The following is a 72,089-nucleotide window of genomic DNA, read 5'->3' on the forward strand; positions in this document are numbered from 1 at the left end:
CATTCATCCGTAGTATCCGTAAAAAAAAAAAAAAAAAAAAAAAAAAAGATACAATTAAGATCATTATGAAACATAATTCTATACTGCGTGAAAGTAACAATATAAGTAAAAAAAAAAGTTTTCAGGAGGTGACTTTTTATTTTACCAAGCATAAGTATAAATTACTTATATTAACAGTTCCATGCATTCCCGTAGCCAGCCTAAAAATGTAGGGAGGCCCGATAGAAGTTAGGGGGGACCGATTCAACCATATTATTGTTCATCACCATATTATAGTTCATTTGCAAGCCTACCGTGAAAATTTTAGGGGGGGGGCAGCAAAAATTTAGGGGGGCCCGGCCCCCTAGACGTCCGTGGATACGGGCCTGGTACCATGATGCGATTATTCAACTCATGTTTAGAACTGACTTATACCAAGTTAATCGGAGGTAAAAAATACTTTAAAATACGCAAAACAACGTAAGAAAGAAGACTTAATTAATTTTTAAAAGTATCACTTCGAGAAAGTAAGATTCAACGGGTAGAATGAGTACTGGACATTTCCCTTTGTTCGATGTACTTACCTGGTAAATATTGTATAACGTGACATCCTCGATTTTTAGTCATCTGGAAAGAAAAAACAAATATACAGATATACACATATACGTAATTTGAGGAGTTACAGAACAAATATATATATCTTTGGCTACTATTTAATTCTGAAAGCATTCAACTTACCTCTCATTGTACACTCAACGAAGAACTATCTTCATTCTTATCTTCATTGTTAATTTTTTGAAAGATAATGTTTTTGAACATCTAAGAGGCATCTAAAGAAAACGTTGGGCTTTAGATGGAACATTTATCACTGAACTATAGGTACATATTTTCTACTATATGTAAGGTATTATTTATATTATATTATATTATATTATATTATATTATATTATATTATATTATATTATATTATATTATATTATATTATATTATATGGTATAATATTTTCAACTATAAGGGAACCATTCTACCAAAACAGAAAGGTATGTTTTTTTTGTGGCCCCGCGTAGCGTAGTCGCTAACGCTCTCGCCTTTTGTGCGAGCGGTCCCGGGTTCTACTCCTGGTGGGGCCCTCGGTCAAAAAAGTGTTAAAAACGCTTTTTCAAACCAGCCACCCTGAATGAGGTTTTCCTTATTCACACCAGGCAAATCCCGGGGTGGTACCTAACTTATAGGTCCCAGGCCGCTTCCTTCCTTCCCGAATCCTTTCTTCCTTCCCTTTCCCGTGATTGTGTGCTCGCCGAGGGACGTCATCCCTCAAAACGTGAAGGGCTAAATGGCCTTAGACGCCGAAAGCCCAGAAATCTAAATCCTAAATCCTATGTTTTTTTTTTCCTCGAAAATATCTTACTACTCCAGTAATAAGGTATGATCATAGATGCATCACATTCAGATGAATTTGTGTAGCAAACTATGATGCAATACTGCTTTATAAGAACGACTTTGGTTTTAAAACAGCTGTGATGCTAAAACATCTACAAAGAGCATAGAATGATATCTTCCACAGAGGTGTTTCTTACGGTTCTTAAGATGGGTATGAGTCAACTACCTAGACTCTGGCCAATTTCCTTCGAAAAATTTCTTACCGTACAGCTTTCAGGCTTAGCTGTTGTATACTACTAAACAACGATATTTATTTTCACCACAGTAATAACTGGTAGTATTTTATTTGACATTTACTAGAGCAAGGGTTTCGTAGCATATATTTTTTTTAATTCCTTACAGGAAATTTGTCATCGATTACGTCATTTCGTATCACCATATTCAGGGTTGTGCCTCTGAAAGAAATCAATTATTTTCTAACTCAAATTAATCAAAGTGATATCCAATTTAGTTATTTATCTTTTTGTAATCAATTGTGTCATAAAGTAAGAAGAGTTTCTTGTAGACAACCGTTCAAGATACTTCCTTTGCTTTTTTGTTTGATTTTTCATTCCGTCTCCGTAGCTGTACGAGGTTTTTCAAGCACCAATGAACATGAAGATCTTTCAATTGAATAAAAGCGAGTATAGTCAGCAACAAAAATCGGTAAGAATTTTTTTAGTCTCTTCCTTAGAGTCATTCACGCGAAACTATAAAAGAAAAAAATATATAATTTTTCCTTCTTTATTTCCTTGGTTTTTGTTGGAAATCAATTATACTCTGAAATACAACACCCAGTTGATAATTAGGATGGAGAGTAGCGCTAACAATTGTTTCTGTGTCACCCAGGGAAACACCAAAAAAATGTGACCTTCAGTTATTGGTTTTCCTGTACACAGAAGATTACTTCGAGACAGGTACATTTATCTCCCTCCCATTTTTGTAACCTTGACAGAATTCGTAAATGTATTTTTTTAAAACCCTCTTCCCAAATTATGACCTTCTGGAAGTTTAAAGTATTTAAACCCTAGTTAATTGGCCACCACTGTGCACCTGTGCCTCGAAGTGTACGGACATCATGGCTTCTCTCAAATTGGTAAGTATTGCTTCTTCTTTTAACAGAGTTACAACATATGCATTCTTTATTACCATAAGGAAAGCACGGTGGCTCAGTGGTAGAACGTGGGGTCCCTGGTTCCATCCCCGGCTAAGTAAGTTTGTGATGGACAATATTGTGTCCGTGAGTTTCCTCCCACTTTCTCATTTCACCAATATATCCATCATAATTTACTTGCTTTAACCGTCGTCTCCCTTAGATTAAAGGGCATACACATAGAACATTAACCTGAAAGATTTCATTTCATATATTTCCATAAAGTTCTATACTATGACTCAGGCGCGTCATTTAGGGGGGCAGGGAGAGGCATTTGCCCCATGCCCTGAGTTTGAGATTTATATAGATTTTATCAATAGAATAGTAGTAAGTCAGTGAAAAACGCGAAATTTTACTTATATCAAGGGGTCTTGCCCCCCCCAAGCGAAATCTGAAATGACGCTACTGCTATGACTGCTATTATAATGCTTACTTCTACTTTGTTCGTTCGCCCTGACGTACACTCGGTTAGAGTCCACACTTGTCAAATTCTTCAGAGGGTTTTTCGAATTTTCTTCCTACCCCAAAATAACGGTAGTTCTCTGAAGGGTGATTTTTTTTTAAAAAAAGTGTGATTTTCCCGAAATTTGCTCTAGTGATTTTGTTAATTTTACATTAATCAACATTTCGACAACAACTCTATATTATTGTATAAGCCGTTTCAACTGAAATAAAAATCCAGATTTCCCCGGATGATTTTTTCGAAAGTAATTTTGTTTATATTTCATAAATAAATGTTCTACTAAAAAAAAAAAAAAAACTTACAATATGGTACAAATAATGTTTTATTAAAAATTCAAAAGAATTAGTTATTTAAGAGAATTTGTATTTCTCTACAATTTTATTTGTATTTCATAAATAAATGTGATATCAATTATTTTTCATTAAAACATTCATAAGGTGTAGTTTACTCATGCGGGGTAAGATTTTCTCTAAAAACAATTCAGACAATGTTGTTTATGGTTCATAAATAAATGATCCAGTAAAAATCCTGCAGTATGATATTAAGCATTTTCCATTAAAAGAATGTCAAAGCGTAGTTTATTTTCCTGGTGGTAGATTTTTCCCAGACAACTTTCTTAGAAACGACTCGGCAATTCTGTTCGTACTTAATAAATGAATGCTACATTAAGAAGTCTATAATGTGATATAAATAATTTTTCATTAAAAATCACAAGCGAATTTTTCAAAGGCAATTTCGTTCATATTTCAAAGATAAATGTTTAATTAATATTTACATTATAGTTTACATTATATTTCATTAAGAAACTCACGAGTAGGACTTACTCTTGAGGATGAGCCTTTTTGAGACAAATTGCTCAAGAGCTGTTGAACTGATTTGGTCTTGTATCATTAACAAATATTTAACTTACAATTCTATAGAAGAAAAAAAATTATCTTGCATGAAAAATTCCACAAACGGTAGTTTATTCTTGGATATATTCTTTGTGGACAATTTTGTCAAGGACGACTAACAAGGAATCTTCGCAAAGTGTTAGACTCCGATTTTCATGAAATTTTGTTGGGTAGAAAGTAGACCTTATTTATCATAATTTCACACCTAACCATCTTCTTTCTTTATTTTACAGACACTCCTAGTGGCTGTTGTAGTATTCTTCGGACTTACAGCAGCAGCGGAATCTAAAGGTGATCTAGCTGCATCCAGTACCATTGGAATCGGATATGGTAAATGATTTTGATTTATAACTTATCTTGAACTAAAGAAAAAAAGTTGTGTATAGTTTATTACGTGATCAATGTATCGGAGATCGTAGGCAGGGGGTGCACAAATGTGCTGTATAAAATATACTACGAGCGCACAAAAGTACATTGCAGTGGTGTCACATTATGTGAAGTAGTTCTTGGAATTAATGGGTTGATTTTTACAAAATTATTTTTATTTCAAAAGCACCATCCACCACCCTTAAGACAAAATATTCCATTGTCCATTATGAACAGTCCCTCGTAAATCGCAAACGGAATAAATATATATTCCATTGTCTATTATGAACAGTCTCTCGTAAATCGCAAACGGAATAAATATATATTCCATTGTCCATTATGAACAGTCTCTCCTCGTAAATCGCAAACGGAATAAATATATATTCCATTGTCCATTATGAACAGTCTCTCGTAAATCGCAAACGGAATAAATATATATTCCATTGTCCATTATGAACAGTCTCTCGTAAATCGCAAACGGAATAAATATATATTCCATTGTCCATTATGAACAGTCTCTCGTAAATCGCAAACGGAATAAATATATACTGGAGATGAAAATTGATTTTATGTAAGGGAGCACGGTGACTCTGTGGTAGAGTGCCTACCTTTGGTACATAGAGTCCCTGGTTCGATCCTCGCCAAGTAAGTTTGTGGTGGATAACATCGTGTTCTTGGGTTTTCTCGGGATACTTCCGTTTCCTCCCACATTCTCATTCCACCAATTCTTCCATTATCATTCACTTGCTTTAATCATCCGCTTCCATTAGCCTAAATGACATAATTGTGGAACATTAAACTGAAAGATTTCATTGCATGATAAGAGGTAGCTATGACCTTGGGACTGGATATCCACTCTGGGAGCACCAACTCGACGTTCATCTATTAAGGATGGTTTAAAGGGACAAATTTTGCCAATAGATGGTACTACAGTCTTCGAATCTCTCCCATGTATTTTTTACCTTTCACGAAAATTTACAATTTCTCTTACAAATTTCAACCTAGAGACTTCAAATTTTTAGAGAAGGAACTTCAAAACCTATTAAAGGGAACAATCCGTGCCGATTTTTTATTTAGAATTTTCTTCACTGTTGAAATGGCTTGATTGTTGAAATGGATACCCAAACCTTTAATAATGGAACTGTTTCAACAGTGAAGAAAATTCTAAATAAAAAATCGGCACGGATTGTTCCCTTTAATAGGTTTTGAAGTTCCTTCTCTAAAAATTTGAAGTCTCTAGGTTGAAATTTGTAAGAGAAATTGTAAATTTTCGTGAAAGGTAAAAAATACATGGAAGAGATACAAAGATTGTGGTGACATCTATAGGCAAAACTTGTCCCTTTACACTAACCTTAATCGAAGAGAAACAAACAAAAAATGTAGCGTAAACCAATTTGGTAGAGAGGCATACGCTAACTCATGAAATATAAGATTTGTTCAATTACCACTTTTGGAACGCAGAGTTTATTTAACTTTCGGTGCAAGAAGACACAAATAAACGAATGATTAATTTATAAAAAATTGTACTAAATGGGTCTTCACAACAGTCAGGTGTTGCATATATTCAAACTTACGGCAAAGAGATCTTTGGGTGGACAAAGAAAATGATAGCATAAAATAGGAGGGTATTGAGAGGTGAGTAGAAACAATTGTTTGAGTAGTTTATGCAGAACATAATTTCAATCCAGCGAGTTTTTTTTTTTTTTTTTTCCTGCGAAGATGAATTTTCAACTTGTATAATTTAAACAACTTACATTTCTATAGAATGTGCAGCAAGGGACAAAAGTTCTTTCCGTTTTTGAAATTAATTTCGTTAACAACTTAATTAATGGAAGGACAATTTGAGTACAATTTTCAGTAAATTAAAAAGAATGTAATTTTCTGTACGTTCCAGGCATACCACCGTTATTAACAAATAAATGTTATCAAACGGAAAAAAAACTTATATCGCTGACTGTACAAATATATCATCTTCATGGGAATGCCAATAATGTTTTTACCTATACCCGTTCCAACTAAGAACTCCCTATTGGTATATATATATTCAGAGGCGTATTTACGATTTGAAAAATGAAATGAAATCTTTGAGTTTTACGTCCCACGATTATGCCGGTTAGGCTAAAGGAGACGGTGATAATGAAATATGAGTGAAATGGTGGAATGAAGAAAGTGGGAGGAAACGGGAGAACCCCGAGAAAACCCACGAGCACGGTGTTTGTCCACCACAAAGTTCACTTGGCGGGGGCTGGGATCGAACCCGGGACCCCAAGCACTAGAGGTGAACGCTCTACCACTGAGCCACCGTATTTACGGTTTTGTTTCGGGAGGGGCTTTGCTAACTTTCGGGGGGGCTTTGCCTGAAAATGTGAAAATTCTGCAAGATATTTCATATACTTTACTATAGTAAGTAAGATTTCGTGGGGGGCTTAAGCCCGGAAGCCCTTCCCCTAAATACGCCACTGTATATGTATATATATATAAAATTAGCATACACATCTTCGGGGCGGAGCATCCGGGTTCTATTCCCAGTGAGAGCTCATATGCTTCGGATCCCATGTTTTACATAGCCTCGCTGCTTAACAGAACGCTAAACTCCAAATCAACTAACAATCAACCCATTCCAATTGAGCTAAAACATTATAAACTTACTTGATCTCTATTATAGTATGAACCCTCCCCGATGGTCTAGTGGCTAGCGCGCGAGCCTTTGGGGCACGGAATCTGGATTTGTTTCTCAGTGAAAGAGTTTGAAAATTTCAATGCTTCACGCTTAAACCGCTGGTTTCACCTTAAATCACTAATTTACGGTTCACGTATGCATTCGGACGTAAAAGCTAACGCTAAACTCCTACAAACCAACCCAAACCAAACCTAGAATCGTAAATAGATCAGAAAATTAAATTTCAAACTCTTTTCGGAGTCCCTTTCACTTACTTAATCTACAACCATTAATTAATACTAATTTACTTTGTATTTTTCTTTCTTTAACAGGATTAGGATACGGAGGACTCGGCTATTATCCCTATGGGTATGGACTATATGGTGGACTTGGATATGGTTTGTATGGAGGATATGGTCTCTACGGAAGAGGTCTCTATGGACTTGGCTATGGCCTTGGATATTATGGATAAATTTATTTTGTAAAACTACAAACCACACGTTATATATATGTATATTAAAAATAGATAATTTTTAATGCAAATAAAGTGATTTATTTCTTACTCATTTTTTGCTTCGTAATCGTCAGATTTTATGATTGCTCTACCTGGATGGGGATTTTCTTCCAGTTGCTCAAGACGAATGTTTGGATAATACTTTAAATATCAATGTTACCATTGTCTCAGTGAGTGGCGTACGCAAAATTTCATCAAGAGGGGACGAGCGTTTGCCTATAGACGAGCGGTAGAGGAGAATATAATGGTATGTCACATTTTCTAACACTAGTAAACTGGAAAAGCGGATTGGCCATTCCTACACAATTCAATGTAAAAAAATTACATACACTAAATGAGCTTTCTCTGGCTTCTGCACATACATTTCGGAAATAAAGCTACACTGAGAAAAAAATGTAGGTGGCGTACTTAAAAAGATAAGTTACATGCGTAGTTCCTGTAGTTTTTGGACTTAATGTACAGCAGACGTATAACTGAAAACGCATGTTTTATAATACTTTCTGTATGTGTTCCATCTATACGTACTTTCCGTATGAAACAATGTAGGCGGTCAGGATCTCACATACAAATGGACGTATATAACATATAGCTGACGAAGGTAACATAAGTATATGCATGTGATATACGGAAAACTGTTAGATGTCAGACATCCTGCAACGGCATGATGCAACACCTAAGGGCAGTGCCTATGTAGCATACGGATAACGTATGCTCCGTACTGATTTCTATAGTAAGCAAGAGGATACCGTATATTTGTACAATATACCGCTGTTCGGAGAACGGATTTTTCTCTGTGTATCTAATTACTCTTCTCTGGCTTGATCACAATCTATTCCATCTAAACGTTCAATTTCACTGGAAGTGGCGCTAACTATTATGTTCGTCCAAGCTGCTCATATATATATTAATACAGAAAATGTTTATTTCTTCATAATATCTTACTCAAGGGGATGATAAAACCCTAAAACCCCTCACTGCGCACGCCAGTGGTTGCAGCACTTTCCAAAAAAAAAAAAAAAAAAAAAAAAATCTTTTTCCTTATGTTACTTTAATGACAGTTTACAGTTCAAACTGGCATTAAATAACTAACTCTACACCTACAGACTATGAAAGCCGGAGATTCAATGTTGCTTTCATAAGAGCTCTCCATTGACTTCTGTTCTGACCATAGGCAACTGAACCTAGTTTCTATATCTTAGTCCTATTTCTGCGAGATTCATCTTAATATTGTTTTCTCATCTGCGCCTACGTTTTCCTAATGGACGTTTTACGATTGAATTTCCAGTAAAATCTTTCAAAGTGTTTCTACTTTCTTCCATTCTGGCTACATGACCTGCCCGCCTGAGCCACCTAAATTAATGACCCTAACAATATCTGTTAAATGGTATAAATTATGCATTGTCTTCCTTAAAAAGACTAAACCCGTTTATGTAACCTCACTCACATTTCCTGCTATTTTAAATATGATTATACAAAGGTGCCATTCTCTTATAAGGGTTGCACTTTCTTCGCATAAACCATTTGGTGTAAATATACCAAAACAACAAACAGAATTTCAATATGTAGTACTGTTTTATGAGTTACGCATGGTTAAATATTTTACCTTTGACCTGGAGGTGACAGTTTTTTAATTTGTAGTATTCAATGCCCTATTGCTTAGTGAGAAAACACTATTTTAATATCTTATTTCGTTCAAGAGTTACGCATTGTTAAATATTTGATCTTTGACCTAGACATTACAAGTTGTATGCAATAAAAGAGCGCATCCCACATAAAATATAAGACTTAGATAAAAATAAATATGATATTCGTAATCAGCATGTTCGAAAACCACTAAATATCGAGTTTTATGCAAACCGGTTAAGAGGGCGTATCGCACATAATCTAGTTAAATATTCGTAATTAGCATGTACAAAGTAAGGATTTAAAAAACAGTGTTTGTAGCCTTTGGTAATAGGGGTTAAAGAAATAGGCCACAGTCTTTTACAATTTCTGGTATGTCAATTAGAGGTTAAAGAAGGTACCATAAAAGAGACCAAGTACACTCCTGCAATGTTAAATACGAGTTTAACCCTTAGGATATCCGGGGTTTTTGGGCTATTTTTTAGACTTTCAGTCAAGCAGCTACTGCATCGTCACTATTTATCCTAGGATCATGGTTCATACCTCATTCTCTTCAGAATGGAGCTGGCTTTCAAATAATACCACTTGCATGCTCATACCATATACCAGAAGCGGGAAAAATGATGTCAAAAGGAAAATTTTTGAGGGATTTTTCTCGCACTTTGGGCCCCCCTGGAGCGACCCTGTGTGGACGTAGCCATCTAAACAAAATCTGATAAATAGTACTTGGTATACTGAATGTGTGTGCCAAATTTTAAGTTTCTAGCTTGAATACCAAGGGCGGGATAAATTTTATCAGGAATTCCCACCATGCCCCAAATTACCGTAAAACACCATGATCTCAGGTAAAAAATTTCCTGAGACATCCCTAATTACCCTAGGGTCATGTTTCGCCCATCATCCCCTTCAAAATAGAACTGCCTTTCAGGCGGTGTGACTCAGCTGTCTTCATCATGTATCTAAGGCGGGAAAATGTGGAAAAACGGGATTTTTTGGGTCTAAATATCCTTTTTTCAACTTTTAGCCCCCTGGACCCCCCTGTTTTAACACAGAGATCTGAAAAAAATCTGGTAAATACTACTCGGTGGGCTGAATGTTTATGCACAATTTCAATTTTCCAGGTGCAAAAGTAAGCCCGCCAAAACAAAATATACCGACAATGTCCCATATTCCCGTATACAGAGGGAAATTTTTAAACATTCCCTGAGACATCCCTAATTGCCCTAGGGTCATGTTTCGCCCATCATTCTCTTCAGAATAGAACTGCCTTTCAGGCGGTACCATTCACTTGTCCCCATTATGTATCTAAGGCGGGAAAATCCCGTGAAAGGGATTTTTGGTAAAAATTTCCCTTTTTCAACGTTTAGCCCCTCTGTACCCTCCTGTTTTAACGCAGAAATCTGAAAAAATCTGGTAAATACTACTCGGTGGACTGAAGGTTTGTGCACAATTTCAATCTTCTAGGTGCAAAAATAAGCCAGCACAAAAATAGTACCGAAAATGTCCAAAATTCCCCTATACAGAAGTATATTTTGATAAAAATTTTCTGACACTTCCCTAATTACCCTAGGGCCATGTGTCGCACATCATTCTCTTCAGAATAGAACTGCCTTTCAGGCGGTACCATTCACTTGTCCCCATCACGTATCTAAGGCGGGAAAATGAGGAAAAACGGGATTTTTGGGTAAAAATATCCCTTTTTTCAACTTTTTGACCCTCTGGATCCCCCCTGTTATAACGCAGAAATCTGAAAAAAATCTGGTAAATACTACTCGGTGGACTGCATGTTATGCAAAATTTCAATCTTCTACGTGCAAACATAAGCACGCCAAAAATACTTTACATAACCCCCCCAAAAAGTATTACACGAAAATATAAATTTTAGACTTATGACGTCATCACCTCCTATGTCTCGACACAGGAAGGTGTGAAACCATCCGTAATGTCTTCTGCAATGCCTCTGGACTTGAAAAACAAAAAAACCCGGACGAAAAAGGTCAAATAGGAGAGTTATAACGCAATCTACCATGAAACACCCCGTATGGTACAAATTGTACCATGGGATCCCCAAAGGGTTAAAAGTTGTGTGTTCTTACTCTTTGCTACGCTATATAGGGTTGAAATTTCTATTATATGCCATAACCTTATGCAATCTTACGAATGTCAAAGAACTGTTCTCTGTTATGTTAGTAGCCTTGCTTGTGTACATAATGGTTTAAAAAGTGATCATGCTTTTATCAGCTTTGCTGTTACATAGCGTTTCAAAAATATGCCATAGTGTTATGTAATTGGTGTTCGTAGTCTCTGTTTAATTTCTGATTGGAGCATGTGTTCATAATTTTAAGTAATTTTGCAATGTTAAAATAGGAGTTGAAAAACGTACCATAAAAGAGAAAGAATAGAACCTCAAAAAAGGATCATAAAAGAAAACGAGTTCTACGGGGGTACTCAGTTTTCTATAATTGGACGTTACGCATGACATGATCGTAATAGGTGTTCGTAAACTCTGCTAAGTTGCATGAGGGTTTCAAAAATATACCATACTCTTTTAGTGTAGCTCTGCTATGTATGAAAGAGAGTTGCAAAAATATGCCATAGCCTTATGTAATAAGTCTTCAGTCTTATGTAATTTCAGCCATGATAAATAGTAGTTGAAAAAGGGGTTGTAGAAGAGAATCAATATACCCCTGGTCAGCACTTTTCGGACATGTAGTATTTGATGACCTGTTGCTAAATGTGGAAACACCACCTTAACTCGTCGCACGGTTTACAAATTATTCAGGTTTAAATATTTGACCTGTGACCTCGATGGTCAGCACTTTTGGGGTATGTAGTATTTGATAACCCATTTCTAAATGTGAAAACCGTACATCAATACGTTGCACTATTCACAAGTTATTCAGGCTTAAATATTTGACTTTTGACCCGATGGTCAGCACTTTCGGAACATTTAGTACTTGATGAATGCTTTTGTAATTTCTGCTATGTTACATAAGGGTTGATAAAAGGTACCAAAAAAGGGAACGATTACACCCCTGTTATTGGTTCATAATATTATGTATTCTCTGCTGTGTTAAATAGGGGTTGAAAAATAAGTCATATTCTTTCATTAGCTCTGCTATGTTAATTAGGGGTTGGAGAATGTGTTCATAGTCTTACTTATTCTGCACTGTGATACATAGAGGTTGATAAAACGTTCTCCTGCTATTGGTTCATAGTCTTATGTATTCTTAGGTGTGTTAAATAAGGGTTGAAAAATAAGTCATACTCTTTTATTATCTCTGCGATGTTAAATAGTGGTTGAAAAATAAGTCATACTGTTTTATCAGCTCTGCTATGTTATAAAGGGGATGAAGAAAGGGGTCGTAAAAGAGAATGAGTTGTATGGAGATACGCCTGACATGGTCGCAATCTCTACTATGTTATATTACGGTTAAAAAAAATGTCGTAAACGAGAACGAGTACACCTCCCACACTGGTATTTTCAATAGGGATTGGAAAAAAGTGATCGGAAAAGAGAACGTGCATATATCGCATACTCTTTTTCACCATTCAAAATAGTGTCATAAAAGTCTACAAAAAGTTACTAGCTCTGGTTATAAAAAATAGAACATCTGGTCCCAAACATTGCACCGTTTCTCCACCCTATTGGTGTGACCTTTAGTGACCTCTGGAGGTCACAAGGTTGGTTATTGAAAGTTGGCCCTATATAAACAATTAACCAGGGGTTCTCAGCTCTAACATATCCAAAAATCACCGAAATCGGACAGACGAGGAAATGCAATGCTTTTTGAAAGGTGTCCTTTTAAACCTGGAACGATTAAGGAAATTAGTTTGTAAACCTTTGTCTCTATTGAGAGTGTACTACAAATCCCCGCCATTCGAACATACCTTCAGTTCTCTACAAGAGAACTTGCATATCTCATAGAGTACGGATTGAAATTGAAATCTGAGCTCATTAAAAATTCTAGACTTGCGGGGATTCGAACTGTTCAATATTCAGATAGACTTGGTTAATATTAATACAGGGATGCAAATAAGCAACAAAATTTTACTAGCCCAAGATAATACCTACTAGCCCACATACCACGATAGAAATCATTTTACTTACCTTTGGTATGATATTAAATACTCGCCCGCACTGATGAAACACTCGCATCGGGGAGTGGTTATTTGCATCCCTTTATGTCTTCTGATGATTTACAGAAGTGAACGAAATTAATTATTTTAGTTCTGCAGTCTTTCCAAAATTTTAGAAAACACAAATAAAACAGAAAATATTTCGTAAGTAATCACAATCATACAAAACATTCATACTTCAGAATGGAAGAAAGCAATAATAAGGGTTTAAAATTTCTCCAATTTTTTAAAGTGCTAATTTGTGAATAATTTAATTAAACAAAATACCAACAACAGATTAAAATCAATTTATCAAAAGACAGGTACTTTAATTTGGTAAGGGATAAACAGCAATGGGTTATCAATTGAATTACAATAAGATAAAAATGGTTTGTACTTTAACTGTTTTCATATTTGTAGTCACGTTTAATTAAATTCAATTCCGCAAGATTTAAGAGCAAATAGTGAATTGATTAGGCTTCAATTCAAATATCCTCAATTCATTGGGCCTAACTGAACTGAGCTGAATTTGAGTTTAACGTCTCTTTCAGCAGTGAGGCTATATGAGACGGGACCTACTATTTAACGTGGAATCAGAACCATATAATTGTTAAGTTTTGTTTTAAATAAAAAGTCAGGTTACTTCTTTTACAATTCGCTTCCAATTTAGTTAAGCTTAAGAATAAAGAGTATTAACTTTAAGCCAGAGAAATAACTGAGCATTGCATTATTTAAACACTACTAGCTACTCTACAAAAAGTATAAAAATTATTTGAACCTTACCAGAATGCAGTGAGAAAAATAGAATTGCAAAAGAAAGATTGGTTTTACCCATTAACTACTCATTACATATCTTCTATCTGTTGATGACCAATTCTTCTTCAGCTATTAGTACTAATGCAAGGTATCAGCAAAGATATAGGGCCTTGTACAGAGTCGTTGTGAAGCGTGATTAGTGCCATAACGACTCTGCATAAGACCGATAGTGTTTAATTAAAATTTTAGACTTGGCTTTCCATTTAAGATTTTTCCTAATTCTCTTATTTAGCAGTTTGCCAACAAGATTTGATCTAATGAACTAACAGTTTAGTATAATGATTTAATACTCCGATTACGTAATTTCTTAACGAATTATTAAATAATGATTACACATCAAAATTGAGCTTTAATTAACCAATCTAATTGGAAAGAAATTGATTTTGTTACTACTAAAATTTCGTAAAAGCGATTAAGTTGTGAGCATGGAACAGGAGAACTTGACCCTTTTTGACCTAATGTAGTTGCATCAAACTAGTAACCAAAAAGAAATTAATTGAAATTGGGGTTGGATTTAGTGAAAGGATATTTTACATGGCATGATATTGACGACGGCATGCACTCGATTTTACACGGAAGTAGACTTTCATAATCTGAGTAAACTTAAGAAATACCGTTGTATACAGATCTTTCATTCTCGAGATATAGGCCATCAAAATTGAGATTTGCACTTACCTTCTTACTAAGTTCAAATCTCAGATCTGATGCCAGTAAGTCCAGAACTAAATATATCTGCACAACATAATAAATCAGATGCCCACTAAGCTAATCAAAGTCTACCACCATATCAGATATGATCAAGTGAGTTTCGTCGTTTTTCCAATTATTGACCATCAAATTTTCGCAATATATATATATATTCACTAGATGTGATGAACGGGACTCATCTGATTTTGATCAATTTTGGCATGGTGGTAGATCTTTATGAGCTTAGTTCGCATACAGAACCGTAGTTAGAGATTTCGGTGCAAAGGGTGAAATAGAATTAAATGTCCCGTACACTCATCTCAACAAGCTTTTCCTTCTCTCTTCTTTTGTTACATATAAGAGAAACATGCTACCCTACGCTGGATTTTTATCAAGTTGCTTGGACAGACCACAGCAACATCAAAAAGCGATCATTATGTATTCTTTTACAAATAAGAGCTGTTTTCGAGTCGTATTTTTGATTTTTTTAAACCTGACAAAACTACCGTTGGTTGGCAAACGGATCCACTTAATGAACAGTTATGGAAATGCTTTTAAAATGTTCGAAATGAATGACAGCATTAATTTCCGGTAATAATTGTAAAAGCTATTGAAATTTTATTCTGTATGTAATCACATACATAGCATTTTAATTTCGATTCTTTTACGGTAAAAAATATTGTGTCAAATATAACGGAAATTCAGAAGGAGCCTTCTTTGCGAATTTCTCAATATTGATCAATGGAGGTGAAGAATATGTTTAATGTTTGTATTTAAAATCCAAAATATAGTTTGGCTATTACACATCTTTGAAATTACAAAAATTATTTAATTTCTTAATGCCTGAAAATTCTGAATTTAAGGTTGCTTATTATTAATTAACATATTAAAAATACACTAACTCATATACACTACATACACAGTATATATGTGTATATGTTGTGCATGTATGTAAATAGATAAAAAAAATCACACAACTAGATATGAATACACAAAAAATATCCTGGCGATACAAGTAGTTGATGGAGAAATGATCCCAATAAATTCCTCCAGATTGGAAGCATTCCATGTATCAATGGAATTTAAGAAAAAATTAGTAGTAGAGAATAGTCTAAAAAGACGAAGTTCTTTGGGTTGGTTCAAGTTTGAAAAATGTTATTATTCCCCTTGTTTACTTTCGTTTTTAATATCCCCGTGTAAACAGCAGCTTCCGCGTGTCTCTTAACCCCTCTCGTTTTCATACCTTCATTCTCACCATTGTGATTAATCCGAATGAGTAGAAAAGCCAGATTAACTAACCAAACTTATCACCATCAAAACACTAAACATGTATTTCAGACTTTGATCGTTTCTGATTTTGAAAATGCTCCTGCGGACAGTAGAAGTCATTACTCAGCATCTTGTATATTACATCGTCATTAAGAAATCGTATAGTTTAACTTTATTAACTAAGAAGCAAAAAATTGTTCTGACTTTTATTGAAACGTTTGGGTTGCGAGTGGAACTCACAAGAAAATTTTTACCAAATTTATTTCTTTGCAAACAGACAATAATATTGGTTTAATACCCCATGCCGTAAACGTCGCCAACACCTATTGGCACATTTGGGGGTAAATGTCGATCGTCGATATAGCGACGCATCAAAGGATTGTCGCTAGTGTCTCACTATTGGCAGGGTTTCGTCGGTCGAAAGAGATATCTGGAGTCGGGGTGTTGAAGTTACCACCGCATAACAGCAAGGACTTCATTTCGATCAGCGTTCATTCGATTCGTCGCGGAGAATCGCAAAGGAAGCAACGCGAACTATCGCCAGTCATGTGCATGCCTTTATTATTATAAATTATTTTTTCATGACGAATTGTTCCTAAAGTGAGCTCCAGGGGTCAAGAGTAACACCTACCTCTACATCATGAAGTGAAAAATCTTGAAATGAGTGCGTATACCTGTATAAATTTAATGGCAACTGCGTCATTTACTCTTTTTCAACACTTTTCTTTATTCTTGATCGTTCGGCGCCCTTTTGTTATCAGCACCTGGGGCGAGGCCCCGGTCGCCCCCCGTAGTTATGGGTCTGCCGCAGATGATATATTGTCCTATGCAAATTTTTGGTTAGTTTGATAGTAAATTAGCTCAAGAATTAAAGACCTATACCCATGGGAACCTGTTTACGTATATCAACATTTCAAAGTTGATCAAGTGGAGACTATTGATTTCAGAGTTATTGCTCTCAAATTTCAGGCTTGACTTAATGAACATGTTAAAGAAGACTTAGCTATAAGGGCGCCCGAAGGTGGGGGCAGGGTGGGGCCCGGGCCTCCCCTGGCTCACGAAAATGTATACATAATATATAGCAAACCACGTAATTAAATACCAGAAATACCGGACTTAAAATAGCAACCATGAAGATGGTTCCTTAGAAAATTTTCTTCGGGCGCCCTTGCTTAGCTATGTGTATTTATATTAAAGGTTTGCTAAAACACAATGAAGGGCTATTTTCTTCCGATGTAGGGAACTTTTAAAGAAGATAGGGTAATTTTGGGTAAAATGGGCAGATAAAAACAAAATGGTAAAATTTCACACACATTAAAACACAGGGTGTTTCAAATCAACATCGACAACGTTTGGAAGGTGATTTCTGACACCAAGACAAGACAAAAAGTATAGACAAACCTGGCTGCACAAATGCCTTTTGGAGTCATAGGCTGCCACAAACATGAAAAAAATTGTCTTTTAAAGACCATACTTTCAAAACTATGTACCTAGCGTAGTCGGGTGAAGATTTCACTTAGAGACTGCTATGTGAGCTATCCAAAAATACACGTGTCAGAATCCTAAGGTACTCATACAACAATTTTTATAGAGGGAATTTTGCTACGGGCATATAATTTGAAGTACTCACCAGCTACCTCTATACAAATTGTTGCGGAAGTACCGCAGGATTGTGAAGCTTAGATATTTCTATAGGGCACATATTAGTTCCTAAGTGAACTCTTGACCCAACTACGATAGGTCCCATAGTTTTGGAGCTATGGACCTTAAAGTTCATTTTTTCATGTTTTCGGCAGCCTATAACTCCGAAAGGAAGCATTTGTGCACCCAGGATGGTCTATACTTTTTGTCTTATCTTGGTGTCAGGACTCACCTCCCAAACGTTGTTGGTGTTGTTTTGAAACACCCTGTATATTTTGATAACAAATTTTACAGAAACGTGGGCTGATGCCTTGTCTACAGTCTCATAGAGTTTGCTTTCAGAAACATCTGAATGGTTATCGAGAAAACTAAAATCACTAACATTACTCCAATTGCCCATATTTAACAAACTGTATGTGTAATATGGGCATGTGTTATGGATAAAATGAGCAGGTTTGTCTAATTAGTAATTAAATTGTTATTCATCAGAAACTAAGACCAAAAATAATAATGGATGAAATAGTAATAAATACTTAACACATAACGCATTTGAGTCGGGATATAACACAAGAGAATACATGACAGCTTTAAAAAGAAAATACATACTGTGTATTGAAATATAGCTACCTAAAAACTACAATGTAAGAGACGGGAAACAAACGTGATAAATTAAATGTATATGACATGATAAAAGTAAAATATAATTTTTGCTGATGCGTTCCAGCTCTTTCGCAATGCAAGGGCGCCGATCATGGAGGGCCGGGCCCCCCAAAAGCTCATGTGGGCACCTATGCATTTTTATGAATATGTATTTTTTATTGTTATATGTATTGCTGTATCTATTTTTATGAATGCCCCCCCCCCAATGTTACAGACCCACATAGCACAAGTACGTCCACGGGATGTCCGAGACTGAGCCCGCAACAGACGACGGGACATCCCTTGCTCCCGGGACATCCACAGGATTTCCGCGGGACATCCAGATGTCAGCTAATATCCCGGGATACGGGATATTCAATGGGACCACGAAGGGATGTCTATTGGTTTTCCCTCGGACCTCCTGTCCCATTTGGGACGTCCCGTGGACATCCTACAAGGGAATCATTCAGGACGTCCCATGCAGGAAGTCCATGGGATGTCTTCTCATTGTCCCGATAATCCCGGGAACCGAATGGGATGATTCGGATCAAAATGGGACATCCCAGGGACGTAGTGTGCTATGTGGGAGAGAAATCGGCGCCGTTGTCGCAATGTGCCATCTGCTATTGTATTTGGTTAAAAGTCATATTCTTATTGTGCGGAATTTAATGATTGCCTTTTTTATATTGGCCGATTTTTGTCACGCTTGTGATAATATGTCGCAAAATTCAAGTTTAGTGAGAGGACAACTATTGTCATCAAGGCTAGCCCAAATTCGCAATAGCATTTCTTCAATGATCTTAAGGGAAATTTGTCAGTTATTTGTAACTAATTATTTAAAGTCATACAGACGTCTACTTTGACGCAAAATATATTTTTTGTACTCACATTAGAAAAAAATATTTTTTGTGATGAAAAAGTCTCTATAACATGAAAATGCTTCTTTGTTTATTTAATATTTGCTCAGTGCATGTTTATTTTATCTGCCCGTTTTATATAAAATGAATATTTCCATATTATACGTAATGATAATATTTAGTAACTTACAACACCGCAGCTAGAACGTAAACGAGCAGTTCCATCCTTTATTGAGTAGTGATTACGCAATGCCTATAGGTTAGCAAAAATAAGATGATTTTTGTACTCAAAAGATTGTAGTGTTTGCATTCTTTATATTCATCATCATATTTATATTAAAACAGAAAGATCATACGCGAAGACGAAAAGGTTAGCGGAGGACCGCGGAGCATGGAAGCTTCTTAGCTGCGGCAAGTGACCTGCCAATAAAGGCAGAATACCTATGATGATGATGATGATTATATTAATCGCACTGAAATTTACAACCAACTAGACATGCAACGCAAATAACGACAATTACTTACTCTTCTTCATTACAATAGAAAATAAGAGCTCAACCAGTCGAGCAGAGAGCAGAGCAGAGATTTCTTGGCGGTTTTTGTGGTTGATTTAAGTACCGGGCTTGGGCCCTTGCCTTCCATTTGTGTTGTTGACTGTCGTTTGTTTTGCGTGCGTATTTGTTGTGAGAGAGGACGCAACTGTCGCGCTCCTCTTTTGCTGTTCCTATGTCAGTTTAGTGGTTGTGCGTTTTAGGGGTGCGGCATCTTGTAAGTTCGTCTTCTTGGGTTGGCCGTTCCTATGGTGGCTATGTGTTGGTGTGGTGAGGCTCTGGGTGCACATTTGTATCTAGCTTTTAGACTGGTTCAAATAAGTCATCAACTGGTAAATTCAGTTATAGATTAATTTTGGTATGAGTAATATTACGAAAATCTTACACCAGCCCATATTGTCGAACTGTCCATATTATCGAAAATTACGCTATATTTTATTTACTAGAATACTAGAATAAAATCTCTAATCTAAGTTCATTGGACATTATTGGACAGAACGGTGACATCTATGAATACAATTTTCTTAAAAGAAATTGAAGGACAAATATAGCAAGAATTTCTGTTATTACTAATTGTGGCCAAGTAAAAATAGGTGGGTACTGGAAAAGGATTGTTAAATTTCGTAAAACAATTTGTTTTTCAGCGGAAGAAGGAGTACAAGTGAAATTGAATTATAATTTTAGGGCTGTACCTTTTATTATGCTTTATGAATCTTGACAGGCAATTTTTACGCTGCTTAAACACAGATTTTTCCGTATATTCAGGTCAAGGAAAAATGACAAATTCATATTCTGAAACATAAAAATTCTATATTCTCAAAAGTATGTTTTTAAAAGCAGTATTGAGTAATAATGGAAGTCATCACCTCACTCATATAAATAGATTTATCAGACGTCGCTGTTTGTTTTTAAGACCTGCTGCTGCGTTTGGCGAAATTTGGCGTTTAGAAGGGTGTTTTTCCTTTCTATTTCTGGCATATTTTGACATGGCTCTATACAGACAGGTATGTGCTTACAGTAGTGAACATTAGACATTATAATAATGAATAAGATTACCATATTTCTGGTGTATGAAATCAGGACACATTTGGCGAAAGGTAAACCTTCAAAACTCCGGCGCTTTATTGAGATTGATTCCTTCCACTGATAGAAAATACCTCACCAGCAGAAGAGTCATTTTTATTTAATTCCCCTTGAATATGTACACTCAGTCGAAAATGATTGTCGCATATCTATAACTGTCTTCTTGTAAGAATATACGGTAATTTGATAATGATTTTGCAGGATACTTTTAATACTGATACTATGGGTATAATCGGGAAATGTATATTTGTGATAAATTTCATAGAAAAAGAATTACTAATACGAAAATTAGAATGAGTAAAGCAAAATGTTGCTAAATGAACAAGAAAGTTTTATTTTCATTTTATTGTTCTTATTTATTGCTCTTTCGACATGAAATTTGCCACATTCATATCTTTGAAGATTATACACACACTATCATTATAAGAAACACCGGGCGAATTCATTATCAAATTATATTCCTACAACAACATATTTATAGACATGCGACAATAATTTTGGACATGAGTGTGCATAATGATGTTTGGTAAAGGACACTTCATGCAGGTACTCGTAGGGAAGGAGAATGTACCAGTTTTTCCTTTTCCGTACTAATATAATGTAAGTCCTTCTATAGTAAAGGGTGAACCATATACATTTAGGCCTAATTGGTAAAAGGAAAGTGATGCATTTTAAATTATACAAGCCCTATAAAATATATAATAAAAGTATGCTCAATTTCAATAGTATGTAGCCTATGTATGTGTCTCTATGTTATACCTAATACATATAAAGTAAAAAAATAGAAGTAGTTAAGTATCCCAATTCTTTAATATAATTTTAGTAAAAGCAACGTTATTGCTTCAGCCTTTGCCATTGCCAAATCTACAACTGATATTCACATTTGAATGTATATTTCTGATTACTTGTTGCTCCGTTCGGAAATCAATCTTAAATTACAAAATGAGATTAGACTTTCTCTTGCCAAGCACATTGGGACTTCCTCCCAAGATTTCCTCTTATTTTGAAGGCTCTGTATAATATTGTTAAAACTAATTTCCAATAATAATAATAATAATAATAATAATAATAATAATAATAATAATAATAATAATAATAATAATAATAATAGTTCCCAACTTCAATAAATCTGAAAGTCGGGACATTTTAAAGTCCCGACAGGGCCATGTCTGGACTCAGGACATTTACTCTGAAATCGAAACTATCCTAACCAAATTGGGACCGGTGGCAGCCCTGTCGTGACGTGGCATGCTCTATCAATAGTTGAAGGTAAATTACTATAAATTAAGATTACACATATAACTGTTTTCGTACATGTATGATATATCAAACATAATATTGTAAAATACTGCAATGAGAACAGGGCACAATTACGAAGCAGTGAACCGACCCAAAATATAAATAGGCAGGAACATCAGGATCTAGTCAAAGCGGGATGTATAATAACACTAATAATGAGGTATATATTCACTAATGCAATGGAAATATGAGAACTATTTACTACCTTAAATCCTAATTAATTCTAATGTATTCAAAAATTTTGTTTCCTATTGTGGATCACTTTGTCTTTTTAAAGAGCCAATATTGAACTATGCTTTCGTTTTAGAAAGGCGCTGGAAGCAAATTCCTGTGTAATAAAACCGCGAGCAGGCTACAAATGAAACTAATAATGATTCTTTATTAAGCTAACATCGCAAGCGTTTAAACTTCGTACTTACAAATAGCTACGAACTTGGCCGAATTGCCGTGAACGTTATTACACTTCATAAAAATACAACACCAGAAACAAGACAAGACAGCAACACCAAACTTAGCAGGCAGAGATCTGATGGTAGACGTAGCAAGTGATAAAACTTGTCACTATGTGACGCATGGCAACGTATACGACAGAGGAGCAAAACTGGCTACGGTCAATGAGCTGTGGGTTAGTGGTGGTCAGAATGGCTGCAACACGACGAAGCATCGAGAGGATGAGCCCTTGGATTTTCCTCTGGGTTATGGCAAGCCATGCATATTCGAAATGATGGCATAGTAAATCAACTGCAGTTAGTGGAGTTCGCAGCTGTGAGAAGCATTATGAACCATCGACCAAATGAGAGATCGAACAAACAGAACATTGTGTTCAGTCAGGAAGTTTGGAATAGCATGTGAAACATGAGGGTGTTTCCTGGTGGAACGTAGTACTGTGTAGGTCCTGCACTAAAGAAACTAATCAGGTACAACATCTCGTCAATGTATAGTCGGCTGATCAAATGCCCTTCAATGCATAAACGGCCACTGAATCCACACTATAACACTCGGTGCTGGACCGGAGTGCGATGCCAAATGCAGGCGAAGCTTAGCCTAGTGTCACGGTAGCGTCAGATAAGGATGTATTCATCATGATACTGCAGATAGTAGCAAAATTCATTGGAAAAAGACAATGTTCTGCCATTCGGCTCTCCATGTACAACGTTGGAGACACCATTGTAGCCTCCCATACAGTGATTTAGCTAGCAAAACTTATTTACCGGAATAGCTATAATACGCACGGATCACAAACCAATTTGTTAATTGTCTACGGAATATTTAAGATGAACATTTTTCGGAATGGCGTTCCGGTCCAACTAAATCAGTGCTCCCATACATACATTCTGCAGTCAGCAGAACCCATGCCATTGGGCGTTGTTCAAGTATATTCCGCTCTGTGAGACGTTGTTGTATAACTGTTTGTTATGGCTTTGAACGCTGTGAAAGCAGCCTCCAGTGCTTGCATCAGTGTGAAGGATTTGAAAGTCCAACCAAATAGATCCACACGCACAAGCTGTCTGTTCTCGCGGTTTGTGGTGCGGTGCGGTCGTTCAGAGTCGGCGTTCTCTTCGTAATGTTTCTATGGAGCCATTGAATCCATATGCGCTATGTTTCGTCCGCATTGCGTCCATCGATGTTGTGGAAGGATGAACCGCAATTGGATACGCCACTATTTATCCGCGATCAAAGGCCGAAACCATCTGGGACTGCCACATTCGTCGACGAGGCATCTTTTGACCATGTTCGCATACTCATGTCACACCATTTTTAGTTTACTACTGAACTGTGACTCTCTCACTGGCCTCCATTTGCTTACTTTCGAGAACCTAGTTACAAAATATAGATTTATGGCTTACTTGGAAATAACGGAGACTTCCAGCAGGGTTAACAAAGCATAAATTGTTACAGATGGCGCACAACGTTTATTTTTCCGGCTGTAGTATCGAAGAGCTTTTAAACACTAATTTAAAGAAAATGAATTCATTATACCTAGATAAATTATTCAACGTAAATAATGTCATCACAATTAAATGGGTTAGACTGCTCTAGGAAACACATACAGATGGTTATCAAAATAATAGGAACATCTGGAGTTGAAAACACGTCCGATGTCTGGATTGGCAATGATTAATAGCAACTAAAGCGCCGTGCGGTTGATGCCCGTGTGTTACGGCAAACTCCGTACTACGTGAGGAGCAATAGAGTGTGCATTCAACTAAATAGACGGTGATAGTATAAAATGGGGGACCTCCTTTATCAACAGAGAGGCCAAATTGTTGACGCTTATGTGTGATTCGAACGTGACAAAAATGGCAAGTGTGTGTGTGTCACGAGGAACACTATCTAATGTGATGATGACCTACGAAACACACAGTATAAGCACATTGCCGAAAATAAATTAGTGAACGAGTGAAAATCCTCAGGGACAAGTTCCGCAGAGTGTTAAAGCGAGTTGCAGTGCAATTGCAGTGTAAGTGACGACGAACAAAATCAGCAGCTCTAACAGATTGTGACGACAATCATAGTTCGTTGCGAAAACAGAACATGGACTGATAATGACTGTAAATATATGATATGGCCGGATGTTATCGTCATCCTTATTTCAAACCACGGGCCGTGTTCGTGTGTGTCGGACGCCCAAAGAACCATATGATCCGCAATACCTCCGCCCAACCGTAAATCATGATGGCGGTTCTGTGAGTCGCACTATCCTGGTTTCCAGTGGGTTCTTTGTTGACGCTTTACCAGTTGCATCACTGCACGCTATTATGTCGCCGTTTTAGGAGATCATTTGTATCCTATGGTTCAAATTTTAAAATGGTATTCCAGAATAATAATGCACCCATTCACACAAATGGAGCTATTGCCTCATGGTTTTGAAAAACATGGGGATGAAGTTCAACACCTTCCTTTGGCCCACCCAATCTCGGACCTCAACATAATTTAATATCTGTGGTCCGTTTTGGAGTCACGAATCTGGTGCAGATTTCCACCTCCATCTTTTCGCATGGAACTGAGTGTTGATCCACTGCAAGCAGAATGGTGTGATTCTACTATTCATGACCTCTATGACCCATTCTAAATCATATCAGATCTGTTCTGAGGCGGAAGGTAATCCAACTCTATATGTATTAATCTACTAAATTATAGTATTTTAAGATATTTCTATACTTTCATAATCATGAACTTATACTCAGGCTAAGTACGATAATTCACAACCCTTATTTTTTTTTAAATGCAGTTTCACTTCCATCAATAAGTGGGTGGGCCACAGAAGGTAACACCTTCTCTTGAACCAATGATATCAATTTAAATGTGGTTAAGAAGGTATTAGGAGTTGATATCAGGATTTTTTTATTGATTGATTGTCATTAATACATATGAATGCGGTGAGAGATGAGGTGATGGTAGCAATGAAATGCTGTTTACATAACATAAGGTGACATAATGTTAGCTGAGGCGAGGATGTTAAAATTTTCTGTTCTCGGAATATTCAGCTCAGAGCGGATTAAGACAATGGGAGTCTTGTTAGTGAGAATAAGACTGCAATAATGAAATTATTAGCAATAGATGCGGATGGTAATGGGAAATCCGACGATGTGGGTTGTAGAGAGGAATGGCCTGATCGCGTTCATGGAGTGCAAGAAGATGCTCGACTGATGAATATGCTTAAAGCGGTACAGCTGGAATGTGACCTAATAGCTTATGAAGGATAGAATGAGGGCATTGGTGCTTTGTTGAATGTACTAAAATATTCAATAATTTATTTCTTTTATAATGCAGTTTCATTCCAATAATAACCATTAAATCAATTTTATATTACACTAGCCTTTGGTCAGCTGGGGCTCCGCCCTCAGACCACGGCGTTTACTCGGCCTACGGCCTCGCATCTCTCAAAACCCACAATTCTACCGAATTTCAAATTTTCCCCCTATTTCAACTATCTAAAATATAATATTTTTTATCTCAAGAAAACGCCCATTTAAATAACATAGAAATTACTTCATCCTCCTCTAAACCCCTTTAAAAACTAAAAATATAAAATTTGGGCAGTTTTCCTATGGGTTAGTCCTGAAAGGCTACAATCATGCCAAATTTCATAATTCTAATCCTGACGGAAGTGCCTAAACATTCTGGGGTGTAGATGTCCCAGAAAAACGACCCATTCAAATAACATAGGGAATTTCTTTATCGCGCATTTAGATCTAAAAATTAAAAATAATCACTTTTGGCAATTTTCTGTGGTTTAGTCCCGAAAAGTTACGAACATGCCTTTCAACTTTCCAGGTCAACCTAAATACTCGTTATTTCATGTCAATGAGTGAGTTTATATAGTTTTATATAGGGTAGAAGGGAGAAGTGGGTGGAGGGGTAATTGGGCGGAAAACTTTTTAAAAATGTATACTTTACATTTCAGTATATTTTGATATGATTTAATTACATCCAAATGTTGGGTGGGTAGTTGTTGACATTGATGAATTTTGAGAGGATGTAATAATGACCAAAAATAAATACTGATTTAATTGAGAAATGACAAATTTGAAACCGAGTTTCAGGTTTGTGTGTGTTTTGGTTGAGTTAATGCTCTGATCCTGATTTTTTACTGCTGCTTAAAAACATCATAAGGATCACAGACTAGAATATACAGACCGCAAACTCAGCGAAAAATTGGAAACTTAGCGACAGTAGCGCCTCTAACACGCGACGACGGAACTAACCAGTCGAATTGACGTCACCTGCGTGGAAATTTCGAAAGTAACCGCTTTTCTGCCACGTAGTGAACGACGATAGCGTGGTGCGTGGCTCTAGTGCTGTCGTGTCCTGTCCAATTTTAATTTTTGTTTCACACATTAATTTTGACAGGACAAGAAAAAGTGAACATTAGCTTATCTGATCTTTCTGCACTACATCTAACACTGAGATGCCAAGCAGACAAAAACAATCCGCCGGTTACTATGACAACCCATGGCGTCACGTTTCAAGACGATGGCAGCGCCATCCACACAAGACGACACTGATCCTGCCCACCGAGAGCGTTGATTGGTTCTTTCGCTGTACAGACGATCCAAACTGATTTCAATGGCGCATATAGGAAGTTGCTCGTCTGTATGTATTCTAGTCTGTGATAAGGATGGTACCATGAAGAGCAGCAGTTTTGAATCCTCATTGTAAACCAGTTTTTTTTTTTTTTTTAAATTTGTACGTTCTAGTTAGAATTAGGATTGATAAAGATCCCTCAGAACTAGCATAAAGTAACTTAAAGGTTATTTTCAAACTTAATATACCCATCGTTACTAAAGTTTATTCTTGGATATAGTAAGAGAAATCGCAAGTAGTATTCTAAATATTATATTGATTTCTAAAAGGATCCTAACAGTGAAAGAATCTTTAATTGTTGTTAAAATTATCACTTACGCTAGCACCTTAGGAAATACAGTCGACAAACTAGTGAAAATTCTGCGTGACAAATTATGCTCTATCTACTGGCAATCAGTAGGAATATACGTAAGTACGTACCTTCCGAAATTCTGAAAACTAAAACAAATTTATGCCCCACTAGAAACTGGCATTTATGCTTTTCAAAATTGATAAACGCTTCAACGCATTTGTTTATTCTTTCTTTCTATTATAAACTAAAGCAAGTTCAAGAAAATCATCCACAAGTTAAAGATTGGTATTGAAATTCAGTTATTTGACTTTTTGTGCATCAACTTATTCATCCAGAGAAGATTTCATAATTTGGAGATGGAACATTTTTTTTCTTCTACGGTTACAGAACTTTGATGACTACCGTTAAAAAAATTGAATAACAACACTTTTGAAAATAAACTGTGGACTCTACTTTAGTAAGGAAGCAGTTGAACGGTTTTGTCAGAGTAAACTTTGAGGTTAAACTTCAGATGAATTCGAATGTTGTCGATTTTGCAAAATTTACAGAGTTGCCATTCTGTAGTTTAGTTCATTGGTCTCTGCGTAAATGTGGAAATAAACTTTAGCATCTACAAAGACTTTATATATATGGTCACTTACTCTGAGGGAAGTACATAGACTGAAAGTATTTGAGAACAAGATCCTGAGACGAATATTCGGACCCAAGAGGAACGGGAATGGGGAATGGCGGAAACTTCATAACGAGGAACTACATAATTTATATGGTCTACCCAACATTGTTAGGGTCGTCAAGTGGGCGGGTCATGTAACTAGAATGGAAGAAAGTAGAAACGCTTTCAAAGTCTTGACTGGAAGACCAATCGGAAAACGACCATTAGGAAGACCTAGGCGCAGATGGGAGGACAATATTAAAATGGATCTCGCAGAGATTGGAATACAAAGTAGAAACTGGGTGCAGTTAGCTAATGATAGAAGTCAGTGGAGAGCTTTTGTGAACGCGGCATTGAACCTCCGGGTTCCATAGGCCATAGAGTTAGTTATATATATATATGTTGCACAATAATGTAAATGAAATGTGGAAAATAGTTCCCTGTAAAGGAAGGAATTCTCCTTTGATGAGCCGGGAAAATTACTTGATGAGAGGGGGAAATCCGAATCATCGCCCCTGTTGATTTGAACTCTACTATTGACTATCGTCATCGGTTTTCTGTGTCATATGCTGATGGATAATGTGTCAATATATTTATCTTACAATGGTTGAGAAACTACTTATTTTTGACGATGTTTATCACCTCTTTTCAACCTTTATTTTTATATGACGACGACCCAAAGCTTTTAGAAATAATACAGAAGTAAGAATGAATCTTAACACTTCTTTTCTGTCTTCTTGATCATTCTCACGCTGACATTTGCTGTTGTTCCATTCTAACACTTATTATAATACAATTACTCATTTAGAGTAAAGTATAAAGAATTTCATAGTGAAACTACCGTTAAGCTAATCAATGAATATGTGTGAAACATACTTTTCCTTCCTTTTACTTTCGATAACGAACTGATTAACTCTTTTCAGTTGCTGCTGCGTTTGATTGTAGTTGTGGCTCTGGCCGCACTCTCATATAGCGCTCCAGTCAAAGTGCGCCCAGAAGAAGACATTAGAGATCTCAAAACACAAAATTCTTACGGCTTAGGTTATGGATTAGGATATTATGGATTCCCTTACGGTTATGGATATGCAGGTAAGATACAACAAACTAAAAGTAAGATTAGATATTAAAATGACGTTTTAATTAATTTCATCTACATTTGACTATTTTCAACAGAACGCCAAAATAAAAATCTTCAACATTTGACGTACAGTGCATATGGTTGTCTTGAATATTTCTTTACACAATACTACAGTATGTATCACAGAATAAACACAGGATAAACCTTTCGGAAACCTGAATTGCCTAAAACCAGACCTCATTAAGTAAATTAGCCTAGTTTGTAGTTCTCATAGTTGGATCCAGGGGAGGTAAGAGTTATTCCCCCCAGCAGCACAGGCATCAATGCTGCATAAGACCAGTGAGAGAGAAAACTGAGAATCTTTTACCTTTTCCAGGAGTTTGTCTTGCATCCACCCCTGGTAGTTCTCCATACAACACAATGAATATCCATTGAAGTTCCATTGATATTCATATTATGTCCAGTAGATGTTAATCGAGAGCTGCTAGATGTCCGTAGATAAACATCTATTAAGCGTCCATTTTGTGTGTGTTAGGTGTTAATTAAGGTCTATTGGATGTCCGTAGATAAAGATCCTTTGAACATCCATATTATTTGCGCTGGTTATTAATGGAAATCTATTTTCTGTTGGGTGTCCGCAGGTGATATACTTTGAATGTTTATTTTCCGCTCCAAATATGGACCCTCAATGGAGTCCAGTGCTTATGGAGATGTATATTAAAATAATAATAATAATAATAATAATAATAATAATAATAATAATGATAAACAAAGTCACAGATCCAGACCATTTTATACTTAATCATTTAGTCTATTAAGCACCTTTGCCATCCCGATTTCTTAGCGCATTGATTTATATGAAAAAAGTATATTATTCTGTTTTCTTCGAAATGAATGCTTGATCTTAATTGCTTGATTTTTCTGACTTACTTGAACATTATTTTATTTTCCTTTAATATGTGGAAATTAAATCCTTTGATTTATAATTCTACTGCTTATAAATCTAGGTTAATTTAAGTATTAAGTTTATAGGCAATACAAATTAATTTTAAAAAAGGGACATTTAAATAGACTGAAAGAATAAATTTTCAGTAATAATCCTTGTTCATTTCAAAGAATAACTAAATTCTCTGTATAAATCTATGGAGTAAAAGATCTACGTGGTTAAGGTATTAAACAACCTTAGCAAAATTAACAAAAATAAAATTTGAAAGGAAATTGAACAGGGCTAATATGTAATTGTTTTCCAGATATATTTTCCATTTATACAAGTGAATTTCCTTGGCTTAGTGTTTAAAATCAGTGCTGACTTGTCAGAGACGCACCAACACGGGGCCCATCGGGTTCGGTCCCCTCCAAAACTTCATACTCAACATACATTTGTACACTTTCTCAATAAAATTATAATTGTTTAACAAGGAAAAGATCGATGTGCCATGAAAATTTCATCTTGCACATCATCTGTACTCTTTCTCTTATAAAAAAAACATTCTAGTCCTTTCATTTTTTCTGAAAATATTGATGGAAATATTTTACAATTATTTATCATCTTTTCAGGTGCAGAATAATGCCCGTTCAGTACTACATAGACGTATTGGCTTGCTGTATTGTACACCCAAAAGCTTGCACCCATCCCAACAAAAATTTCTGGATGCGCGCCTGTGACTTGCCCCCTAACTATGAGTCAAAAAGAAGAACAACTGAACTATCTCACTACAAATAGTCTCTTAACATTTTGTCATCTTTTGAAATAAGAGAATTCGTTCATAATTTTCCCCTATTTTACAGGCCATAGAAATGATCTGATTATTTTAGAAAAAAAAAAAAAACCTAATATTATTAGTTAAGTTAGAATGGTTTAGGTTAGTATACCGATGTTTCAAAGAGACATTCTATCTACCCAAAAGCTTCCTTCCCAAAGACTTCCCAAACGAAGACCATAAACTTTGTACATATTTCCCATGGAGCGACTTGACGCCATTTATATAAACACTCACCATCCTGCAAACCTTACACTCATTTAACTTTTCGATTCTCTACATATAACATTTTAGTTCTGCTATCGGATTCAAAGCGTTAATAATTTGTATCATTTTATCTTATAGGATTTCCATTTGCATACGCACCCTATTATGGAGGATACTATGGCTTCTATGGTGCATACCCATTCTATGGCTAAGTAAATTCTACAAGTTATCAGCTGAGAAATGAGCTCACACACAATTGAAGCACGAAGTTAAATATTAATAAAATAATTTTGTAATAGATCATTGTCATTACACACAGGTTAACTTCATGTCAGAGTGATTTCTTAAAAATAAAATATGTGCCTTTATTTTTAATGTATTTATTAATTTTCTTGTTTCACAATTGGCATTTGTTTCCCTAACATTAGCAACGAAAGTAAGAAATGTTAGCACATAGATGTAAACAGTCAAAAGATATTCAACTTTTTACATATGGGGCGGAGCGAGGGAACATAAGTAAAAAAAAAAAAAAAAAAATACTGGAATGCTTCTAGTTCATGTAATTTCATGTATTGGGACATCGATCATTTTTATATGATGTGGAATTAGGAATACCTTTAACCACAAGCCCATCCGTTAATTACACATATAATACATGTTAATTACATATACAAGGCGCTTCCGGAAAATAAGTTTCTCCAAGGCGGTAAACATAAAGAAGACACAGTAACCTTCAAACATTTATTATTACAGGTACAGCACAGGTGACATTACTTTTTAAGATGTTCACCACCGGAATTCATACACTTGTCATACTATGGGAGCAAACTTTTGTATTCTGACGTCGTAAAAGTCAACTACCTGGGAGTTGAACCAGTGTATGGCAGCAGTCTGCAATTGTTCATCACTATCAAAATCCTTACCGAATAAAAATTTCTTCGGGTGTAAGAAGATATGAATATTATTCAGAGCCATAAATATCAATATTTAGGCGATACGATGGGTGGTCAAACAAGTCTCAATGGAGCGATTACAGAAGATCGGTTATCACCTGCGGTACAATCCGAATTTCACTTAGAGCAATTTTCATGTCTTGTTACATTTCAAGAAATTCCTATCCGGTAAGTATTTTGAAAGTGATAATTTCAGACGCCTGTCACATACTGATTCCACTCCCAGGTGACTGACTTTTACGATATCGAAGTAGAAAAATTGATTCCACAAATATGTTGAGAAGCAGGTGTTACCTGTGACAATAAATATTTCAAGGTCACTGTATTTTCTTTATGTTTACCGTTCCAGAAAAAAAAAAATCTTCACTTTCTGATGTGCCTCGTAAAATAAACGTTAATTACATATATACTATAATTTATTTCCAAACTTCTGACAATGTCACTTTATTCAAAGTGGGAGACATTTTTCAAAAAAAAAAAAAAAAAAAAATTAAGTGAGGGAAATATCCTGAACCGTTCTCAGGATTTCGCATCTTTCTTGCCCAACATTTATGTCTCCTTTAAATCTTTCTAAAAATAACCTTAAGGAGAGTATGTCAAAGTGACTTTTATCTTCGCATGCCTCACATTCCCACTGAAGTGAACCTAAAATTTTAAAAATGGGAAGCTATCACAGCAGAAGATATACGTGCAAAAGCTGTATTTTCAAATGTTAACATTCTTTTCAATCTTTTCTCCCTCTACAGTATTTTAAGTAACTTCAAATATAGGTTTAGATGAAGATTGAAGTTATCATAGTTTCGTTCCAAAAGGCTGCAGAAGAGGTAAGCGCTCTGCCACTACTGAGTTAGTGAGTGCATACATATTAAATAACACGTTTTCTGTGTGTGCTGTTGCAACTTGTAAATCTGATGGCAGAAGTTGCAGAAAATACATTACTTCTCATCGTTTCTCAAAGGATTCTGTTATCTCTGCGATAGGAAAGGGAGAATGAGTTGCAAACATAAAGATAGAACCTACTTATAAACCTGAAAATAGTAGAATTTGTACTACTAGTCATTTTTTAATGGAGGTTATGAGCGTGACTTGGAACATGAATTATTAGGCATTCTCCCAGAAAACGTTTTAAGCAAGATACCATTCCAACGAAAAGTTTACCATCTCATTTTTGTCCCAAAAAAATCAGGACGAGATAATCGACGATTAGAAGAGAGAGATAAAAAAAAAACTATAAGAGACAAATACAATGAAAGAATTACTGTCACATTCCAAGAAAAAATGTGAGAATGGACTGAACGATCACATACAGAGACTCACTTTAATATTCGGCCACCACATTGTACTGGTATTTTATCTTATATTATGAACTACAGTAAAGTAGAGTGATAATATTGTTTATGCTATTTGAAACCTCTATATTTTCTGTAATATTCTACAAAAATTAAACTATAAAATTTTAACTCTTACGTACAAAAATCAGAACATTTCTTCTCAAACACAAAAATTATAATCACTTTAATATTCGGCCACCACATAATGTGGAACTTTCTTGTCGTCTTCTTCGATGCAAGAAAAAGGTTTTAATAACTAATTGGATACTCTTTATTGTGTATCACCTCCTTCAAGTGATTTTGCATATTTCCAGTTATTTTTGCGGTATATTCAGCAGCAATATTGGCCCATTCTTCTGTTAACCTTCTCTCAAGTTTCTCCTTTGATGTTACCGCCACTTTCAGAACTCTAGGATCGAGTTCATCCCACGACTTTTCAATGCGATTGAGGTCCGGACTTTGTGGTGGAATTTCGATAGCTTTGGGGCAGTTGTACAGAAGCCAGTCAAGCACAACATACGCCTTATGTTTTGGGTCGTTATCGTGATAAAATTTAAAAGTCTCGCTGATTCCAAATTTGCTCGCACTCTTGTGTAAAGTCTTTTCAGAATGCTCAGGCATTGTTCTTTTGTCATTTTAGCATTTATAAACCTGAGTTCATCCATACCGACAGCAGATATGCACCTCCAAACCATTATGTTACCACCACAATATTTGACTGTTGCTTGTAAATTCAGTTTCCTTAGTTCTTCATTCGCCTTTCGCCACACTATAACCCTGCTATCTGTCTTTAAAATGTTGAATTTGCTTTCCTCAGCAAACATAACGTCTTTCCATCATTCTGGTTCCTTTTGCACATACATTTTAGCGAACTGAAGTTGTTTCTATCTGCACACTTTGTTGGCAAATGGTTTCTTTCTAGCTTCCTTTCCGTGGTATCCTTCGTTTCTCAGTACTCTCCGAACAGTCTCTGGGTGTACATCCTTTCCACACTCTTGCAACAATTCCGCTGCAATCTTCAGTGCACTTAATTTCGGGTTTTTCTTCATTTTTTTCACAATCACACGTTTGTCTTGTTCATTTAGCTTGCTAGGCCGACCCTTCTGCTTCACGGATTCCATCCTGTCTTCGTTGTTATAACGTCGCAAGATATCACCGACTGTACTTCGTGGTATATTCAAGAGACGGGCAATATACTTATTGGAATCCCCCTTTTTATGACGAAAAATGACCAACTGGCTCTGCTCAAAGATTGTTACAACTTTTTCGCCCCATTGGAAGTGTTATACTGCAAAGCCATTACCCATTCACACTTTCTAACACGAAGACGAGAAAAGAGTTGTATATTCGACGTTCTTCCCCCAATCATATTGTTCTGTAAACTGGAGATACAGCAGTAAGATCATCAAGTCACTTTAGCGGCCAAATATTAAAGTGGCATAATATGAAGGCAGTTCGCAGAAACATAGCAGTTAGTTAAGCATAGTATGCATTTACAATTTTTACACATTACGAAATAGTACACGAGACATGATAGTTGTTCCCTGTAATCGCTTAAAAATTCCTATGTATTTACATGAACGAGTCCTTTGACATAAATGACAACAATGTGGGGTGGCCGAATATTAAAGTGAGTCTCTGTATATGATAATGTTCACTAGAACAACCTCGAAAAGAAGAACAAAGAATTACGTGTGTAACAGTCAAAAAAGATTATAGTAACCGTTATATTATGCTGCGATTCGACAGACATAGGGCTGCCAGAAAAATTTAAGCCAGAATTTGAGGTTTAGAGAGCCATGATGATGTTCCAGAAGAAAAAAAATTGTTGATAAATAAATGTAAATATTTCTACATGAACAAATACAGATTATTGAACCTGAATAAATAAAAAAATGAATGTTGATCTCTGTACATGAAAAAATGAGACAGTCCCTGAAAGGAAATCTTAATGCGTCCTTAAATCAAAACATTAATATAAAACCTGATCCTGTTTTCGGGGAAACAAGGTATATTCAAAGATTGTATGAATGGCTATAATAAAATATGTGCGAAACATAAAGTTATAAAATAACCACTAGAGACACAGTTAACTCTGCAAACGCGTTACTCTTTCAACCGCACTTGTGTATGGCAAAAGCGCGCTTGCATGGCATTGTGTATTATGAACAACGTGTGTTTGGAGAATGAAAATCTTGATTTCTTGTGCTGCTTATCTCTGTATAGAGACATTTAAGAGAAAAATGATACATTGTTTGATGCTTAAGTTATACATATCTTCAGATATCGGAAAATTACTTATCTGCAAAACTATTTTAATGTGTAAAGTCGAGGCTGTTGTCGTGACCCACTTATTAGTTCCTCAAACTGCGGCAACCTTGCTCAATTGGCTTAAAAGCTAAAGTTCGAGTTATTTCAATCATCTATCTCTAGAAAGCTTCAAAATAATTGATAATATATCTACTGTAGATTAGTGACAGTCAGGGACGTACACACAAGGTGAATCCTGGAACATTTTATCCCCGTAACCCGGACTTTTCTGTAAATTCAGTATAATTTAAGGGGTAATTTTACAAATTTTAATATAATTTATACTTATAATGAATTTGGATCCCCTAAAATGTTTTGAATCTTCGGAATTGAATTTTTGTGTACGTCCCTGGTGACACATAGGCTGACAGGAAATGTAGGAAAAGGCCATAAGTTGAATGTTGCAGAAAGGAATAAATACTTGTATGTTTCAGAAAAGCGATCATTGTTTATTATTAACTTAAACATTTAATGCATTTTATTAAATATTCGCACATCACAAAGTGATTGAAAAGATAATAGTATTTGACGCATCGATGTGCTATAATTTAAATTTTGTTGTCATCTATTTTACACCAGTTGATACAGATAAAATCACGTATAGTAGCACAAACTTTTATTAAAATGTAATATAAGTAAAATATGTTTGTGCACTAACCATACTGCATAAAATAATACGCACTAAAAATATGCATCAAACAGCGTCTTTGATATATGTACTTTCAATTGATTGATTGATTAAACTTTTTTCGGTTCCGAGGCTATATGAGACAACACTACTTGTTACAATGGAATCCGAACCACTACTCGGGTTTGTACTGGAGGCGAGCACTCCATCATGGATCAAAATCGTTACCGAACACAGAAATCTCTCCTGGTTAATGGTTACCATATGCTTCTTTAGCGCGGAAGACCTGGGTTCTATTCCTGGTAAGAGCTCATGTGGTTCGGATCCCACGCTAAGCTGTAAGTTCACGTTTCATATATGCTTGCTACTGACACGCACGCTAACTCAAATTCAATTGTAACTAAATGTCATGGCCACTTTACTCCAAAGTTGAACATATTCAAGTGTCACGAGTATTTTAATACAATGTTATATCTTGTTAATTGTTTTCACTGTATTAATTCTTGATTTGACTAAAGTAACCTACGACTGGAATCAAAATTGTATTTATAGATTGATTTCATGTCTGTCATCTCGACATTATTTTATTTTCAAGTGAAGATGCAACCTCGGAACCTAATGTACAATTACGAATCATTAATTTGTTTAAACTATATCATGTAAAATGAATACTCCTAAACAGTGATAATTTCAGGGGTTGGCCCTGGAGGAAAATTTTGCCCCGGGCTGAACCAAGATCACCGATATTTTCACTGTACTACTTTCATCCACGGTTCATTTCAAGTTCCACTCCGGTTGAAACCTTCTGAAATTATCACTGATTCTATGTACTAAAGAAAGAAAGCAATCAAATCATTTCATAATTCCCCTCAGATTAAGAGTCTGAATACACAAAAAAATCTAATTCATGTTTTGAGAAACATCAGCACTTTTATTTTTGTACTTTAAATCACCGTGCACTTGATAGTTTTCTAAAAACCATGTAGTTAATACTTGTTAATCAAACTTTTACTTAAGGACCATTCGTGTTCCTAATCAAGCTCGTCATTAATCCCTCCAAGCAATTAAAACAGAAGAGTCCTTCCTTCGTGAACTTCCGTTCCAACTTTATTTCCTGACGACAGCCTAGATGCTAAAATACTGATTTGGTTTGGTTAACATGCATCAAGGTATTTGTCTACGTATTCAAAAAAATTAAATTACATGTAAGTATTTTCTAAATAGTCCAGTAAATAGAAGGAAAATTAGGGCTGTACCCACAAAAATTGCAAGAAAAGCTTTCTTTAGTTTTTGTGGTAGAAAAAAGCATTCTGAACAACATATCAAAAATTAGCAAAAATTAGACGTCCACTTGGCCGCCATTTTGAGCCGCCATTCTGGATTTTGGTACTAAACACCTTTCTCGGAAAAATAATTATATATTCTCAAAGAATTAAGATAGAAACTTCGTTCTTGTGTCAAATTGATGGTAATAGATAATATAAATGAGGAAAGGTAGTACAGTCTTGTGATGATGCCGAAATTTTTAAAGATGGCGGCCGTTCTTCCAAAAAATCGTTATATTCGGTTCGTTATCTACCTTAATTGGCACATAACTATGAAACCATTAAAGTTTCCAAAAAATAATCTGAAATGATTATTATAGAGTAGAATATCCTCTTTTCATTGACAGTAAAATCATTTCTGTATCTTAAAAACTAAGCAAGCTAGATCATTTTTATATGGCGAGAGTGTTGTATTTTATAACACTGAACTCCGCAATGTAAGGGAATATGCCTTTTCTTTAAATAATGTAATACTTTAAATTTTATAAAGAGAAGTATCTGAATTATTCTTATAAAGACAATAATAATAATAATAATAATAATAATAATAATAATAATAATAATAATAATAATAATAATAATAATAATAATAATAATAATAATAATAATAATAATAATAATGTATATTGCACAGTGCAATTCCTGCCCATGATTGATATGTACCCTGGAGACAAGAGACATGCCTTCTTTCTACTCTCAGTTTCATCTGTGAGCTAGCAGCGAAATACAAAATGCCACCTTTGACCAGCCATTGTTTTGGAAAGCTTCTGAAATTGTGAGTTCAGCCGAAGAGAATGTTGGAGTGAAAGATGTCATATTGTTACTTGGAAGTTTCCATATTTTACTGAATCTATTGGGTGCTATAGGAACGTTAATGCAAGACAGTGGACTAAAAGATATTTTAGCAACAGTCTACAGTGAAAATACAATCATACATATTATGTCAGGAAAGCAGTACAGCGTGCATTACGTGGGCAATGGTCAATCAATACCTCACAAGCTTCATTATCTCCAAAATTATTTAAACAGAACCTGACTTTGAGAGCCGCATTCACATGCTGGAATAGTTATATTGTCAAGGTGGAAAGGGTGACTTAGAGGTGGACAACATGCTTGAATAAGATTGTATGACGAATATACTTGTAGTTTCTGCTGTGCATGAAAAAACCTGTTTGTCAATATTCTCAGAAGTCAAAAAGAAGCAAACTTTGGTTGAACTTTATGCAGATGTTGGTTGTAGTCAGGGAGCTAATTCATGCCGATTGATAAGGATCATGCACAATGCACCTACATGCTATTTCAGCTTGTTTGTCTATAATTGCTGTTGCAGGTCACCAAAATTATTTAAAGTCTGCTTACCTCTACCTTCAAACCATGCCAAGTTTGGAGATAACTAACCTTAAATTGTATCATAAGTTCATGCAGGAATACCATGTCATCAGACGAAGTAACAAATTCTGGGCTAGTCTTAGTTGTGACCTGGTTATTGAGCAGACGCTAATGAGGTCATTAAAAACCATAGAGGATTAACAAGAGGTAATGGAATAATAGAGAAGCAAAGGGCAATCTGGACAATATCCTCTTCTGTATCCTCGTCTTATAACTTTGCCATGCAGGACTTCTGTGATATGCAATATAATACTAGTGAACAGTACAAAGAGGCAACTACTGCTAGGATAGTCCGGGATAGAGAGGATGTGGCTAAAATTGCTAGTGTGCTTGAACTATATTTCGCACTGTCTGAGGAAATGGCATTGCGTAATATTGTAACTTGAATAAATGCAGATAATGATGTGAACGTTTATGAGTTTTTCAGTATCGATAAAAATATTGTTGCTCAAATGGAAGACCAACCTACATTTTCATATGCACATAAACGCAACATTAAGGCAATCACATTTGCATCAGAAAAAGCTGTTAAGGTATCGGAACACAAAGCGAAAGATCCTGCTCTTTTATTTTTGGTTGTGTCTCAGAGTGGTAATTTAAACTTAAATAAGGTAATGAAATATGAACTTTATTAATATCCACGGCATTGTGTGAAGGTAAACACAAACTTAGAAATACAGACAAACCTGCACTTCTTGAAGCCATTAAAAAAAAAAAAAAAAAAAAAAACATGCTACTCCTACGAATGGTGCAATCCTTCAGTCTTTTCCCCATATGAGCAGTATATTTTGGATTGAGGTTCCCTGTTACATAGACTTAACTGGTCGCAGAGAAGTAGTTACAACACCATTGCACATCACTGTGCATGTTTTGTTACAGAACGATATGGAAAAGCAACTGTTGTTATCGATACCTATGGAAAACCCACCCCAAAGGACACTACTCGTGAGCGAAGAAAGACAACTGCAACAACAGTAGTCAGTATCACGGAAGCAACAAAATTTGCTGGGAAAAAGGAAAACTTTCCCTCCAATGGAAGCAACAAACAATTGAGGAGTTTAATGTAATAAGGGCATAAGTGAGTTTACACCCTTTTTGCATCAAACGCATTTGTAGCTTTCGCGATGCTTGTTTAGCCTCCTGGTAACATTTTAATTCAATATCGGAATAAAATGCTGCATATTACATTGTTTTATGTAAGGAAAAAATGACACTACTTAAATTTTCAACATAATTTTTCTCAAATGCATGTTTCAGACTCACGCCCTTATTGCATCAAACTCCTCAATTATTGGTAAAAATGATTACTGTACGCCTGAAATCGAAAGGATATCAAGTAATACAAGCAGAGGAAGATGCAGATGTTGACATTGTAAAAGCTGCAATTTTGCTAAGTCACTTACCTAGTCAACAACCCTCGTCGGAGAAAATATGGTTCTATTAATATTGCATAATGACTATACAGATAACAAAGGTCTACTATTAGACAAAGAGAAAGTTCATGTGTACATCATTACTGCTTTGAAGACCTTGTTGGAGAAAGATATATGTACAAACCTGTTATTTGCGTATGTCTTCACTGAATCAGATACTACTCACGAATTTCTTATATTGGGAAAAAGCCAGTTTTTGAAAAGATTAACAAAAATGGTATTTTCCGTGAATGTACACAGATTTTCTATTATCCGCAAACACAGATCCAAATACTGTGGAATCTACCGGGTGTAAGGCAATGCTGGCTTTGTTCAATGGAAATGAATCCGACACGTAAGAATCACTGCAGTATACTTACCTTTGCAAGAAAAAGTGGCGGATGTTAATTCATTTGTATTACCAGAGCGCTTTCTACCCACAATGTCTGCTACAAAATGCCACTCACAACGAACTTACTTTCAGGTCATGACATGGATGGGTCTTAGTCAAGACATGAATCCTACTAAGTGGAGCTGGATTAATAAAGGGTACAAACTGATACCAATAATGATGGATAATAAATCTGCTCCTGACAGCCTTCTAAAAATGATTCACTGCAGCTGTTCATGTGGATATATCACACATAAATGTAGCATACGTGTAAGAAATATGGTCTTGATTGCACAGCAACATATGGCTGGCTTTTGCTGTAATAGTAACTGTGAAAACATCACAAATTAACCCCTTATGGGTGATGAAGAAATTTAGTTTTTTTTTTTTTTTAAGAGAAAAGAAATACAACAAAAAGTGATTATTAATGAATTATTAATGAATTCCATTACATAGGCTGTAAATTATATCTTGTGCTTTAATGTTTAAAAAATATTCCAGTGTTACGCATGACAATTATCTGTATTTCTTCTATAATCTGTAACATGGTTTGTGACCATCATATTGTAAATGTGACAGCTGGTAATGAAACACTTTCGTAAAATTGAATTGACACCATTTATATTATATTATAATTACACCCTTTGTAATGGTCCTGTGATACGCATTATTATTATTATTATTATTATTATTATTATTATTATTATTATTATTATTATTATTATTATTATTATTATTATTATTATTATTATTATTGTCTGTATAAGAACAATTCAGATACTTCTCTCTATAAAATTAAAGTATTACATTATTGAAAGAAAAGGCATGTTGCCTTACATTGCGGAGTTCAGTGTTATAAAATACAACATTCTCGTCACATAAAATTGTATGACTTGCTTAGTTTTTAAGATACAGAAATGATTTTACTGTCAATGAAAAGAGGATATTCTACTCTATAATAGTCATTTCAGATGATTTTTGGAAACTTTAATGGTTTCATAGTTATGTGCCAATTAAGGTAGATAACGAACAGAATATAACGATTTTTTTTTTTTTTTGGAAGAACGGCCGTCATCTTTAAAAATGTCGGCATCATCACAAGACTGTACTACCTTCCCTCATTTATATTATCTATTACCATCAATTTGACACAAGAACAAAGTCTCTATCTTAATTCTGTGAGAAGATATAATTATTTTTTCCGAGAAAGGTGCTTAGTAACAAAATCCAGAATGGCGGCTCAAAATGGCGGCCAAGTGGACGTCTAATTTTGGTAATGTTTGATATGTTGTTCAGAATGCTTTTTTCTACTACAAAAACTAAGTATAGCTTTTCTTGCAATTTGTTGGGGGTCAAACCGTATATTGACTGGACTAAAACAAAATATAATTACTGTTTTGGAGCGGGAACATTGTTAACTTGTAGAATTTCTTTGTGAATCTAATGTTTAATAAAAAAAATCATTATTATTAATTATAAAGGGAAATTACTTCTTATCCGTTAAGTAATTTACACATTAAGCCTCAAATATTTGTGAGAGCTAAAACATTCATTAAACGATGCTCTTTTAATAGATATTTCTTTTACACAATAGAAGTACGTATTTTATTTCATTAATTATAATTTAACATGTTTCACTTACGCACAATTAAATGTATTTCTACATTTCATCAAGATTAACCGCGCAACTAAAATTAAATCTAAATGGCTTATTGAGCTCCTTCGTGGCTAAGTGGTTAGCGTACGCACCTTTGGCATGGGAGATACGGGTTCGTTTCCCGGCGGGAGCTCATGTGGTTGGGATTCCACGTTAATCAGTAGGTCCTGTCTCACATAGCCTCGCTGCTGAAAGGGACGTTAAACTCAAAATCAACTCAACTTATGAATAGCTTATTTTAATATATAGGTATAGTACATGTAATAACGTGTATCGTATGAGGTGTACAGACAACTGGAGCATTTAATATGTCTTTATATCATTTGTATGTCTTTATGAGCGTAGTTTTTCTTACTCCACTTTCAATTAGCTGTCCGAGTGAATTTATAAAAACAATAAAAACACTGCATTATTTCACACACTGAATATATGATGCTCTTTTAATCCATTAGTAATATTGTGTTTTTAAATAACTGACCTACTTTAAGTGAGTTCTAGTCTAAAATCTTATTTGAATCTTCACTTGATAACATCGCTTACGCATTAAAACAAATAGCAGGTGACTGCTTTTTGACATATGACTGAAAATCGAAGAAGCCGATTGTGCCTCTAATGGTTATTTTATAACTCTATGACCACAAAGAATTAAATGCAAATAATGCAAACATACTTAAGTTACACAATGATGCACATTGAAATAGTGCTAAATTTCAAATTCCTTTCTGAGCACAGTATCCTTTTTAATTGGAAAATCGCAGCAAATCCAGACTATATAATAGAAGGAAACTAATGTCAGTGTAAACTACAATAAAGAATGCTGTGTATATTACATTCAGAAAGCCCTGCCTTACAGATCTCCGTTTCGGAAACACCAAGTATTTCGATGTAAATTTATATAATAATATATTTCAATTTTAATTAAATCTTATTACACAAAGTCGAAATAATATAAACATCAAACAGGTTGCCATCTCTAGCTCTGAAACTCTAAAGATGCAGGAATTTCCAATAAAAATGATTTTAAAGGTCAAACACAAATAGATTGAACACACTCTCATCAAAACTTTGTAATAGACTTAGGAAAGTTTCCTATAAACCGCATATTAAGAGGTGGTTTATAGGGGTGAGTACAATTCCTGTTTCGGGACATAATAAGCATAGAAATTATTAAATTCTCGTACAGAGCATTCAAAAAGTCTCTATACACCTGAATCGTTGCAAGTCAAAGTCGCATTCAAAGTCGCATAAAATAAAATTTTATGCGAAGGTTTGCAACACTGCTATATTATCGCCTTGCGTGAAGTTCCTTTCTTAGATTCCAGTCGGAAAAGTGACGTTGAAGTGATTGTTGCATCTAGTTAGCGGTCTCTTAAACAATGGTGTTAACTTTGCACTGAAAAAAAGGTTTGGTCAAATTGACCAAAAAATAGGTGCTAGTTACCAAATCGTTTGGTCAATATAGCGCCAACCAAACGCTTGGTCACCAGCACGAAATCATTTGGTCACGATTTGTTTGGTTGCAGGAACCTAGTATTTGGTTACCAGTACCAAATATGCGTTTGGTAATTTTGACCAAAGAATAACCAAATAAGTAGGATTTGGTTGGGAATACCAAAAATTTGGTTAAAATGATCCAAATTTGGTTCTTGGAACTAAATAATTTGGTTGTAAATACTAAACCTGCATTTAGTGAATTTGACCAAAACATTTGGTAGAAATTACCAAATACTGTTGATATAAGTATTAAACTGAAAATAATGTGGTTATCGCAAAAGTCATGAGAACTTTTTTCTAACAAATATCGTCACAAAGCAAGAAATTCTTAAATATGCAAATGGAAAGTTAGTACATGTGAAAATATTACGTGTAGCTTCGATGAAAATATACATCCCGTAATAACTTTTTTTAAGGTTTAAACAATTTTTTAAAGTACAAATAAGGAAACTTAAAAGCAAAAAGTCACCAATCGTGTGCACTTCATGGTACGTTTCCACTTATCTCAAACCATCTGCGTTAAATGATTCCCACCGGCAAAAGCCCTGACGGAACTTCCACAAAATTAAATGAAATCTTTCAGGTTTACGTCCCACACTTATGCTGTGGAGGCTAAAGGAGACGGTGATGATAAGAAACGAATGATATTGTGGAATGAAGAAAGTGGGAGGAAACGGGATAACCCCGATGAAACCCAAGCACACGGTGTTTGTCTACCACAACGTTCATTTGATGCGAGCTGGGAGGGAACCAGGGACCCCATGCACCAGAGGTGAACGCTCTACCACTGAACCACCGCGACTCCTCTCCACAAAATAATTCGTTTCACGTACCATGTTTGTGCCCTTTATGTCAAAGGTGACGGGTGATTAATGGAAGGGATTGATTGCAACAAAAATGGTGGAATGTGAATGTGTGAGGAAACGGGAGAACCTCGAGAAAACTCACGGACACGATAATGTCCATCACAATCTCTCATGGGCGGAAAGAATTATGATTTTTTAACAATTACTTCTGATGACACCCTTGAATTTTACCTATGCCAAGTGAGATATTTTCATGTCGCCCAGTGCAAATCTTTTAGGAGTCAGTAAGAAGTAAATTAGGGAACATATATTTCTTCAATAATTATTTTGAGTGGTGTCCCAAACGTAAACTTATACGCTTTTATTAACGCATTTCTCAGGAAATATCGATCTCATAGGTAAGAATTCCCATATGAATTCCATATGAAAAGTTCTTCAAAAGTATGCTTCATATTTCGGATGGCATTTAGTATCTCCTTCAAATCCATCGACGGCTCCGGAGTCAGTAATGTGACTTATAGTGAGCTGTTCTTAACTATCTCGTTTATATGAATAGCCACCATCGCTAACGCGTCTGCTCCCTACGGACGCACATCGTTTTTAACCCTTGGGCACCCCTGCTACGCTCCTGTCCTGAATCGATTAGATAGCATTATTGCTTTATAATGGCCACCTAGCACAAGTTGGTTCGTGTTTTATGCACCGTAATTTCTATACCACACGTTCACACTCCATTTATATTCATGTCTACATCACAGTTACAAATAACGAATGGTAATCACTACCAAGTGAGCCAGAGTCTACACCAAGTGATCTGGGGGAGAAAGTAAACACTACTTATTTCTTCCGTATATTTTGGATTTTGTGCATCTATAAACTGTGAATGCACCAGTTTATTTTGCAAACTTCTAGTGTTAATGTCACTTTATTTATCCCTTTCCGGAAGTTTCTAGTGGAGGAATAGGAAATGAACCAACCCCTGACGCTATAATTTTGCTCCCTACCCTAGCGTCGTCAATATAACTTGCCCGCTTCATCTGTATATAAGAGCCTATTTGTTATGCCAAATATACGACCACTAAAATAACCAATACACATTACATTACAATAAAGTAATATATAAGAAAACGTAAGCTTACCTCGATTTACATAATGAATCACACACTTCAAGCATTCATTCTGTGCAGCTAAATAGTCAGTTTTATTTGTCACTAACATACGCTCAAAACACTGATAGCTTAAATAAAGATTACCCAGAAGTCAAATCGATACACGTGACTTTGTAAATAAACACTTTGGTCAGGAAAACCAAATCTTTACCAAATCACTTAAGATTTGTTTGGCATAACCAAATTATTCAACCAAATGTTCTGACCAAAAAATATAGTGTTCATGACCAAACAGGTTTGGTCAAAATGACCAAATTTTGGTTAAATTAACCAAAAAAAGTGACCAAATGCTCTGACCAAACAAATTTGGTATTCCCGACCAAGCCCTTTTTTTCAGTGTGGAACAACGAATATTCCTGGTTGAACATGTGTTCCGTGAACAAGGTGAGTACAAACAGACAGTCAAAGATAAGTTTGCAGCTAGGTTTCCGGATACACCTGTTCCGAATCGTCACACTGTAAGGGCACTGATCGATAAATTTAGAGACATTGGAACGGTAATGGACTATGATCGAAGTGGTAGACCGTCAGTGCTCGATGAAGAAAAATTGCTACACATATCGGATGCAATGCAACGTAGTCCCCATAAACAACTTCGAAAACCTGCCCAGGAAGAAGCAATAAGTGTTGGTATGGCACAAAAGGCGGTTCATAAGAAACTGCGTCTTAGCCCGTTTAAGATGAGAGCGATGCAGCAGTTACTTCCTCCCGACAGTGTAAAACGAGTGCAGTATTGTGAATGGTTTACACGGTTTGTTATGGACAAATCTGACGATGTTTTGGATATATATATATATATATATATATATATATATATATATATATATATATATATATATATATATATATATATATATATATATATATATATATATATATATATATATATATATTTTACTGATGAAGCCTCGTTTCATTTATCAGGTTACGTCAATGCCCAGAGATCACGTTTGTGGTGTGCAGAAAACCCACATGAAATACATGAAGTTCCTCTGCATGACCAGAAGGTAGGGGTGTGGATTGCAATATCCAGAAGAAGAACAGTCGGCCCCATATTTTTCAGACAAACAATAGATTCAACTCGTTATTGTGAAATTATTCACCAGTTCATGGAAGAACTAACGGAAGACGAAATTCGTAATGCTTGGATACAACAAGATGGCGCTACAGCACATACAGCTCGCTAATGCATGAGATTACTGCAAGAAGTTTTTGGAGATCGAATAATTTCAAAGGGATTGTGGCCACCTCGGTCTCCTGACTTGTATCCTCCGGATTTTTACTTCTGGGGTTATGCAAAGAATTCTGTTTATAAAGGGAACCCCCACACGCTACAAGAACTCGAAACAGCTACTCGAGATTTTGCTCATAGCATTCCACATAAACAACTTGTGCGAGTATTTGACAACAAGAAGAAACGTGTGCAAGCTTGTTTGGAGGCTCATGGGGAACATTTCCATCATTTGCTCTGAAAATGTGTGATAAAATGTGTGTGTATGTGCTACGCCCTGTACATAGTGCTTTTATGCGATAAAATATAATAAGTTTTGAGTAAAATAATTTTCTCGTTGCTTTGAATATGTGACAATTCAGGTGTATAGAGACTTTTTGAACTCTGTGTAGTTTATTTTGCCCCGGTACAGGTTTTCAATCATATTAACTGACGACACTGAACGCTCACGGCATCACGACACATTTACTTGATTTTTAATTAGCCTAATAAAATAAATTATTGTAGCGGAAGGCTATAAGTTTTTGTGAAGTTGAGTATTGACTGAATATTGTTGCTGCATCTGGAGGCATTGACTTTTTTTTCAATTTATTTTAATGATTATTAAATGCTTTATGATGTTGAAATCTCAAAATTTCACTACATACCCTGTGGGACTACGTGTCACTAGAGTGTCGCGACACACTGGTTGGGAACTAGTGGGGTATAATACTATACTGCACTATAGTATTATATTAAAAGTGCCGTTATGAAAAGCCAACGAATTTATCATCGAGTACTTTGAGAAAAGAGCATATAATAGGCCTACACTAACTTGCACTCCGCGGCCATTGGACGTTAAAAGTGGAGGGGACAAGACATGATATGAATATTTGTGTATCAATCTTAGTTTCCCTGATTTGTTTCCAACACTTTATTTGCCAAAAGGTTGTATAACTAATAGGATACTATATTTTTCAGTTAAAATACAGTACATCCTATTTCATTTTTTATTAGGCATAAGTAAATTGACAAGAGCACCACAAGTAGGTACTAGCTCTTGGTACTGTACACTTAAGCAACGAAGTGTAAGAAGAAATTCGATTCCTTGCTCATGAACATCTTAAAATTCTGTCTGTAAAATTGTCTGATCAGATTATTTAATAAAAAATTTGCAAAACGAATAAATAGAAAGGATAATGTTAACCACTTGCCTTACATATTTTAGTCTCAAAGATTTTACCTATTTTCAGTGGCGTATTTACGATTTTGTTTCGGGGGGGCTTTGCTATCTTTCGGGGCGCTTTGCTATCTTTCGCGGGGGGGGGGGGCTTTGCCTGAAAATGTGAAAATTCTGCAAGATATTTCATATAGTTTACTATACTAAGTAAGATTTCGGGAGGGGGGTTAAGCCCGGAAGCCCCCCCTAAATACGCCACTGCCTATTTTACACAGTTTTTGTTTGTTTTTTGGAATGTACACTTGATGCTACTAACAACGGTTGAAACAAAATATATAATTGACGGTGCTATGTCGTCATAAATCCTTTAACAAAAACCTTAACATTATTATCCCGAGTTAACTCAGTAGCAAGTATACTCGGGTTCGCAGAAAAATGCAAACTTTTGTTACAGATCTTACGAGTAAACTCGGGTTAATAATATATTATACATAACAGGATTCCGAGTATACTCGGGTTAATAAGGCAAGTGGTTAATCATAGTTATGAATACAGCCCGGATTTATATGCAAAATGCATGTGTATACTAACATGCAGAAACGTGTGGAAAATGTTTTCTTCTTTCCGACGGACTTGCAAGGATTCGTTTGAGACGCATGTGTTGGTGCATATAAGTGCATATTTTGAGTGAATTTCGATGTGCACGCATATTTCGTAAACTTTGCAGGATACTGCATATTTCCGAATTTTATTGCTGCATACTAGCCTATTTGAGAGTATATCACAAGAAAGTAGGTTATATTTAAAGTGAACTGACTCACTTTGTAAACGCAGATGTAGAATAAAATGTTGTATAGAATAATAGAAGACAGTGTTGTATCCTATCCTAAATTAATCCACCTGACTTGTCTCACACAAGGTCTTTATTGCATAGCAGAAACAACCAGATGCTAATATCTAGCAGTAGACGTGTTTGTATCAAATGTAAAGAAAGTATTTGTGAATGATCCATCGGGCGTACGTATCTTTCGCGAAGTTGCGAAAAGTTTTCCAGTGCATTCTCAACCAGTGGAGCTCGTGGCTAGGAGCTGTACCGTATTATGCACATAACTTAAATCAAATGAAAACAGTTGTAGACTCACTAATTCCGAATGATGCAGCCGCTATTTGTGTGTCTCAAAAATGTTTCTCTACAAGTGACATTGAGAACAAAATTAATCACATATATAACCACTTCTCGAGAACACCTGAAATTATCAGACAGTTGGAATCCCGTAAGAATGCTTTGCAGCATTCACTCTCCTTGTTGGGCGAATTATCGCAGACTTTGTCCAGTGAAACAACTCACGGTCTTGCGAAAATAGCGTTAGGTAAACTTTGCAAAGTATTAGGCAAAAGTCCCGGGTACAAAACCAGTGCCATTGCAAATGTACTTAATGGTGAAAACACTGGATTGGAAGAGAACGTAAGACATTTGATGTTTTTCACATTCACCAGTGACTTCTGCTGATGTAGAAAGAAACTTTTCAACCTACAAAACGTTTCTTACTGATAAACACAGAGGGTTGGCAGAAGAAATCCCAAGGAAGATGTTAATAGTTCATTGCAACAGAGATCATTAAGATAAGATATTTTTGTAAAAAGCTGACATTTTATTTTCTTAGTGTATATTTCAGGGTTATTTTCCGTGGCAATTAAAACCCAATTCCTGTAGCTTTCTTAACTCCATGGAAAGACAACTAATACGAACTCACGCAACGGCAAATATTGTACGGCACCATTTTTCTATGAACCAGTAATACATTCAAAAACTTAACGTTTCCAAATGAAACTATATACCTTAATGGGCTACTTCAAAAAAAGTGAGGGGAAACTGCCCCCTTTGTTCCCCTAATCGCCGCCCATACTCACAGGTTATTTTACATTTGTTCTAACAAGTGTCTGTAGAGAATATAAGGAAACATGTAAAGGGTCTACTTAAAAAAATGTTGAAATGATCATTGTTTTTCAGAAGTAACATGTTTATTGTTGTTATTCATGATCAAACTTCACTCTGATTTAAGCTCTGAAAAAATGAAATGAAATCTTTGAGTTTTACGTCCCACGGTTATGCCGGTTAGGCTAAAGGAGACGGTGATGATGAGTAATGAATGAAATGGTGGAATGAAGAAAGTGGGATGAAACGGGAGAACCCCGAGAAAACCCACGCACACGATGTTTGTCCACCAAAGTTCACTTGGCGGGGGCTGGGATCATTTAAGCTCTGATGAGAGCCAAGTGCATTCAACGTGCATTTTAAATCTTGCAGAATGTTTTGCCTTACATTAAAACTAACTTTAACTTATTTCAACCAATGCCGGCGACAATCTTTTAACGCCTTCCCAAATAGCACGGACTAATTCCTTAGGCCGCTCTGGCGCTAGGTTCCTGCATTATTATTTTATTTGACCATGAAGCAGAGAAATGAAATAGTCATAACCGGTAAGGAATTCTAAAGTTCTTTCTTAATTTTTAGTAAACACAACTATCGTGTAACGATGACAAAATTGTTTCTAAAATCGAATACAACTAGTGTTGATTAAATAAGAATAAATAATACTTTACAAATGCAGCACTTTACAAGATAATGGCTTGGTATTCAGAAATTTCGAATGTTCTAAACGTTCTGTTCCAACATCTGCTATGTCGTTCAGCAAAACTGGTCAAATTTTCACAGGCAATTTGAATGTATGATTATCCGAAACAGGACATTACACAGGGGCGGATCTAGAGCGTGAAAACTAAGGGGGGCAGCCAGAACCCTGACTATGATAAGTATATCATGAGTTTTCCATAAACTTTCAAAAAATGTCAATAATGGATTAAATTATTTTTGTCACTCAAAAACTGGGAGCCTAGGCCCACTTACCCCAGGCTAGGTCCGCCACTGGCATTACAAATACGAAGAGTGCTAATAAACGAAATAATATAGCTGTAAAGTTTCTGAAACTTGGTTGGTAACAATTCGATGGATCTTTTCAACATTTTTTTAAACAGCGTTAATCACCCATACTGTAGTTCCTTTGTAGAATACACTGAGAAAAATCAGTTCTTCGGACAGCGGTATATAGTACAAATATACGGAATCCTCTTGCTTACTACAGAAATCAGTACGGAGCATACGTTATATTTATGCTACATACACACTGCCCTTAGATGTTACACCATACCGTTTCAGGATGTCTGATATCTAACAGTCTTCCTTATATTACATACATATACTGTATGTATGTTACCTTCGTCAGCTGTATGTTATATACGTCCATGAGTTCCTGACCGCCTATATATTTGTTTTATACGGAAAGTACGTACAGATGGAACATTGATACAAAAAGTACTATAAAACATACGTTTTCGATTATACGTCTGCTCTACGTTAAGTCCAAAACTACAAGAATTACTCATGTAACGTACCTTTCTAAATACGCTCCCTACAATTTTTTTCTCAGTGTAACACATCACATTTATAGTAAGTTTTATCTTGATTACATATTAAGCGCATAAGTCGAATTGTATTTCTTCTGACTGGTAAGTCTGGCGTGACGTACAATCTATACTCTGAACAATTTTCTAGACGTCAAAGGTTCCTAAGAAAAGAATAGAGGCTAATTTCAATATAGGCCTATATGATCCGATGTCTGAAAAGAAAACTATAAGTGGAGATATGGAGATCGAGTGAATTCCGGGTTACAAACTTAATCCTTTCCGTAACATTGTTTGTAAACCGAAATTATTTTTCCTTTGAAATTAATGGAATTTTCGGTACAGGCGTGTGTCTGCGTTCGGATCCTGAAATATTGTTCGTAAGCCGAGGGAAAAAAAAAAATGTTCTACAGGCACACCAACCGATGCTGGAATAGTGTCTGAAATAAAGGTTCTGCTTTTTTTCTTTTTTTCTTTTTTTTTTTTTTTTGCATAAGCCAAAAGTTTTAGATCTAATGTTTCTTTACAAAGGAACCGACCTACGCTATAGACCCATTCTACGAAACAAAAATCACATTAAATTAAGTACCGGTAGTGCATGCATGTGCCATGCGATTTTCTTGGTTTAACGAAATTAGAAATAAACTTCAAACAGTGTATTTTTACCAAAATCCACTCAAGATTTCCTGTTTAAGATGTAGCGTCACACTGACCAAAAGGTCAACTGTCACTGGTACCCTCAATCCCATGCTACAGGATGAAAACAGTAAGTCAGGCTATGCTTCAAACAATACACTTAAAAATGCATAGAAAGACGCCAGTAATAATAACAAGAAATTTATAAAAATTAAAGAATTTTTATTTCATACAGGTAAAATACATCATATTAATTAAATTAAAATTTACGTTGTCACAATTCTACGTGCTATCCATAAAATCCCAAGGGTCCATAGCCGAAGTGGTATGGAATTGGACCATACGGTGTATATTCAAAAAATCCTGGATGTCCTAGAAGACAAAATCATAAGTGGCAGATTAATTATATGACATAGGCTAAGCTACACTAAGCAATAATGAAATTAAATATTCCAGTTTAACATTCTACGTTATCAGGGCCGTGCCGTGGAAAATCACCGCCCGAGGCGAGAGTATACTACGGCGCCCCCATACATATATTCCAAGTAATTTTTCCTTTCTTTTGCCCCTTTTTATCCCGATTTTTCGCCCCCCTTACTTCGGCGCCCGGGGCCGTCGCCCCCCCACGGCACGGCCCTCTACGTTATGCCCTTTAGGCGAAGGGAGACGGATGATTAAGGGAAGTGAACAATTATGGGAGAATTGATGGAATGAGAATGTGGATAAACCCATCGACACGACGTAGTCCATCACACACTTACTAGGTGTGGGATCCAACCAGGAACTTCACGCACCAGAGGCAGGCCCTCTACCACTGAGCAACTGTGCTCCCAAGCTACATTATGTGAGATCAGGTTAATTTTATCAGGGATAAGTAAGAATCTTCTTCTAATATAAATAAAATAAAGAGTTTGTTTGTGTGTTTGTCTGTCTGTGTGCGGCCTGGGAACCACACGAGTGGACCGAAAGTTACCAAATTTTGGTCAGGGGTACCTTGGCCCCGGTCCCAGATCAAGACGAAGCCCTTTTTTTTCAAATTTCGAACCAGGGGGGGTCTCAGGGGGTGGTGTTTACCGGAACCGGCTTGGGAACCAGACAAATTAACCGAGAGTTATCAAATTTTAGTCACGAATACCTTGGTCCAGTTCGAACTAGGGGGGCGTTTACCGGGACATGTAAAAGTAGTAGAACATGACCGATATTAGTGTCGAATTCATAGTTTTCGCGGTAGCTGAAATCAATGGTGAAACTCCGATCGCATTAGCTTCCAAATTCACGCTATTTGGTTCCGGGGCGGGAGTCACCGGGAGGTGGGTGAGATACCGAGACATATAAAAGTAATCCAAAATGACCGATATTAGTGTCAAATCCATAGTTTTCGCGATCGCTGAGATCAATGGTGATACTCCCACTGACGTTGACTTCCAAGTACAGCCCCCGAGCGAAGCATGGGTATATTCAACTAGTAAATAATAAAGTCTTCCAATAACTGAAAGAATGACGAATTTGATTCGCCAATAACTGTAATTCTAGTTAACGCTTTCTCTATTTTCCGTTAATCAGTAAATCAGTGCAATCACGGTTATCGATATTGTCCAACAGAACCGATCTTTTAAATCTCCAACGTCCAGTATGCAACGTAAGTCAGTTTTCCCATTTAGTCACATTCATATACTATATATTGATATATATACAGGGTGGTCCACAAGTCTTAGTACAGTGGATTATTTTGGAAACAAACATGATTAAAGCAAATCTGACTAGCGGAGGGTGGACTTGAGTAAAGCAGCTATCGATTGATGCATGCGTGGTGAATGGCAGTCATCTTGGATCCAGGTTATTTTTTTCAAATGGGAAAGTAGGCATGTGACACGTCAATTAACATTGCTTTTTTGCAGGGGAATGCAGTCCCGCAAGCAGAAATGCGTTATCATGTCCCGTTCCAAAGTTATGATGCCCCAAAGTCCCACGTACAAGATGTGCTCCACATGTTGCCCGTCCATTGCAACACGCAACCGGAGTCTCTTAATTTAGTCCTCCTGAACTCATAACAACACAGCGGGGTTGATGTTATCACCAGCGGCGCAAATCTGTCTTCAACATTTAGGGAGGGGGTGTAAGACCGTTCCCATTATTTCTGGTTATGTTCATAATATTTATGAAGTTGAAAAACAATATCGTGGAGGATCAGAGGAGCAGAGTTGCCTTCAACGTTGGGAGGTGGGCAGATTTGAGGCTTATTCTCATCTGGGGACATCAATTTCAACTCACGTTCCTTTGTGGCAATCGCACAATTATCATCAAATTTCTCCTCCAAACACATTTCAAATCGGATTTTTTTTGGGGGGGAACAGTCCTTTCAGTTCCAAGATTGGAGGTGGCATGTTCCCTCATTCCCCCGGGATTTGCGCCAGTGGCTATCACAGGCGTCCTGAATACGTCCCTGTAGGTGTGCAACATCCCGAATCTTCTTCTGACACCATGTGTTTTAAGTGTCCCCATAAAAAAATCCAAGGGAGTGAGGTCTGGCGACCGAGCTGGCCATTCCACAGGACCTTGGCGACCGATCCAACGTCCAAAAAAATGCAGATCTAAGCATGTGGGTTTGCATCCGACCAATATCGCACGTTCTGACGATTCACTTCCCCATCCAAATAAGAGTTTGCCTCGTCTGTGAAGAGAACGCTGGCTGGGAAATGCGCATCTCGGTCATATTGTGACAAAGCCCAATTGGCGAATTTCATGCGCCGGTCTGGATCATCCTCTGAAAGGTTGTGGACAAGTTGCAGTTTGAAGGTATGCCACTTGTTCGTATGGAGAATCCTCATCACGGAAGCACGTGGTATCGCTGTTATCGCTGATAGTTGTCTTGTGATGCGCTTCAAGATGGCTGCCATTTACCACGCATGCATCAATCAGTAGCTCCTTTACCCAAGTCCGCCCTCCGTTAGTCAGATTTGTTTAATCATGCTTGTTTCCAAAATAATCCAATGTGCTAAGACTTATGGATCAAACTGTATATTGCTTCTGTATTGCAGATAACTTTACAGTTGCATGGGAAATAGACTCTATTTTCATAATTAGGGACGCTTCTTGATTCTGCAGATCTCGGTGCATCGGAAATTTCTCTACACTTCGATTGTATCTTCGCCATAACATGAACAAATGCACGTTGCTGTGCATCATCTTTCATCTCTACTTTTTCAACAAGGTCAGGGCTACACTATTATATTGGGTCATCTGTTATACAAAATCAGAGCACTGTTTACGAGCGTAGCTGGGCTCTTGTTGGCATTCGTTTTTCATTGTACAGGGTGTCCGGAAAGTCACGCAACCTGTACTTTGGAACACTAGAACTAGAAGTAGTCACGAAATGAAACTCCTACCCTTTGTAGATATTTTTGAGATGGAAGCCATTGGGGAGGGGGAAGTTCGATGTTAGTAATCACGAATGCCAGATACATACGAAGGGGAAAAATTACAAAACGTTAACAATCTGGACTTTAAGGCAGTTGTGGCTTTATTTGTGGACAAATGGGAATGCTAAGCTGGTAGGTTGGATAGGAAAATATCGTTCTGAAAAACGAACGATATATTGGCAGCAACTGCAGACATTCCATGTCCATGATAATGATTTGTCATAAAATCACCATTATGGCATAATATAGCGTGGTACCAGACGGTGTCAATACTCGTGGCTGGTTACCAACTATCTTACAGATAGAGACTTACAAACAAACAAGAAACTTGCAAACTATTGAGTGAAAGTAATTATCTATCTACTTCGGGTCATGACTTCCAGGATAGACCATACAAAGATAGGCCTTTTCTGCGTTGGAATTTGATCTCAGTTCAGGTTGTATGACTTGCCGGACATCCTGTAGTTTTGAAAATACTGCTGGTAGTAGGCTAGTGTAACAATATTGGAAGTCGGTGCTTTATATATGCCTCAATCATGAGAATCATACAGGAAAGTCATAATTCGTTATCTTCCGACAGATATTCTTGAAGTTTTTCTTTGCTCTTGGAGTTTCCTCCGCTGAAACAACTCTGATTTGAATTCCGGATCAGATCCTAAGTTGATGTTTTGTTAATGGCAACAATCTTAAGTAGAAGTTTGTCCACTTCGTCTGGTATCTCTGCAAGAGTTCTTGTATTGTGTCAACTAGCCTGCACTTTTATTTCTTATTCAAGTCATACGTAGTCATTGGGATGAAAATCGATGTTCGCGCCGGATTCTCAGTAAGCCTCTCACACGGAACAATCACGACAGCACGAAACCATGCCAAAGTTTGATCTCCGTCAAAAAGTATTGGAGCTTGGATGGGATGTGTTTTGTCTAACTTTGCGCCGGTAGACTTCTACTGGTTTTGCTCTCTGCAAAACTATTTGCTCACCGATAAAAGCAGGCCATACGATGAATAGGGAATTGTGAAGCTCATAGAAAGGTGGCAAAAGATTAGAGGATAATACGGACAATATAGTATGATTGATCTTTGTTCTTGATACATAGGGATGCGCACGAGACGAGTCAAGACAGGATTTTCCTGACAAAATTCGAGTCGAGACACGGCTCTTCCAATAGAGAAATATACATTTTTCGAGTAGAGACATCACTTTTACAGCATATTTTCGAGACGAGACATCCGTAAATCTTGTCTCGTGCGCATCCCTACTGATACAACTAGATGATCTTTGAAAAGCAGACGAGCGTCATGGGCTTTCAGACAACTCAACATAAATCATTGAAATGCTTACGTTTCTTAACACATTTACTAATATTCCTACGTCATGACGACACTAGGGATCTTTATATGCTAATGGTGAAGAAACGATAGTTAATATGAATCCAGGATATACTGTATGAGTAGTAAATCCGTAAGATTTTTTTTTTGAAAGAGAATGAAGCAAATATTAAAATTTAAAATAAATACATCTTGAAAGTAAAAGACGTACCAAATCCAAATGGTAATCCATATAATCCAAGACCATAACCAAGCCCAAATGTACTGGATGTTTTCAGAGATTCTCCTTTTTCTGCCCACGTACTTGCTATAATTCCCCAAAGAAGTGTTGACAATAACAGGAACTGAAAATGAAAAACGATTAGTTTAAAATACGCTGAATAAATGAACCCGTAATATTAATAGTGATGGAAGAAGTTGTAGGATTTTCTATAAAATGTTAATAAATTGTATTCTATTAAAACCCACTACTATAAATATAATACATGACAAATAAATTTACTGTTAACTGTGGCAGTAAAAAGAATGTAGAGATATTTGGACAGAAATGTGTCTGGTTCGAATGTGTTGAGTTCCTGTGGTATCTTTGTTTTTAAGTCCTTTGCTTTGGAAAAAATAACTTGTATTATATACAGGGTGTTCAGAGACTATCTTGCCAAATTATAAGTTTTGATAGAAGGTACCAAAATAAAAAAAAATTAATACCATAGAATGAGGCTCGCAAACGCCGCGTTTAACCAACGAACGCAGAGGCAATTCGAAAATGTTAAAGGAAAGAGATTCCATATGCATTGAAACAAACACTTTGAGTTGTGTTGAGTTTAACGTCCCGTTCAGCAGCGAAGCTATATGAGACGTGGACCTACTGATTAACGTGGAATCCGAACCACATGAGCTCCCGCCGGGAATCGAACCCGGGTGTCCCACGCCAAAGGCGCGTACGCTAACCGCTTAGCCACAGAGGAGCTCTAACAAACACTTTATTTCATAGCCCTAGTACTTTTGTAAGTGCTCAAATGAGCGGCCACCATCAGAACCACTGAAAATGATTACTTGATTGGACCGTACATCATACCTCGTCGCTTGAACGGGTGCAGATACATTCAAGAAATCTTGCGGTATATGTTGGCTCATGGTCTTCAGTTTCTTCGATGACGAATCTCGTTGTGGCTTGATGGTACGAATGCATATTTTATCGTTGATATTAGGATACGTATCCCCAACACTGGATTGGTTGAATGGGTCATCTTCTTTGGACATCAGGATCACACTATCTGTTATGTTGAATTTCTGATTGTAGGGACACCTGAAGAACACCATCTGCGATTCTGCAATTTATTCCGAACCAGACCTTGTCACCAGACTAGCTGGTGCAGTTGGAGAGGTTGGAAACATGCGTCGAATATTAAACATGGACGGACATCCATGTGCCGATGATGTGCGGCTTCTGTTTATGTTGTGGCCACTCTCGTGAGGATCTCTGTAACAGCATGACGAAACGAAAGGTGTGTTACATTGGATGTGGCATTTCTTTCGTTTAAACTTTCAGATCAGTCTTTGTTGCTAGCGGTTAAAGGCGACACTTCCGGATTACAATCTATGGCATATTTATTTAGGTGGTCTCTATCACCCTTTACAATTTGGATAGATAGTTTCAATACTTAATAATGAAAATTTTGTCTACAACATTCCACAAAGAAGACCCCTTTTCACCCTCAAAAAATTTCTTCGGTAATAAAAATTCTTCAAAACCTCTCTTACTCTTTTGTCTTTTAAGACTACATCCGTTCGAATAGAGTCCTGGATACTCTGTAGGAGATTGAAGCAAAAAATAGATTACTCGGGATAAAGATCTATATACTAAGTAAATGACAAATGGCAAATTGTCGAGAAAATTATTCAGTCAGTATTATTTTACAAATTCTATCAATTTGATTTATAATTATATAAAATTCTAACAGTAAAAGTAGACGGTGTCTGCTCTGAAATCGAGTTGACTTAAAGATACTGAATCGACCTGCTGAACGAAACACTCAAGAACAGCTTCACTGTAATCTATATTTAATTACTAACATACAGACTCAATAAAAAGTAAAAAAGAAAAAAACTAGTGTAAGAAAATACAAAAAGATACGTGAAGATCAAAGATTACTCTACAATATTCGCATTCAAATACACTACTTGATCCGCTTGAACCTTTGACCCCACTATACACTATAGTTTACAATTGTGTTTAATTAAAATTTCTAATTGTTTACATCCACCCTAAAGCCAATGCTATACGTATATTTCTGCAATTATTAAAGAATTTCGTCACAGGGATATATAGGCAAAGACAGCGCAGGTAGCGGCATCTACTACTGTCACGAAGACAAGCGATAGCACAGACAGCGACATCTATTAATGTGAATCGAAATAGGTGTAAACGTTTCCAAAGAAATATGCTAGGCACAGTCCTCAATCGACTCACGTGTATTGAAAATGTCCAAAATTAAATCTCCTTAGCTCTCATGAAGTCTAACAGCTAAAGAACGTGTACACAAAGTATTTATTAAATCATTTCCAACTATTTTTTTGACAGTCTTTTCCTTCAGTCTACTTTCCAATTAATTATATACTAATTTAGTCTATTAATTGAAGGGTTTAGTGCAAGAAAGAGGCAGCTCCACTGTGTGCCGCTATTGAGTTGCACACCCTATCACATACAAAAGAAAAAGGCGCATGCATTGGCGTGTCTTCTGGTCAGTTGTATTTGATACCCCATAACCTAACACAAGCCTGAAAATTGTTTGGTTTCGGTGAAAACTGAATTTTTAAAATGTTTGTTTTTAATTTGTTACAAGCTGGAAAAAGTTTAGCTGCCTCCTTCTTGCACCAAACCTTTCAATTTCTTTATTATTATTTTTTTTTTCGTTGTAATGTAAGACTGATGTTGTTTGACAACATCCAGCGTTACTTCTTTTCCATTGTGCAACAGAGAGTATACAGTATACAGTATACAATACACATAGCTACCAGTACCCGGAATCAGGTATTAATTAATAAGGTAAGATAGCTGAAGAGTAAGCAATATACAGGTACATGAGTTCTGCTATAGTTAGAACATGTGCTTCAAATTAAGCGAGACTAAAGTCAAGGCTGGTCACGCACACAGGCGGATCTAGAAGGTAAAACTTGAGGGGTGCCAGCACCCAGTATATGATCGGTATATCATGAATTTACTATAAACTTCAAAAAATATATAAATGATAGCTTAAGTTATTTTTGCTACTCAGAAAACTGGGGGCCTAGGCCTTCCCGGCCCGGGGCTAGATCCGCCACTGGCCACACACTCATGATCCATGATGTATTTCCCCTCTTACTTCTACTAAGTTCCTCTCCTTGAAACAGACAGAACGATTTTTAAATTTATTGAACGCAGTGTTTCTTTTAGACATACTTCCAGGTGGGTAAAACTCCCCCCAGTGCCGGATTTACGTATAAGCTAAACAAGCTATAGCTTAGGGTCCCACCTTCTTGGTGGCCCCACAAAATTAAAGAAAAATTTAAATGTACATTTCCAAAATATCAGAAAAACAACAAAATAAAATAAAATCTAACAGTGCTTCGTGTTGTGTAGGCTCCTACGATGTAAGTAACGGAGTCCCTTCTGCTAGCCTGCTTCCTAAAATAGTACTAGTTTCTTCATTTCTGTACATAGGTTGTCTACGTTCATCTGGACACATAAAGGGCCCCATTACCTTCAATGGCTTGAGGCCCCACCAAACCTAATTCCGGCTCTGCTCCCCTCGGAATAGCCAACAGCGTCCGTCTCCTGGAGTGGACATATATTAATTTGCATTATATGTCATTCCTGTACAGAGTATGTTTTTTATCCTCCCCGGATATATTTTCTGGAAAAGAGACTGACTGAATGGTTCTAGCATCCTATACTACACCACACATCACCCAGGAGATTTGTAAGAATCCCTGAGCTACATTGAACGAGAGAATGTATCTAGTTGTACCAGAAATCAAACCCGGGGCCGTCCCGTTCATAGACACCTCACCGTATGGTTTTGTGTTCGTAACATTCATTATGTTTGAAATATTATTCGGTCTTCTTTTCATTAAAAAAAATGTAGGCGTTAATTCGATATGTAATCCTCAATACAGATGTCTATGCAAGTCATTCACTTTCAATAATACAAGCCTAGTCATCTATGAAGCACAACATTTCACTTTATGTGTAACACTATCACGCAAACTTCAAACCATTTAAGCATTAAGGTTACATAAACATCAAATCAGAAAGATTTAGGCACTCTTTATCCTTATTATAAACCCAAGACGCCTCAGTCTGACAGTCCCGCCAATTCCTAATAGTTCACAGTGAGGAGAGTAGTTCCTAATACAATAATTCCTAATAGCTCACAGTCAGGAAAATAGTTCTAATAGAATAATTCCTAATAGTTCACAGTCAGGAGAGTAGTTCCTAATATAATAATTCCTAATAGTTTACAGTCAGGAAAATAGTTCCTAATATAATAATTCCTAATAGTTCACAGTCAGGAGAGTAGATCCTAATATAATAATTCCTAATAGTTTACAGTCAGGAAAATAGTTCCTAATAGAATAATTCCTAATAGTTCACAGTCAGGAGAGTAGTTCCTAATATAATAATTCCTAACAGTTCACACTCAGGAAAGTAGTTCCTAATAGAATAATTCCTAATAGTTCACAGTCAGGAGAGTAGTTCCTAATATAATAATTCCTAATAGTTCACAGTCAGGAAAATAGTTCCTAATAGAATAATTCCTAATAGTTCACAGTCAGGAGAGTAGTTCCTAATATAATAATTCCTAATAGTTTACAGTCAGGAAAATAGTTCCTAATAGAATAATTCCTAATAGTTCACAGTGGGGAAAGTAATTCCTAATATAATAATTCCTAATAGTTCACAGTCAGGAAAGTAGTTCCTAATAGAATAATTCCTAATAGTTCACAGTCAGGAGAGTAGTTCCTAATATAATAATTCCTAATAGTTTACAGTCAGGAAAATATTTCCTAATAGAATAATTCCTAAGAGTTCACAGTCAGGAGAGTAGTTCCTAATAGAATAATTCCTAATAGTTCACAGTCTGGAAAGTAGTTCCTAATAGAATAATTCCTAATAGTTTACAGTCAGGAGAGTAGTTCCTAATAGAATAATTCCTAATAGTTCACAGTCAGGAGAGTAGATCCTAATATAATAATTCCTAATAGTATACAGTCAGGAAAATAATTCCTAATAGAATAATTCCTAATAGTTCACAGTCAGGAGAGTAGTTCCTAATATAATAATTCCTAATAGTTCACAGTCAGGAAAATAGTTCCTAATATAATAATTCCTAATAGTTCACAGTCAGGAGAGTAGTTCCTAATAGAATAATTCTAATAATTCACAGTCAGGAGAGTAGTTCCTAATAGAATAATTCCTAATAGTCTACAGTCAGGAAAATATTTCCTAATATAATAATTTCTAATAGTTCACAGTCTGGAGAGTATTTTCTAATATAATAATCCCTAATAGTACACAGTCAGGAGAATAGTTGTCGCTAGCTGCTCTCCGACACTGAGAGATGTCCCAGCATGCAGGGAATTCGTAAACAAGTCGAAGGCTTGAGGGAACAACTAGCAATATTATAATACCAATTTTTATTACTTTGATTTACATTGATCAGATGTTTCTCAAAATTAAAGGGTGTATTCGGTGGCGGGAAAACTGATTCTTTTCCTTTTCGACAATTAAAAAATAATCTCTATATGAATCAAGTTTCATAACTTGAGGGGGCTTTTTAAGTTCTTTTCATGCACTGCGGTTTGTGCAAGATCGTTGTAGTCGCTACTGGGTACGTTAAAATTTTACTTCACTTTAAAATAACATACACAATCATGGTTAAGTGGACAGAGGGTACGCTTTTGGTGCAGGAGACTAGGATTTGATTTCCGGTTGAAATTCATTTGATTTGAATCCCAAATCAAAACATATATCCATGTCTCGTATAGTCTTGATACTGAAAGTGACAAACAAATAAATAAAGAATTCCAAACAAATAAAGAAGAAAACACATGCTTATAATTTGCTGTCATATGTATGCTTTTTCAGTAGGCAAAGTTACGCAGTACCGATCTTTTTTTAAAAAAAAAAATCTACAAGGGCAAGTCATAATTATGCCAATTTTCTTGTACACAACATATCTGCATTTTTTACAGTACAACGAAAGATTAACATTTAAATTTAGTCCCTTGTGTTGGACTGTTTTCACTATCTCCTGCAGATTGGCGAAGCATCGTGATTTTAGAAAGTGCACCGAACCAGATAGTAATCCAAAGGGGCAAGGTCAGGACTATATGCCAAGTGTGTCATCAGTTGCGATGCCATTAAATTCCTATATTTTTTGTTACGTTTCTCGAGCAGAGAGTGGTTTTGCGTTATCATGTTGCAACCGGGCGCACTTTCGGATCACAAATGCAAGAAATATCCATTCCAAAACAGTTCAGAATAAAGTTCGGCATTGATGGTGCGACTGATAGGAATTTGGTTGAAATGAATTTTCCTGTTGTAGTTCCACCTCACACAGAGCATGACTTTATGCCCGAAACGGCCCTGTTTGACGACTGGTTCTGGATGTTGGACCTTGCCCAACCACTGTTTTTGCTCATTTGAATTTTGGAAAAAAAAAACAAAAAAAAAAACACTTTTCGTCGCATGTGATAATCCGTTTAAGGAAACTCACAACATGAGGATTTCTCAGCAGTTGTCGACACACATCTATTCTCTGTGTAGCGGTTGGGTAGCTCTGTGGGGCAAAGTGTCCCCCCGGAACTATGCTTGGAAGAAAGAAACACTAACAACTAATACGGTACGGACTAATTCTGCACTAATGTTTATGAGGATAGTACAGCTCTGCTTCTTACCAGTTTAATCCTTTAAAAAATGCGTGGACTTATGACTGCTCCGAGGTCGCCAGTGACGAAAAGTAAGAACCAAGACGACAAGAGTATGTCGGAGGGTATTTTTCTATGTTAAAAACGTGGAAGAATCTGTAATAGCATATTAATGGTGAGTTCCAGCGCATAAAAAGAAAGAAAGAAAAGGCAAGGGAAGAAAATCAGAGAAAATCTTTAAATGAAATCTTTCAGTTTAACGTCCCACGATTATACTGGCTAGGCTAAAGGAGACGGTGATGAAGAGAAATGAATGAAATAGTGGAATGAGAAAGTGGGAGAAAACAGAAGAACCCGAGAAAACCCATGCACAGTGTTTGTAGACTAAAAAGTTCACTTGGTGCAAGCTGGAATCGAACCAAGGACCCTTGCACTAGAGGCGAACGCTCTATCACTGAGCAACCGCGCCCCATAATAATAATAAAAGAAAAGCACTGGATACAGCATCACTGAATACCAAATACATTCAACTTTAAAAATATGTTCTGAATAAACACAAACTAACCAGTTCGTCGAAGGAGACCCGGGGTCAATTTTTAGTGGGAGCTTATTTATTTCGTGTTTAGTATTTAGGAATTAGATTTCTGGGCTTTCGAAATCTATGGGCATGTTAGCCCGTCACATATGAAGGATGGCGTATCTCGGCGATCACACTATCCGAGGAAAGGTCAAGGAAGAAAGAGGCCTGAGACCTGTATGTTAGGTACCATCTCGGCATTTGCCTGGTGGGAACGAGGAAAACCTCACTCAATATGGCTGGGTGGAAAAAACTATTATACTTTTTCGACCAAGTGTCCCCACCGGGAATCGAACTTACGTATTTCGAATCCCACCTTAACTGTAGGTTTACGTCTCATGTAGCCTCGGTGGTAAAGGGACACTAATTGCCAGTTCTACCAACCAACGAACTGACCAAAAATAGAGTGTATTTTACAACATAGTTTCAAATTTCAATAAAGATTTATCAATATCCAAGCTTATTCGGAAGTACTAATTTTGGAAATCAAATGAACTTACCTTCATATTGCACCGTAAACGTATAAGGAACACAAAACGCTTTACATGTAACTATTAAGAAGAGAATGACATAGGAAGATACCGTTATCTTGGTCTTATATACTCAATAACGCTATATTCACATAAACCTTGAGACACATAGTTAGAGAGTAATAACCACACATGGGAGTCCAAGGGCTTGTGTACACAGAGATTATGGTTCATAAACTTATGTTCTATTTCATGATCATTTTAGCCACTTATCCAGCAAGGCTATTTCACATATCAATCTCAGAAATTATCTCTAATTAAATCCTTTAGGTATCCATTTACGCTTTGAACAAAATTGTGAGAAAATCGTTAAATACTATAGATAAAAATAAACTTTGTAATTAATTGGACAGTATCTCGTCTTCCGGTTTTTTGAAAAACATGTACGTGTACTTCGCACGTAACCAAAACGTAATGGCAAGAATCCTGGTATTCTAGTGGCACTTGCAATTTCTCTCTTTGAATATTTTTACGTTAATGTATGATTGAGATCATTGTATTCCTCTATAAGTGAGTACTGGCTTTGGTTTGTACCTAAGTCCTTGATCTTATTCACCGCAGAAGCACGAATATTTTCATTGCCGTTTAATCATTATAAAAAGCAATTAAGAAACAACCTGTGATATGAGACTGACAGGAATTTTGATCTTAGATTCCATATCTCCACAATTAAGTCATTGCACTTACATATACAGGGTGTTTCAAAACAACACCGACAACGTTTCGGAGGTGATTCCTGACACCAAGACAAGACAAAAAGTATAGACCAACCTGGGTGCACAAATGCTTGATTTCCGAGTTATTGGCTGCCAAAAACATAAAAAAATGAACTTTAAAGGTCCATAGTTTCAATACTATGGGATCTACCGTAGTCGGGTCAAGATTTCACTTAGGAACTAATATGTGCCCTATACGAAAACCCATGTTTCGAAAATCCTATACGAAAACCCATGAATCTTAAGGTACTTACGCGACAATTTTTATAGAGGGAGTTTGGCTACGAGCATATAATTTGAATTACTCACAAACTACATCTATAAAAATTTTTGCGGGAGTACCGCAGGATTCTGAAACATGGATATTTGGATAGGGTACATATTAGTTCCTAAGTGAAGTCTTGAGCGGACTATAGTAGGTCCCATAGTTTTGGAGCTATGGCTCTTTAAAGTTCATTTTTTCATGTTTTCGGCAGCCTATAACTCCGAAAGGAAGCATTTGTGCACGCAGGCTGGTCTATACTATTTGCCTTTTCTTGGTGTCAGGAATCGCCTCCGTGTTGTTTTGAAACACCCTGTATAATTGTCAGCCATATAAAAAACAGTAAATGTCAGAGCGGAAATCTAATACATAATTAGGAAAATGTTTGAAATAAAAACACACACACACACACTTCTAATCAAATAATACTTATGGTGTAAAGAATTGAAAGTATTCCTATTGAAATCTTACTTTTGTAATGGAATGGAGTGGGCTAGTGGCTACCTTGAGTTGAGTTGATTTTGAGTTTAACATCCCTTTCAGCAGCGACTCTATATGAGACGGGACCTACTGATTAACGTGTAATCCGAACCACATGAGCTCTCGTAGGGAATTGAACCCGGGCCTCCCACGACAAAGGCGCGTACGCTAACGGCTTAGTCACGAAGGAGCTCCGACTAGTGGTTAAAGTTGTTGACAAACAATTGGGAAGTTTCTGATACAAACGCTGCAGTCAACACTCTGACTGGCTTTCCTGGTTATTTTCTGTCCACCACGCGAATGCCAGGAAGGAGCCTTTTAACAAGGCCTCGAGAATGGGTTTTTCTCAATTTCTATTCTCATTCTCTTTGTTGTACACAGAGAAAGAACGTATGTGGCATACGTGAAAACGTAGGTTACATGCGTAAATCCTGTAGTTTTTTGGACTTAATGTAGGACTATGTGTAACATCCTGCAACAAACGTATGTTTTATAATACTTTCCGTATAAGTGTTCCATCTATACGTAGTTTCCGTATGAAAGAAAGAACTGAATATAGGCGGTATAGGACCTCACATACAGATGGACGTACATACGTATATGTATGTAATATACGGAAGACTGTTAGATGTCAGACATCCTGCAGCGGCATGGATGTAACATCTAAGCGGGAAAACGGCAGTGCATATGTAACATATAGATAACGCATGTTCCGTACAGATTTCCGTAGTAAACATGTGAATTCCATATATTTGTACAATATACCGCCGTCCGAGTAGCGGATTTTTTTTCAGACTATAATGAACACGTAATGAAAGATGTTCATTATACGAAATCCTCACTTACATTTACCCTCAAAGCTATTATTCTTCCTTTCCTTTCCTCACTTTCACCCACTCATAACTAAACGGCGTGACAAACATCTTGGCATTTGAAGGCGGCGCTCCATATTCCCTTTCAATGCTGCTAGCAAATGAGAATCCAGCGGTATTGCCACATTTATTTTGTACACATACACGTCTATCCTCTGCCACCTGTTCGCGCTGTAGTTCGTCTGCTTAGCCATAGCCACACCCCTTAGCACTCGGCAACATCGCGTCAGAGCTTGCATTTTATTTGTTTAGCTGAAATGCCAAGTTGTTTGTCACAGGCTTTACTTTATCCTACTCTTAATGAGTCTCAGATATTATTGTCATCCTCACCTTTACTCGTATTCACCCTCAAATGAAGAGTTGGAATTCAGCCTCGTAGTGGTCTTGTAAATCCATCTACACCCATATGGGTGGCGACGAAGAGCCTCATCTGGTTTTTACGTTCTTTTCCCTTGTTTCTGTTTTACTGCCTCTCAGATGGAGAAAATCTGGACTAATTACTTACAATTGTTAGAATTAATCTGATCTTTTGTGTTTTGTTATATAAGACTTTTTGGTTGAATTTGAGTTTGGTGTCCCTTTCAGCACGGACCGACAGTTTTGGGATCCGAACCACACTGGAAGTCAAACCAGTCTTCCACACTAAAGTCACGTACGCTAATTATTATATGGATATAGGGGAGTTATAGTCAGGGGCGGATTGAGGTTTCTGACGCCGCTAGACACTCTGACATAAAGCGCCCCCTCTCCAACATACACATATGCACTTCTCATAAAACACAAGCAAACTCATGTTTAAAATATATACATTCCAGTATACAAAAACTCCGTTCATCACATTACATAAATCAAACATTATAACTGTTGTAGTTTTCGCCAGTAATCATCAGCATTCACTTTGAGTTTTGTGATTTTTTCATTGTTGTCACTTGCAATTTGGTCTAAAGCACCACAATTTCACTGTACCTTGTGGAAAGTGCTTTACACGCATCTGTCCTTGCTGACCAACGAGTTGATGATAGGCCCAAGCTTTTCAGAACAGTTGATCCTGGATTCAAATATTTTAGTAGAAATGCCCACCTTCTGCCTGAAGTTATATAGGTTCTGCAGTAAACCAAAAAGCGAAAAGCGTCACGACAAGACTCAGCGACAAGATCTAGGGAATGCGCAAAACAGGATATGTATCGCCAAAGGACTAACATCTTTAATTCTTGCCTGTAATCCAGCGTAAGCTCCTGATATGTTGTTAGCATTATAGTGGCTTTTTCTCTGCAGTGTTTTATATCAAGTCCAAGATTTAGAATTTCTGTCAGCACGACTTGTGTTAACTTCTCACACAAGATTTGTGTCCTGGGTACTCAATAAATCTTTCTGCTGTTTCATCATAATCACAAAAGTAAGCCCATCTAAGTATATGTGCAATATCAGATGTGGAATTAACAATGATGAAGTAATACTTGGCTTCCTTCAACCATTTCACAATTTCTTTAAAATCTAAGTCGACAGCGCCCTCTGTTTAGTTTTTTAATCTGCTAGAGAACAGAAAGGAAGCGAATACGATGTGCAAATGAACAGGCCAGTAGCCAGCCCGAAAATGTAGAGGGGGCCCGGTGTAAGTTAGGGGGGCCCGATCCAAAAATATTAGTTCATCCCATATTATAGTTCATTTTCAAGCCTACCGTGAAAATTTTAGAGGGGGCCAGTAAAAATTTAGGGGGAGCCCGGACCCCCTAGACCCCCTTTGGATACGGGCCTGCAAATGAAATCGGTGCCTGATTGCCACGAAAATTGAACACCGCTTTTAAAAAATAAAGTGCAAGTGCAACATTAGATTAGTGCTTTATTCTAAAACTATAAAATAAGTCTATCAAGTGAATTTTGTAAACAAAGTCCGATTTCTCAATACCGGTAACTGATTTTTAAATATATATTTTTTCTTGGGCGCCCCTTCAGCGCTGGCGCCCTAGGCACGTGCCTACTGTGCCTATGTGTTAATCCACCACTGGTTATATAGTATCATTAATTTTATTTTATTTGTCTTGACTTACAAATAGGTTTTAAAAGTAGACGATGACTTCCTTTTTAAAAGTATTTTGTAATTCTCACATTTCATATTTAATTGGCGTAATAAATATAATCGTTTTCCGACTTCATTTTATTGTATACTTTTATATTCATATCACTAGATTATACGACCAAGTCCTGTATTTTTACTTTTAATTGTTCTCAGCGCAATTATTATTATTAATTCTCACCAGTTTATATTAATTTTCAGCAAAGTTTCCGCATACCATTTAGTAGTACATTATTATTCCTTTACTAGCTTTGCTCTTAATGGAGCGGAAGTTCTTAGTCAATAGTTATTATGTGTATGTAGATGTGTATGCCCCTTCGTTACAATGTTCGTAATATTCTTACGTGTAGTTACGAATATATTTTATTTTTCTCAATAGCTTGGGGTTCCTTGTTAGTTGTTCACAAACTCCCCTCTTCACGGTTGGGAACCCCTAGATTACAGGTTCGTTAACAACGAGTTGGCGTATTTTACGGTTGTTTTGAGGATTGTTGATCTTCGATTGATTGTTTTCTTCATAGCATTGCAGGATAGTATGGTTTTAAATATTTTCTTCTCAAAATCCATTATGTTACCCAGGAATGGAAATGAAATTTCAGAACTAAGTAATAGATACAAGCGCCTGATCAATAAAAGCCTTTGTTTCGAAATTGAAAAACATGTAGAATTATAACTAAATGGATTATAGGCAATTATAACCATATAATATTCCTAGCGCACTTCCGCATTTCCACACCTGCTGGCATATTTGCGGATCCCAAACGTTTCAGCATATCCTCTGATCTGATTGGTAGATACAGATGCGATATCACAAGACATGATCTACATATAGCACAAAGTAAACGAGAATTGTTGTCGGCTCTGGTGGCCGAGTGGTCTAGCGTAGCATGCTAGTAACGAAAATGTTTTTGGCGAGGGTTCGAATCCTGCCTACGGACAGTTTTTTTTACTACCTTTAAAAATGTTTATAACACTTCTTTCGTTAAAATAAGATTAAAAATAATATTCAAAAAGTGATTTAACGATCATTGTTTTAAAATTTTCATTAAACTTCTTTCATTAAAATAAGTTTGCCCTTGTACTATATAGATCCACAGCAAATGTAGTAGTAGTACGTTTGCCCTTGTACTATATAGATCCACAGCTAATGTAGTAGTAGTTGTAGTAGTAGTAGTAGTAGTAGGAACGGGTTAGAAGCCCCGCAGGGGTTGTTTGGATTATGTTCTCAACATCAAATTGGCAAGAATGCTGAAACGTTTGGGATCGGCAAAAATGCCACCTGCTGTCACCCATCATTTTTTTCATTGTTAATGTTATTTTAATTTCATCTTGTAATTACTCTGCTATAAGGCGACAAATTGTTGCAATAGCTTACATCGACTAAATCATTGGTTCCTTTTGTAATAAATTTGAGCCATTAAATAATACACACTCCGTCCCTTATTTTGATTCCATTTATTTATAATTATGTATCTGGTTGCCCCTGACAACCTGCTATCCAAAATCTTATTATTTTTTAAAAACATTTGCATATCTTTATATATTAACATTATCGACAATCATATTATTTAAAACATTTCTTTCTCTTCTTCTGATAGTAAACATCAGCCAGCCTAGTACATATTTAGAATAACTTATGACCCAAAATTACAAATATACAATGTAAGCTGTCCGCTTCGACATATAAAATTATCGGTCAATTTCAAATTGACCACAGGAAAACAAATCGACAAGTAATATTCAAATTTGGTTTGGTGAAAATAATTTAACAGTATCCAAGGATCGGATTCGATGTAGTCTAATCGAAATAGTGGCAACTGCAGAAAGCCAAATAGGTGTACAACTAAGTCGAATAAGTGAATACAGTGCTTTGATGTTGAAAGTAATACGTTGTATGAAAGATTGAGCCATTTATTATGAAATTATCACACTTTCAAAAGTATCTTTTTGTTGATTTTTTTTAAAAAAATAAAGACAATTATCCTACATTTCGCCACTTAGAATATACGTGTTATTAAAAGAAGCGAAACCTTCAATTAAAAAAGTAGTCACGTGTGGATAATGAGTATCTTTTATTCCCATTTTATGAATGACGAGAAAAAAAAAAAGATGAACTCGTTATGAATGAAGATTCAAGGCAAGAAATAATAAATATGAATTAACAAGTATTTAATTGTTTTCAACACAGGAAGTATCAATGTCGAAGTATAATTATGAAAACTATTGTTACATAGCAAGCTTATTAGGTGAATGATTTTATGGTTTTAGTTATGTAACGATGAATTGCGTTTCATTCTTTTAAATTTGTAGCATGATTCTTGGAATTTTGAATATTAAACGAAACTTACCTAAACGCTCGCGTTCTTATCAATTCTGTCAAAATCAATTTTCGGTTTTCCAAACTGGTTTTCAATTTCGATTTCTCAAAATCAATTTTCGCTTTCAAAATCGATTAATGGATTCG

General features: G+C 36.2%; 4 long non-coding RNA genes across 4 annotated transcripts in view; 3 read left to right on the plus strand and 1 right to left on the minus strand.

Annotated features, from left to right (window-relative positions):
- The first annotated feature begins 2,366 nt into the window (after positions 1–2,366).
- LOC145662130 (uncharacterized) lies at positions 2,367–7,486 on the plus strand. Its single transcript, XR_014126990.1, has 3 exons — positions 2,367–2,494; positions 4,141–4,237; positions 7,265–7,486. It is a non-coding gene; the product is annotated as an uncharacterized LOC145662130 (long non-coding RNA).
- Positions 7,487–20,543: 13,057 nt separating this feature from the next.
- LOC145662131 (uncharacterized) lies at positions 20,544–31,463 on the plus strand. Its single transcript, XR_014126992.1, has 3 exons — positions 20,544–20,652; positions 28,986–29,151; positions 31,246–31,463. It is a non-coding gene; the product is annotated as an uncharacterized LOC145662131 (long non-coding RNA).
- A 14,855-nt stretch (positions 31,464–46,318) lies between these two features.
- The window catches only part of LOC145662921 (uncharacterized), a 143,457-nt gene continuing 117,686 nt past the window's right edge, over positions 46,319–72,089 (plus strand). The window contains exon 1 of the long non-coding RNA XR_014127122.1: positions 46,319–46,356. This is a non-coding gene — a long non-coding RNA (uncharacterized LOC145662921). The remainder of the gene's footprint in view (positions 46,357–72,089) is intronic.
- On the minus strand, positions 52,696–65,249 carry LOC145662132 (uncharacterized). Its single transcript, XR_014126993.1, has 3 exons — positions 65,192–65,249; positions 57,417–57,549; positions 52,696–52,832 (listed from the first exon to the last, which is right to left on the minus strand). It is a non-coding gene; the product is annotated as an uncharacterized LOC145662132 (long non-coding RNA).

Source organism: Thermobia domestica, chromosome 10 (assembly GCF_964235325.1).
Source record: "Thermobia domestica chromosome 10, izTheDome1.hap1.1, whole genome shotgun sequence".
NCBI lineage: Eukaryota > Metazoa > Arthropoda > Insecta > Zygentoma > Lepismatidae > Thermobia > Thermobia domestica.